The sequence below is a fragment of the Rhamphochromis longiceps genome, linkage group LG11, assembly GCF_057381845.1.
Source record: "Rhamphochromis longiceps isolate RC_006_pf linkage group LG11, R_longiceps_female_GT1.1, whole genome shotgun sequence".
Lineage (NCBI taxonomy): Eukaryota > Metazoa > Chordata > Actinopteri > Cichliformes > Cichlidae > Rhamphochromis > Rhamphochromis longiceps.
Genome location: NC_140567.1, coordinates 10,773,565 through 10,845,653, shown reverse-complemented (window position 1 = coordinate 10,845,653; position 72,089 = coordinate 10,773,565). Strand labels below are relative to the sequence as shown.

The window sequence follows — 72,089 nt, the reverse complement described above, 5'->3', positions numbered from 1 at the left end:
CCTCTATGTAGAAAACCTTTTATTGCTTTTATTTAACTTTTTATCTTGAAATCATATTTAGAATTTAAAAGGAAACCACTGTGAAGTAGATAATTTCTAGTTTTTAAGTTGAATGATGCATGAGGTTTCCAAAAATCAAAGGGTAATTGCATTAAATATTTATGCCACTTTAGCTAAAAATGAATTTACAGTCCCATGCCAAACACTGGGTAATTGCTTAGTGTGCCTGAATAGCAAAAATCAACACAATTAATAAATTTCTGCCCCATTAGCAATCATCAAATGTTGTGTGAATATCTAACATATAAAAAGGCACAAAAAAAAGACGTATGTAACAGCTCAACAGCAGCAACACGCCTGCTGCAGTTTAAGCCACCATTGAGTGGGTTTAAGCATGGAATAGCCCCAGAGAGAGAGAAAACGAGAGAAACAAATAGAAACAGACAGAGAGACAGTGAGAATAGATTACCCTAGAGCCCACTCTGGAGCTTTTCTGGGCTTTGGTGCCCCACTTTTTTCTCTAATCTTCCTTTCTGGTCTGACACACATTCCACAGACAGATAGACAGACAGGATTTACCAGGATCGACCAATGAACTAAATTCACTGGTTTTTTTGGTTGAACGGTTGGCTCTGTATTCATGTATGCAGCACTGAGAAGCAACTTAAGCTAGAAAAAAAAAAAAAAAAAAAAACGAAACAATATATGACTCAATGAAAGGCAACGTTAAAACACACATGCGCTGCAGGGCGCCTGCGTCCATTTGGAATGTGCAGAAAGTCTGATGCCACAGTTAATCTTTTACAACAAACAGTTTCATATTTCCACGTCAGTTTCTCAATAAACTCATGACTCGTCTGAGTCATGTTTGTCTTGCGCTCAAGACAAACAAAGTCAAAAGTTCAGATCGCAGTGTGGAGAGTGCGTATGTGTACCAGTTATAAGTCAAATTATTATCAATGCAAATGATCATTATCATCATCATGTATCACAACAATAAAATAAATAAATAATTACACCCTAAAAGTGATTAAGAGAAAACTTTGTTACAACATGTATGTGTATAAATCATAGAGAGAAAACAGGTAATTCAACTAAGAGGGTGGAGAAGGTTTACGACAGTAATTAAGACTTTGTAGACACATGTTTGAAAAAAAAATCCTACAAGCAAAGGTATACATTAAGTATGTGTGTTAGAAAAGAGACTTTTATCTTCAACAATGGAAAGACCTTCACTGATTGTAACCACCCTAAAACAGTTTTCATTAACAAAGTTGCTAACAAGACAGCAACTTCTCAAAGTAAAGAAGTAAACTTCGTTCTCACTTAAAACCAAACAGGAAACACAACATATGAAAAATATCTGCAATGTTTGGTTTTTCACTGTCTGCACTCAGTATGTGAATGTGCCACTGACCTCTTGTTTCCCTGTAGGGGGAGAAGCTGAGAGGCCGCTAGTCTGTGCGATACTGGTGATAATTTAAACCAGAGATGCACCAGAGAGAGTGTACTGTTTGGCAGTGCAACACAACACTGCCTTGTTTGCAGTAATGACCACCAGATTACATCTGCCATGTGTGTGAGCCTCTGCATGTACATGTGTGTGTAAGAGACCCCCATAAAGTCAAAGAGTTAGTGAGGGGACTTTGTCCTCCCCAGTGCCACTCCACATATCCCTCCACCCGCACAAGTAGCCACACTTCACACAAGTGCATCATTCATTCAGTCTTTTACGAAGAATCTAAGAGGGAACAAGTCAAAGAGATTACTGAATCTGGCTGCTTACTGAGTAACTTGAATGGACTGAACTTAAGCAGAATATGTCCCTCAGTCGACAAGTACAGTAGAAATACTCTCTCACACATGCAGCTTTACACATAAGAACTGTTGCTAGCACAGGAACTACCTCTGTTCAAGCTTTAAATGGCCCTGAAGATTCACTGGTCTGGACTCAGTGCTGATTGGATTACAAATAAATGGCATTTAAGAAAGAAGAAAACCAGCAAGCACCAGAAAAATCTGCTATATGAGCTGACACAAAAGCATCAAAATAACCAAAGTGACATTGTTCCTGTCATTTTTGACAGGAACAATGAATCGTAAATGGTCATTTTTTGAGTTTGGTGGACAGAGCAATGGAAACAGAAAACTGAGAGGCCCGTTTAGAGAGGACCTGGTGTAGGCAGGTCCTGCAAGGGAAAGGTTAACCTCACAATTGTTAATCACATCAAACGAATGCTGTATGACAAGCTTGTTTTGAAGAGTTTACAGCAGAAAAACCATAGTGTTAAATGACTATATATAGAAAATGTCTTATTTAAATCAAATACACCTAAAGAAAAAAGTACTTTCAGTGACTTGGGAGAGCTGAATGAGCTGACACTTTGTTCAAGTTCACCTTTAATGTTAATGCTGCAACAGATGGCCCAGCTGCCCTCACACAGCAACAAGCTGACACGGTATCCCACTGTGCGTGTGCGTCATTTTATGCAAATATGCAGCACTTCATTCTCAAGTATGATACATTCAAAACTGTAAAGTCTTAACACACAAGCACATTTTCCCCATTACATTGTAGATTTCTCTGTGCTGCCTCTGCACTCCTGCATCCTTCTCTCTGTCCTTGAAGGAAGGATCACTGGCAGATGAAGCCACTAAAGCCACACCGTAAGTGTTGCTGTCAAAGATCAGTGTGGGTACACTTTCCCTTGACAGCCTGGACATAGTCAGGGGTGAGGTTAGAGATTTAAAAAAGTGAAAATGAGAGTTAATCTTCCTGAATGATATTTGGGCTAACTGAGACCACAGAGGGAAATTCTCTCAGTCGCAACTTCCCCGCCTACATGAACGAGTGTATTTATGTGTGTGCTGCAGGGAAGAAAGGTCAACTTTGTTGGGCCCAAGCTTGGCTGCTGGGACGTGGGCTTGTGTTAAAAAGTGCATTAAGAAGAGAAACCTAAAATTAGCAGCCACAGCCACAACACATCTCTGCAATTGTGAGCTTGTCACAAAACTACAGATGTACATAGTTTCCTAGAAGTAAACAAATTAGTATGCGCACACACACACACACACACACACACACACACATACACACACACACACACACACACACACACACACACACACACACACACACACACACACACACACACACACAGCGTATATGCAAATAAAACACACTTGAGTTTGACAGAAACTGACACTCATACACAGAGCATAAACAGACCAAGATCAGATCAATGTTTTCCTCAAAAACGAGGTGTACAGTGAGACAATATCAGCTAATATCACTGCTTTTTATAACTACTGGGGCTACTGAAGCTGATTCTTCACTGCTGTCTTTTGTCTTGAATAATAACAGAAAAGATTTAGAACAGCCCGTCCACTGTGCAAGTATCACTTTAACCAACAATAAGACAAACAAACAGCCAAGTTTAAGACAAACTGAGTCCTAATCTATTTGAGCCGATATCTGCAGATAGAAATGTGTAATCTGTAGGCAAGGAAGAATACTTTTGCTACTGGAAACCTTCTAGTTCTAGTTGGCAGGGCAATTGATTAACTACTGACCAATCACGTTTGATCACACCTTGGTTGCATCCAGATTAACAGTCCATGTGGTGAGCAGAAGAGGGAATGCAAATGCTGCTGAAATATAATCTAGAAACAATCGGCTATTGTCTTGTACTGGATATCAGCTGGGTACAGTGCACCCCCAAAACACTGGCTTCTGTTCACAGAGGCTATGTCATCAGAAAATAGCCAGCAGCTTCCCAAATTGATTAATTGACTCCATTTTTGTTTCCACAGAAATTTAGATTACAGTTCGCTGTATTTATTTTTCTCCCTGTGTTCTACCCCATGACATCTGCTGTATGACGTAAGATTAGAGAGAAAGACGGGAAAAAACAAACATAGGATAACTCCTGCAGTGTATCTTTTCCATCGGTAGAAAAATATCAATTTGGCAGCTAACTTAGTAAATAATGATTTCAGCACTTCGGAGATAAACAGCACTGAGGTGCATTTGCCAGAGAAGTATGTTTTGAATTTGGCTTTGCATGCATGTCAGATGTTTTAAATCCGAAGCTCACTGGTCTAACCGGGTTTATGTTTAAACAAAAACAGAGAGCAAACAGCGCTAACACCCACAAACACTTGTGTGGACACACACTGTATGCGTGCATAGGCAAGTGCACAGATGATTCTATGGTACTCTATTTGCTTCTCTACAACGTACCTATTCTTTCTCATGTGACTTTCACGTTCCTGGTCCCTTAACTGTATGACAAGGGCAACTGGACAACTCTGAATTTGTAATGTTGACGTATATATACTCTATGCAAAGGAGAAGGCTGTAACTAAATATTTTAGAAAACTTTTCTTGCATTTTTGTAAGCTTGCAGCACAAAGCTCGCCCAAGGGATGAGATATTGGTCTGCACTGGACAGAAGACAGGAAATGTACATAGCCAGAGCCAGCCTGAGAACAGAACCCTCTCAGAGAGGGCATTGAGACAGTGGGTTAGTTCGGGATCTAAGGCTGCTCTGTTATGGAGGCCAAGGCATGAACAGAAAAGGGGCAAAGAGGAAAGGCCCCGATTTTTTTTTCTTTTTTTTTTTTTTAAATAGTTGTATGAACGCCTGTCCACAGCAGCACACACAGAGTGTGCTTAGAGAAATGAGCAAAATACATTGAGAATTACATCAAGTCTTGTATGCAGAGCATTCCAATGTGGGTTTAGAAATCAGTGAGTCTTTGAGAAGTTAAAGCAAAAATGTTTATGTCAACTCGAATGCTTTTTGCTTTAATTAAAAGAAGCTGGGTGTAAGTCAGTTCCCAGTAATTACATGGTCCAGTGTCACTCACAGTAAAAAAAAAAAAAAAAAAAAAAAAAAAAAAAAAAAAAAGACTGAAAAATGTAAAACCGAAGCATCATTGAGAAACAACTGGAGCATGCATATGTATCTACACTGACTCACAAAGACTTAAGAGCACAAATGTCTTGCATGCAAATGCCTACATGAACATACACACCTACAATCACTACTGCTACTGTGTTATTGTGGAGGTCATTAATTACTCTCCTCTAAAACTTGTGATACAATATTGAATTCATTATTAACTTTTTGATGGCAAGACCTGCAACACCTGAGGTAGAGCGGGGCTCTCAGGATGTTTGTGTGCGGTACCTTTTATCATCCAAACATAGTGCTGCCTCTCATTTTGGACTGATGAGTACTAAGGTCTTTAGAAATGCCTCTGAAACCTTTCACACAAACATCATTTGCCTTTAATTACAGGGAGGAGCACCTCTACGAGCCACACCTCCAATATCCTCTCTTTAATTGGAACACCTGCCTCAAGGTAGCTTTTTGGGGAAGATGTTAGGACACGGACTTCCATCCAGCCTGTGTTCAGATTGTGCATGTTAAGAGTAACTACTTGTGCTTTATTTATTAGGACCTGGATAAAAATCCAATTGCATTTTATGAGTAAATGGTGCAGAAACTTGAGATCTTGAGACTGTACATGTATTTATTGTGCGTCACTTGAACCTCTCATCCAGTGGGAAAGCCCACACTTACTGGTGACAGGGCTAAAAAGCAGCAGATGTGACGGCTTCTGCCTCGAATTAGCAGAAGCGCCAAGTACAACAATTTATATAATATCTGCTGACTTGGGGTGTGTCAGTTGTGTGTTCTTTTTTAAAGTTTCAATTTCACAGCTTTATTATTTAAAAACAAAAGGAGTGATCACTGATAGTTATCATGGAAGAAAATACACTACCTCTAGGCTAGGAGTTATTTTAGGATGCTGAACTCATTGTTGGCACACAAAGGTCTCAGTGGAGCTAAGCTATTCCATAAGGAGGGGCAGAGCTGCTGTTAATGGGAGAGGTTATACAAGGCAGTGTAAAGAGGTCAGAAAGATGTAGCACAGCCGCTCTGTGACAACCAGAAGCAAGCTGTCAAATACACACAGATCGGCCACAACATTAAAGCCACGACTGGTGTGTATTTTGAAGGTCCCCTTTGTTCTGCCGAAACAGCTCTTGTCCGTGGGGACGCAGACACAGAACCTCTGGGGATGGGTTTTGGTTGGTGGCTGTAGATTCTTTGGGTTTTGAGGGTTTTAGGTGGGGTCTGGGCTAATTCCAGCACATCCTGCGAACAATCAGTTGGATTCAGATTTAGGGAGCTCTTTGTCTTAGTCATATTCCTGGAGCTGCTATCTAGCAGTTTTTACTAGCAGTGGCGCATTGTCCTGGATAAGAAGGATTTTGCAATTAGAGAGGGTGAGGAGTTAGGAACATCCACACAAATACCTAGACCTGACGTTTCCCTGCAAAACACTGCAATCTATGTAGATGATCAGTGTCAGTCATCTCGCCATTAGTGGTCTTAATGTTGTAGAATTAAAAGCACTGGCATTATTGTTGGTAAAACTCCTGAAACTTGTGTTGACAACAATATTCATACTATACACTTTTATTCTCTGAATACTTTAGACTTCTATGTCTAAGGAGAGTCCAAGAATCACAGAAGCTTTGTAAAGCTGGGAGGCTTCCAGTCAGTCTACTGGTGTGTGTTCAGTTGATGTTTTGTTTTTCCTCCACTGCATGCCTGTAATTACTGCAAGTGACAGCTAAGATGGATGTCAACAGACAGGATGTGCATGAGATTTATCCTTTTAATAACAGCTAACTAATATTACACCATGGGAGCACAATAAAATATCTGGCCTTTAGGGTTAGAGCCTTAAAAAATGTTTTCATGGAACATTTATTTTGATTATGTATTTGATATAGATCACAGGAGGATTAAAGTAATTATAAGCTCTACAAAAAAAGTTGCTAACTAATCTTTTTAGGTTATAACAGATCCAACAGGCTTCTACAAGTAAGCTTTGTGGCAGGTGTCTATTTCATCTCCACGGACTCAAACGTGTCCAAACAGACTCAACATCAGAGCCGCTGACAGAGTCACGGGGATTAACATACTGTATGTGCACAGGCTCACATCCACATGCAGACACACACTTAAAGAGCACACTGGGTATGTACACACTCTACAAGTAGCGACAGAATCCTAACACCTGCCAACCTGCTTGTGAAACTGAATGGATTATTTTTATTGCTGTGAACTCTTCTGGGGAAATTAGGTGTGAGAGACAAGTGTACTGTTTCCCACACAGACCTTATTTGGACAAACTGCTAATATGGGCTAAATAACAGATATAATACAAGACAGAAATGTATAGACCTCAGTAAATACTTTCCTGGAAACTTAATGGGCTTAATCACTAGTTTCATTGAATAAAACATTAACTTTATTTCGTAATCGACGGGCATTGCACAAGTCAGAAAGGAGGACTATCTAGCGTGTGCTCATTGGATAATAAGTTGTCAATGAACTTGTGGAGTCCTCGGTTTCACAATCATATCCACTCCTTGTTTGGCACATCTGATGTCAAAACACCAAGATGGCGATGAGAGAACCCCCCCCCCCCAAAAAAAAAAAAACAGCTTGAGGCTTCACTAACTAATCAGTGATGTCATGGTGGCTACGTCCATCTTTTATACTACCTATTATTATCTTTACCGTTTTTGTCCAAAAGAAAAGGACAACCTCTCATCACTTTACTCGTGGACAAATATCGTTGCTCATCTTATTTTGAAAATTTTGGGATTGCTAACAAGTCAGCCTCCTTCCTGTCTGGCCAGTTTGCTGTCCTTGATGTCGCTGGGCTGTCTCTCCAGAGAATGCCTCACCCCACAGACCGACACTCCATCATATTGAACTTCAGTCATGCCAAACTTACTGAGGCTGCACGCTTGTACAAGGACTGCTGTCGCCATATGCAGTCCAACACAGTGACGCTGGAGACAGCTGCGAGACAAGAGGTTCATCGAAGAGACCGCTTCATTCCAACAATATGCAGTTCTTATAAAGTGTAAACATCTCTTTATATTATTAATTGTAACTTTAGCTTTTGGTGTCTCAATTGTTGCATACAGTGAGATCATCTCTCTGTGCAGGCCAGATGCCGTCAGCTGTTTCACTGCGGCTGCCTTGAGAAAGGTAACACAGATATACATGTACACACAAACAAGCAAAAAAAAGACCACAGGCACACAGAAACAGATACAGACACACAAGATCTTTCTGTAAAAGAGGAAACAATGATGCATCTATAATTTGATACTAAACAGAGGGAAAGAAGATCTACATGGAAAATGGACTGTCGCTTGATGAAACAAGAGAAAGGATTATTCTCCAGAAAAGCTGTTTTTGTCTGTTCTCGTGTCCCTGTTATCGCTCTCTCTCTCTTCAGGGATTCAATAAGGCTTTGTCTCCTTCTTCACCAATGACCGCTACTGTTTCAAGTTTTTGCAGTCAGGAAATAGACACTCCAGACTGCCTTGTGTTGTCTCCATGGAAAGCGAAAGTTGTGCAAAACACTACCTCAGCTTGTTTTTCATCTACCACCCAGCACCTTGTTCAGAAATATATTTTTAAAAAAAGGAGAGGAACGTTAAATGTTAACTCTAAATCTTGAAAAAAATCAATACAAAAATCCGAATTCCAAAAAAGCTAGAGCACTGTTTAAAATGTAAATGACGACGGACACAATTTGCAAATAAATGACCTTGTTTGTATTGTAATAATGATAAAGTTCCTCAATTTAGAAATTTGACATGTTTTTATGTTGTATTGTGAACATATTACAGATTTATGAGATTTGCAAATCACTGCGTTCTGTTTTTATTTACATTTTTTGTGCCAACTCTTTTTGGAATTAGAGTTGTATATGGTTTCCATTTTGGAAGCAAACAAGCCTGTGAGTATCCGTGGAATCAAATCATAGCACCGTCAACTGGAATCTAATTTAATAACTAACTAAAAGAAGGTCACTCTTTTTCCTTCAGTAAATTCACAGACACCTCTTAGTGTCAGCTTGTTTGCCAGTCTCTAGGGCACAGGAGGACATGTTCAAAACATGTTTAATCATTAACGTTTTCACATGAGTTTAAATCAAATAGAACCATTATACCTATTAGCACAAACACTGTCACACTGCTTCAAGGCCAGAACGGCTCTGTAGATGCGTGCGTGTGTGCAGGATAAATGAAAGAGTGAAGTCAACAGTGAAGAAAAAAGCTTACTAAAGAGCAATGCCTGAGCATAACTAGCATCACTTGATGAATCGTGTTTATTTTTACACAGTTTATTTTGGTAATACATGTGTCTTTAGCTTGGTCCATGTATTACAGAAACTGGCGTAATGCTCGAGGTTCGCATGCTTTTTCTCTTCTGCTAATCTTTATCAATACATCTGGTCCTCATCACTGAATTCAAACACTATAAATCACATTTCTACAGAAACATCTAGCAACAGCTAATAATTATATTGCTACAGACTTTCGCTGGACTACATCCAAAACTTGGCTGAAGTGTTTTATTAAACCACAATGATTAGCTCATGCAATGACTATTTACTAATGTTAACACCGGGGGGTTGTTTTAAAAGACCAGTGTGTTTTGCTTGAAACAATTACAGTATGGCTACAAAGCACTACTGAGATTTTACACAATTTCTTCAATCTAAAGGTTGCCTCAGTGGGCTTAATGCACTTCAATATCAATAAGAGCTCAGGGGAATAAGTGTAGAATAGTGTCTGAATGTAATTTGTAGCAAACATTTTATTTATATAGCCACTAAACAGGCCTGAGAGAGCTACTCCAAAACCCTGTCAGCAGTAATCAAGAAACCATATGGCTACATCCTAATTTGATAAAGCAACTGACTTATCGCACGAGGAATAAAAATATACGAGAGAAGCCAGAGTCGGTAAAAAAAAAATCTATTTTCCAAGGAAAATATTAGAAAAGGGTTAGATTCTGTGAAAAAGGTGCTTTCATTTTAGTACTGGAACTCAGGGAGCTGTCAAAGGCGACCACTGTTTTACAGCTTTTTATTGCCAGCAACCCTGATCTCCACAATAACTCAGTGCGACGTTTACTGCACATGTTCATCTTCAGCTCTTTAGTGAAGATGCTCCTTCAGTCGAAGAATCGTTGAGGTTTTTGATAAGCAGATAGTCTATGAAGAGCATATTTCTAACAACAACAATAATACTGGTCAATCATACAAACAGATAACTTAAGGTGTTTTGAGACACTTTATACAACCTAATTATTATTCCCAATGGGACAGTAAACTTCTATTTTAAGGTCTACAAAGACCATCAAGTATCTAACTCTGATTATAGAAGAGAAACAATATAATTAAAACCTAATACCAGTGTAAGACACTACTGTGTTGTATAGCATGCTATCCTTTTGTTTCCCAACACTCCACTCACAGGGTGTCCCTCTGGGTAACATCCCCGACCTACACAAAGCCAACCGGCACAGCAAAATTAATCTAGACAGTCTTGATTGAAAAATGCAAATTTGATCTTCTTTAAATCACCACTTGTTTCCGTGCTTGCTCCCCAGAGAAGGATGGCAGTCTCAGTGTGTTTTTATTGGCAAAGAAATTACCACTGGTGGTGCTGAAATCTCTTTCTAGCTCAACATTTCTCCTTTAAAACACAGGAGCATTTTGGGTTGCATCTCACACCTGCTGCTGCACATGAAAGCCATCCAGTGCTAAAAATAAGTTTAAGTGGAGTCAAAAAACCCCTAACTTCATACTAGAGGACTAAGAGGATATGAAAGGATTTTATGTGCAGGGATGTGTAATGATTTGTAGGGTAATACGCAGCAAACATATCTCCATGAAGGTTGTACACCCACCAGCCTGTGTACATTTAAATGCATTATTTAAAACTAAATCTTGGATGGGGTGCTGCCATGGCTTACCTGGATCAGCACGTGACAGGTTAGGTTCAAATCTGCCCCCCCACACACACACACACCTACTGTCCTGTTCCATAAAAACTGAAAGCACCAAAGATAAAATTTGGAATGCACTTCTCACATGTCGCAGTTTTTATAAAACACCACAAAGCAAAGTCGAACCTCATGCTGCTTCTATAATCTGACTGATAAAGCAGTCCTTTCATGTTAACGCCAATAAAAGTACCTGCTGTCAGATATCAAAGTCTGCCGGTTTTATAGATCACCCCTTAAATCTTTTTATACTATAATCCTCCCAATATATAAAAGGCAATACAACACATTAACTACCCAAAAGGGCAATCGAAACCTCTCTTATTATGATTAAGACGTTAATTGACCTTTAATATGTGCACATGTGAGGACAAGAAGATTGGAGTAGATAAAAAGAAATAAATAAAAGAGGTCACAATGTACTGCATAAACGTGAGGCCTCAGAAGCACCTGAAGACACACACACACAGACTATGACATTTAAAAAGAAATATTTACTGTATTTCAACACAAGCATCAGTAAGATCTTGAACGAGACGAAGTGAGATGTTGAAAGATTTGTTTCCCAAAAAGACCTAAAAATCTAGCCAATTTTAGCCCCTCTGAAGTCTGTATACATAAAAAAATCTACTTAAAGAAATTAAAACAAGTTTAATGGATACAAATCTGATGGTTCATGTAATCTTTGAGTCCCACTGAAAGCTAAGTTTAGCTGTTAAAACTGCACATGGTATCACTACCTTTTTTTTCTCAACACTGAAGACTTGTCTGTGACACCTGACTTTTTTCCTGCCCACTACAGTTTTATTTAATCCATGACTAAAAGCAAGTTCAAAGTCTCCTAACGTTCTCCTGCAGTTAAACTGAGCTAACCGAACACTTTCAGTGCCAACTGTCTCTGAATAATAATTACTTCAACTGTTTTAAAACGGACTGTTATCCTGAGAAATCTGAGGCAAGAAATAAGACTTGCCTAATCTCTCCTTTATCGACCATATATTACTGATAATCTGACAGCCTCCACATTTATTTGGGGCAATACAGTATCATTGTTTTTCAGAGGAGTGGAAAACTCCAAACATGTCTCTCTGTTTCTGTTAATGAACGCATCAAAGTGTTTGGGAAAGTAAGGAAAACTGTGTAGATTTCAGGCTAACTCTGCTAAGATGGGTAACAACTGGTGCACCACTAAAACACTTCAGTTGGAGCATGTGCTCTTGGATTCCGACATAAATAGACTTTTGACAGTTTGGCTCAAAGGGCATAACAAACTGTTTCAAAATATCAAAAGAACACATCTTTACTCAGTGTTCTTCTCTCCCCATTATCTCTCCAACACATGTTGTCATTACAGCAGCTCTCTGAGCTCACTAGTGCATAGCCAATTCAGTAAAGTCTTTAATCACCACAGAAAATCAAACAACCTTGTCTTGCAGGAATACCGCCATTAGGTAGACAAAGAGTGCATGTGTGCCCATGTAGGTTTGATGGTATTATAGTTCGATCTCTATTAGTTTAAAGCATTTTTATACAAGCATTTTAGAGGATAATGCAGTGATAAGCAGACTAAAATCCCTTTGCTATAAGATACTGTCAAAGCTTTTGTAAGCTACTGACAATAATTCACACAAAAGGTTTAATATGTAACTTCTGTATAATGGATTATTTTAAATTCGATCTGTAAATCTAGGATTTGAGACTCATTAGTAAAGTTCTTATGGACAGGTTATCTACCTGTGTCCCAGACATGCAGCAGTGTATTATAACTCATTATCCATGTTTGCCTCTATTCTGAATCGCTAGGTGTTTAGTCAAGTCTGAAAAACAGAGCAACAAAAAATGAGGGGTGGTATATGATACCCCTACCATATATATATATATATATATATATATATATATATATATATATATATATATATATATATATATATATATATATATATATATATATATATATATATATAAATAAAGATAACAAAAATGGAAAGTGATGAAAGAGCACAAAGAAAATGACGCAATGCTCTTAAGCTAACTGAATATGACTCCTTCAAAGCCAACAGTATACAGTCTACTGTATGAGTTCAACACCAGAGAGCGAAGAGAGCAAAGACTCCCTGCACTCCCCCGACTCTCTCTTTAGCTCCGTACACTCTTCTCTCGTTCTCTTTGCTGTGAGTGAGGTGATGAATGTGTATGTCTATCTCAGTTTCTATTAATAGTTTGGTGCAGGGCTGGAGGTGTCAAGGCTGGGGAGGGATGAGATCTTTCACCCTCTCCCTTACGCTCTCATAAACATACAGAATAAAAGCATGCTACCACAGAGTCCAGATGTAGCCGAAGTGGGGTGTAGGTGGGGGTCTGTTGAACGAAGCAGAGAAGAGGGGGGTAGAGGTGCAGGACAAAAGCCTGCAGCAGAGCTTCAAACAGGGTACTGAGTGATTTACTACCCATATGACAGAAGCACAGCAGAGCTACACAAACACAGTGACGCACGAGTAATAAGACACATAGACTGTCAAACAATGACGCAACAGTTTTAGCCCTGTGAGCAGTGCGGTCTAACGTGTAAGAGACGAACAGTAGGTTTGATGGAGAATACTACTACCAGCTACACACTGAAACGTCCTACCTCTTGAGTTGGTAGCCAAGTCGGCCACTTTCTGAAATGCATCTAGGAAGGCGGCCACGGCAACCACTGTCGCCCTAGAAGAAATGAGAAAGACAAAGGTTGATTTAAAATAAAATGACAAAAAAATGTACTAAAAAAAATGAACTGCAGCATACAAGTGATGGTAGTCAAAGACACAAACAAATCTGATCATTTTAAGATGAAAAGAGCCACCCAACAGGGAGACGTTAGTGCAGTCCAGCATAACCGATAACTCTCTGCTACGTTCACCATTAAAACAGTGGACATCACGTGTGCTGCCTCCTACATGCTCTACCCAGGCAGCTCTCTCGCCTAAACCGCGATCACTTCCTTTAGCGGACCCTTTCCTGCTGTGTGCTACATATGAGAAAGGACAACTGTGGAAAAATACCCTGAAATTCATGTGTGAAAATGGCATAAATGTGCTAGAGTATCCTGAACATATTGTTTAGTGTGTATTTAGGTTAAAACTTGAATGTGCCCTGCTGTGTGAGGAATGTCTATGCAATTACTTAAGAGACCACTGGAATCTGTCTGGCTCAGCAGAGCGGCTCTCGAGTTTGCCACACTTACAGGTCAATGAAAGGATCAATGGGATCTACCCTGTTCGGCTGTGAAATGGAAGAGCGAGTGTGCAACTTAAACCGGCGTTACTATCATCTTGCATCGCTTAGCAAAGTGCAAGTGCAGTATAAACTACCTTTTAATTGTGGCAGATTACAGAAAGGGCAAAATCCAGTGCATCATAAAAATGAATGGAAGTCTTGTGTTGTACTTTCTGTTTTACTCACTACAGAAACTGTCTTCCTAGTACACCAACTTGATTGCCGACCTGGCTGTCCGGCAGACCAGCTGTTGTGCGTGCTCGCAGCAGGCGGCTTAACTGTCGAACCCACTGACAAGTTAACGTACTTCAGATCTCCCATTGATTAAGATCACAGGTATAAATAGATGAAAGGCTCTCGGTGTGGGCACGTGCATGTATGCGATATCAGATCTACCAAACAGAGACTAGACAACCGCAATCAGTCATGCGTGCCAGACAAAGAAAGACAATTGATGAGAAATTTTCCACAGCACTCCCAGCCACAATAGATTGTTTGTTCTAACACAGGGGATGTTAATTTGTCAAATACTTGTTAACTTCCATGGGTAAAGACAAAACCTTCATAACACAACCTGGGAGTTTCCCACTAGGAACTACGTTTCACAACTGGAAAAAACAACAACACATAACTGATTACAGGACAGAACTGCAAAGTATTAATATTCCAAGAAAAATGTACTACAGAAATAGCAATAACACATCAGGGTTGTAGCCACCATCGTATAGTCAGGTTCCATCCATGTTTTTTCTGTTCATAAAGGCTTCTTCTTCTTTTGGATAGTCCCTCTAAGGGTCTTCTGCCACCATCTCATCCTATTCCTAGCATCCTTCTTTGTCATATGAACCCTCTGCAAGTCACTACATCCATGAACCGTCTCCGTGGTCTTCCTCCTCTGTTCACCATCCCTCCTTTGTACATGTCCAAATCATCTCAAACTTGCCTTCTTTAACTTTTTCTCCAGCAATAATAGGCGATACCTTCAAATAAGGTTTTAGTGTCACTAATTAGACATCTGCACAAATATGAACTGTTGTCACAATGCCCCCCTACTTTTATTCTTTATCAATTTTTCCCATTAAACATTTTTACTTTACTTAACTTTGCTCCAGGCATTCTTTGGATATTACATTTCTGCATGGATGATGGTGACTGAAAGCATAATGCCTCAGGCTACGAATGGGCTGTCGCCAGCATGGAGGCATGAAAATAGATGTTTATCCAAAGACATATACAAGGCAAGGCTGAAAGGTTTTTGCACAACACACCTAAACCTCAATCAATCTGTCAGCAGTTGTGTTGCAGTGTGGGTAGTGCTGGATCCTGGATACAACAGGAAGAAACAATGAAGGAATAAGCTAATTAGAAAATCAACCCTGGTTCTACAGCATTGACTTGACACCGTTTGCTTTATGTCTCACAGTATTATCAGGAGCGCAATAATAAATCGTTTTCTATTAATACATATCTTTTGGGATAGAAGGAAACTGGGTTTCAATCAAGAACAAGTGATGGAAATAAATTCTGCTTCACATACATTCCTAATGCTGACTTACATATAGTGTGCATTTGTATCTCACTGTTTCAATAAAGTTGTTTGGAGATATCTCAGAGGGGCCTTATGCAAGGCTGACAGAAAGGAAAAGCAGACCAGATGATAAACAACCCTGATGCAAAGATTAGTCAGAGCAGGGCTGTTAGGTGCTAACATCCTTCAAAGGACAAAACTTTTTCTTTATCACTGCAAAAAAACTAATGCAATATTGCCTAACAAGTGTTGTGTTGTTTCAGAGCTGACCAAGAGATCCTGGGGTGTGTCCTGCGAATGGAAAAAGAAACATACGCGCAGGCAGACATAGATTCCTTTCTATTTCAAGCCCAGTGCGGGCACCAGAACAACCTCTAACTGATATCTGCCCCCACTAATTTATAACATGCACACATTGGTCTATGGATCATATTTTACGTGCATTTGCAGCAAAGTCAAGTTTAAGTCATTAATTCAAAGCAGACTTGTGCAAACACTGCTTTCAGCAACCCTGGCTCAAGACAACTTAAGTACAATATGTGGTAGTTAACTGTTACTTGTGATGATTATCTGCTTTTATCTGCTACATACTTTTGCAAGAAAATGCTATTAGTCTAGTTTTAACATTAATTCCAGCTCTGTGACCTTTTTGTGTTACAACACAAAGAAAATTGGTAACCCTAACCCAACTGGGAGGAGAACCTAGGGCCGATCCAGGACATGCTGGAGAGATTATGTCTTTTGGATACCTTGGGAATGCCTAGAAGAGCTGGATGAGGTGGCTGAGGAGAGAGAGGTCTGACTATCACTACTCAGAGTGCTGGTCCTGTGACACAGTCCCACATAAGGACTAGAAACGGATAAAATGGATGGATAAAAAAAAAAAAAAAAAAAAAAAAAAAAGTCTCAACATGCCAAAAATAAGACAGAAAAAAAAAAAAAGAATCGGCTCTCGACATCAGTACAATAGTGAACTCACTTCTACCAATGGTCTTAAAATCTGCACACACCCCTGTTCTTGATTTAGCATAAATGACTTTAACATAACTATTCCAGAAGGCTTTGGTCAAGCCAATTCAAACTCCCTATACAGATTGACACAGTCCAGCAAAGTGCACTTTCTGACAATGATACATTCAGCACCACTGCCCTCACAGCCCTATTCTTAGTGCAGCAGAAACTGGAAAGAAACTGGAGCAAGTTTGAGTAGGAAGAGGGTCTGTTCAACTCAAATTGATAGCTCTTTATCAATAAATGAATCTATATACATATCCTACTGCTTATTTGAGCCAAGTAAGTTTTTCTAAAGATAGAAAAATAGTTCAAATCCAACACGAGCTGTCTTTTTAAGGTTTATGTTGGTCTCTTTCAACAGAAAATGAACTTAAAAGCAGACTGGTGGGGGACCGTATCAAAGTCCAGCTTGGACACAGCTGTGTCAACCTCGGTACACCAAACAGACCAAACACTGACAAGTTAAAGGAGGACTGTCATTAGAAATCAGTTAGCCTATATTCCACCCTGCCTTCCTTCTTCAAAGCTCTGTTCTATACGCAAACACGTGTATATATTTGTGCGTGTGTGTGTGTGTGTGTGTGTGTGTGTGTGTGTGTGTGTGTGTGTGTGTGTGTGTGTGTGTGAGAAACTCTTTAGAACCACAAAGAGCAGAGGGAAAAAAATGACAGAACTACCCGAACACTGTAATTGGTTGATTTCCTAGTTACTTCGTAGGGGAGAGGGGGGCAGAGGGGCTAAATTACAGAGTAGTCTGCCTTAGGGCATCATTACACACACAGACATATGCCGCTAACACCGCTGGCTAGTCACTTATCCAGGCCAAGGAGGGAAGGTGGGTGTGTTTGTGTCGTACTCTGCGTATGCGTTTGTGTGTATGTGCGCCCCTCTATGTAGTCCACTCCCCAAACAGATTACAGAGGACTGTGGGTTGGGGGTTGTGATGTAGTCAAAGGGGCTATTTTTGCATTTGTAATGGCTTGAGAGAGGCTTTAAAGGCAAAAGAATTAGTCTTATTTGTAGGTCACCATGAGCAATCCTGCACTTATTAGTGATCCAGCAGCAAGGGCATCATTAAAGGCACCCATATGCAACAACCACTGCAGACTGTAGCGGGTGTAGGCCAAGATTAATCAGGAACATTAAGTCTAAAATGATCCTGTGAAGGATGAAATGTTTTCTGAGAGCATCAACTGGCTCATCCTCACAGAGCTGTCCAACTGACACAATGACTATACATTACATGCCACGAAGAAGGCAAACAATCATCCAGCTACCACTAGTGTACTGAGACTAAATAAAAAGATCCTAGTGTAAACTCACTAGTGTAAACCCCACCCCAAGTCAAAATCAGCAGGTTTGTACTTTTACCAATGTTCGGAGACCCAGACACACAAACACTGTTCTGCTAAACAACCAGTCATTAGCAAAGAGGTCACAAATACTCCCCTGAGCCTTAGCATGCCAGGGTCACATATTTAACCCCTGAATGATGGAGACGCTTGAATAACATATCACCATTAATCAGCCCTAATAGTGAGAAAATGGACAAAGAGGACATGGAATTCCTCTTGGAAAGAATTGTTAAGTCACTGAGCCTTTATACAGCTGTCCCTGTTAGTCTATTTGAGGACACGTGGACACTTAAATGGAAAGAAAAATGCCATGCACTGTTAATCAAAGAATAATTGAAACCACAGGACACTTGTGTTTGCAGAACCCAATGGACAATGAGCTTTTATTTCAGCTGTCATAAGTTATTGGACTGGTGACACGTGCCCACTTAAAAAATACTAGGAGAGGTGGCTGGGATTGGCATCCATTGTTAGAGGACGACTTGGAATAATAACGGCAAAAGGTGTGTAACTGTACAACAGAGGAATGTCCTAAAGACGGGAAAATGATAATAATAATAATAATAATAATAATAATAATAATGGATACTTTATTGATCCCCATGGGGAAATTACTTGTTTTTCTCTGCATTTGACCCATTCACTCAGTGAAGCAGTGGGCAGCCCACTAAGCAGGCGCCCGGGGAGCAGTGTGTAGGGACGGTACCTTGCTCAGGGGTACCTCAGGGTAGCCGTTAAGTGGATTCGAACCGCCGACCTTCCGATCATGGGGCGACCACTTTACCTACTTTACCCACTTTACCTACTGAGCTATGTAAAAGACCCCTGTGCAGTATTGCTAATGGATGAGACGTTTGTGTAAATTCCATTGCTCATTCGTGAGGTACCATAGAAGTTACGCAATAGTGATTTGGGAGTCTATCCCATGACACATACATGTTAGAGACTGATATTGCTATAGAGCAATTCTTCAATACCCCATATTTTGCAAGCGAATCATCAGCTGTGTAAGTGATGAAGGCAAAAACCAGGATATATGTATTTATTCACTTAATTGTGCCATTGGCGTGCATGAGATATTATTATTATTAGACTAAATAATGTGTTGTTTTAGTTAATCAGCCCTGTGTTTATTATCCCACCTATCTGAATTTGCTCAAACGTCATCACAAATGCAACGATTAGTGATGTACTTGTTGTTAAAAAAAGATTGTAAACCCCGAATCTTTAGATTTTCGTATATATTATGTTTATTTTATCATCCCCTTGTGAATATGGTGTTATTCTCCGTTTGTTTGTCACATTCAGCACACAGATGAAAATATGCACCTGTTAAACCTCGCAATTTTGAAAAAGAAAAGGCTACAGTCTTATCATTAAACTGCACATGTCACGTTTTCATGTGTTGGTGATTAAGCTTGTGACATGGAAGCTTCAGAGAATGACACAGACAGGTAACAAATTTGAGGAAAAACCCAAACCCTTAGACCACCATAACAAGGGGATCCAGTGGGTCTGCTGTGCTAGTTCCTCTTGTCCATTTAGAGGAAATGGTCACAGCAATACAAAGATGTTCCTGTGCAAGTAATCTCCTTTAGCCTGTAAAAATTTATAACCTGTTGTGATTAGTCTCGAGAATGATAATGCCCCCATCTATTAGGTTATGCAATATCTACCTCTATGAGTAAAAGACATAAAAACACACATACACATGCACAAAAACATGCTCTCACCTGAGCTGCGACTGCAGTTTGCCTGCCTTGGTGATAAAGTCCTCCCAAATAGGGTAGCTGCTCTGTGGAAGTAAAAAAAGAAAAAAAGACTCAATCATGACTGACTGACAAGATCTCATGACATGATCAGATTTCACTTTTCCCACAGTTGCATAAGAATTAAACCGATAAAGGTCATACTGATGCCTCACCTCACCTGCAGGGCTAAACAAATCTAAACCAAGGTTTAGGCTTCCCTATGCAACCAAACCCCAAAATAACACGTTTTTCCACCTTATCAACAGCAGACCTGAGGGTTTCTGGAAATAAATTAAAGCTAAAAATGAATCAATCAGTTGTATGCAAATGAAAATCATTGGCTCTCCCAAAAATCTGGCTTTCATTTCACCCATGTTTTGTTCAATATTTCCTGCACAGACACATTTAACTGAAAAACAGGAATGGGCTCAACGACGTCCTGCGCGTGTTAGATTTCAAAATGGGTCAGAGATGTCTTTTAGCTCTAATACTATGGTATAATGAGCCTGGTTCCCAATAGGGGGGCTTTAAATGTTTCCTAATTCAGGTCCCGGGCTGAAAATAGCTGAAGAGTCTTTTATCAAAACCATTAAAGAGACCAAGTGGCCTAATCCATCGTCAAGAGGAGCTAGTAAGGGAGCACAAGATAAAATGATGACTATAGCATGAGCACATGTTTGCCATTAATGTGTTACTACTGTCAGAGGCCTGAGGAATGTTATGTTATGCTGTCAAACTTTACACCCAAACACCATCCCTAGTCTCTACTACTCCTGGTAGTAGAGACTAGGGATGGTCTCTATCATTCTTTGAATAATGCAGTCACCCTTACATCACCTCTGCCCATCTTCTCTCATCGTGTCATCCTGGTCCCCTCTGCAAACCTCCTGTTGACTCTCTCTCTCTCTAAACATCACCAAGACGAATGAGCTTCCCCTGCATCTACCCTATCCTGCCATCACTCCTTAACAGATTAGGCTTACATACTGTGAAAGGTTACAGTAGGCAGGCATATCTTCATCAGCTGTGCCATAAAAGACAATGGGAATTTGAATCTTTTTTGTTTAGATTACTACGTGCATTTGCACATTTTTTATTGGCACTACCTTGCAAGCAGAGTGGCCTGACAACCAAAAAAAAAAAAAAAATTCATTGGAGCAGGGAGTGAGGCGTGAAGAAGGTCTCATAACAAACTTTCTGACTCCATCAGGCAGGCCATGTCAGAGCCTTCAGACCCTGCGGGTAGGTTTCTACACTGACAGCTAGGTCCCCGGGCATACCATTAGGCAAACACAACAGCTGGGGAATCAGCTAATTGTCTCATCAGCCAAGCTCTGTCAAAAAATAACATCAAAACAAGACGCCCTAGTTTTGTGACTGCCCCAGTTAGCCTTTAATGTTGGTCACTACATCTGCTTCAAACTGGAGCAAATAAGAAGACTGCATTGAAACGTAACAAAACACATACCGCAAAAAAGCAAAACAAAAGAAGCAGGGCAATTTACATTATGGCCACACAAGCTGATAACCATCAAGTGAAAATCATTTTTCTATTCGTATAAATGCATACAAGAGGTTAGGGTTGATTTTAAGCTGAGATCAAAAGCCTGGCTCTAAGTGTAAGTTTAAACTTAGCTAACCAACCACGGCTCTCGTTTACCAGTTACCAGGCTGCTGTTAGGGGAGTCAAGTAGCTAGTTATGTTTTGGATGTGGCTCTTTGGTAAATTAAGTGATAGTGTAAAGTTTAAAAGGCTTACTTTCATGTCTGCGATAACAGTTTGAAAGAGTCCTCCGAGCGCGCTGCATTCCTTCTCGATAACAGCCTCCATTTTTCAGGACCAACTCCAGCGGTCAGTCCCGACTCCGAGAGCCGTTTTCACTTCACCTCCTCCGCTCTCCACGAAAAACACAAACTCTACACAACCCTAAAACTGATTCGTAAAAAAAAATCAAGGAAACCCGCGAGAAATAACGTCGACTGCTCTAGTAACTTTTATCGCGAGGAAACACTGGCCGTTTTATTCTGCTGAGGTGCACCGTAACTACTTCAAATCAAAAGAAGCTGTCGGGACGAAAAGAAATTTAAATCCCCCTCTCCCCTCCACGCCGCCCCGCTCATATCCATAACTGAAGCGCCAAGATACTGTTTGGAAGTCTGCCAATCGAAACGCATAAAATCCACGATGTTCAGCTGATAACGTTATTCCGCAGCTTGACAGGTAGCTTTAATATCGACACCCGAGGTTTGCCCTTACTTCACAACACTGAGAGGGAGAAAAAGCAGTAACGAGCCGTCAAGCCTAGCCGAAAGATACAAAAAGTGCACTTCCGATCGCCTGTTTGTCATCAAAATAAAGCATCAACTTACTGGAGGATCTAAGGTCATAGCTTGTTCGGCGTTGTAATTATATCATTAATAGACACAAATAACCAATCGAACATAATTTAAAATTGAATACTACGACCTGGTGGTAGCTCAAGGTTTTTATTTTTGGTTTTTATTGTGAAGTACCTACGAAGGAGTCTTGTTACTTCCGGTTTAGGCTGCTGCAGATGTGCAGGTGAAGTAACGCACGTTTACAAGTGACTTCTAGCGTATCCTTAAGCAAGTCTGATTTTGTTTGTTTGTTTGTTTAATTTTTAGTTCAAATAGCACAGAAACAACGACTGAACGTGTTATTTCAATGAATCAGAAACGTGTTTCAAAAATGTTTTATTTCCTATAAATGTAGTTTGACTTCGAAAATATTGAGACCGCAGTGATAAAGCAAATTATTTCAAAAATACATCATCATACATTCTTGTTGGTGCAAATTCAGTTGCTATTTAAACTGAACATAGTTTAGGATATGTTAATTTAGAAAAGTGACGCAACAAATCACAACAGTTTTATTAGCAAAGCACGACATCTAGTGGTCGAAATAAAAATCACAAGATAAAATCACCGCAAGGGACTTTATTAATCCAGGAGGGAAATATGCTGAATATGCTGTATTTCCATGCAGAAATTGCAGTTTACTCGCACTCATACTTTTTATTCAATACATCTTGAAAAGTTCATAATCATTCTCAACACAAAAGCTGATACATTTTGAAACATAGAGGACTTATATATGCATCCTGTAGTAGTAGAGTAACAGTGAAATCAAATATGTATAACTATGTATTAGAAAAAATATACTATAGCAACACTTTGTAAGATCCAGTAAGCCCTGTGAAATAATTCATCTCAAACAGATACAGGACAATGACTTGCAAAGGAAAGTACACCCTTTCAGTTATAATGTTTTGCATATCAGGTCATAATAAAAGTCATCTGATCCGTACCAGATCTTAAAATTAGGCAAATGCAGCCTCTGATGAACAAAAACACATATTACAACATATTACAGTGTGTCATTATTTATTCAGCTAAAACTAAGCTAAAAATGCAGAAGCAGTGTGTAGAAAAATTTTGTTACTGCTTCCATAGGAATTAATAGGAAACTAACAGCCAAGTGCTGCAAGTGTGGGAACCTCTGTAAAAGCAAAGGTTATGTCAGTTTACTGGTCTGGATGTGTGTTAACGTGATACCACAATGTTCTCAAGAGTGGATATGCCAGCAATTTCAGAGTGGGTCAAATTGCTCTACAACAATGTGAGAGACTGATAAAGTCATACAGAAACCTATTAGGTGAACAGTAATAGCTATTGGATGAAGGGAGCTTTTTTTCTCTACAAATTGCTTTTGTATTTTGACTTAGTTTTTGTTAAATAATTAATGGAACACTGTGACATGTCATGTTTTGTTCATCTGAGGTTGTATTTACCCAACGTTAACACCTGTAAGGCTAAATGACTTTTAATAATGTTCTATTATGTAGAATTGAATTTCTTTTTAAATATACTTGTATCTAAGGTAACTGGAACTGGAAATGTAATATTACGAAATAAAATAAAAATATCTGCTAATAATCACATCACAATTAGCTCTACTGATTAGGATTTTACACAAGCAGGGACATTTTTGTGTAGGTTGTAAATACAATAAAGCCTCGTTATTTTAGACTGAGAAACATTTTGCTAAAATATATAGATGGAAAAGATGGAGACAGAACTCCAACTGTCAGAGTGAGGACTTGGAGGGTTTCATACAGTTGAAAAGAGTCAAAACCAGCTTATACATGATAACTGAAACTCCCAGCAACAAGACTCGTGCGTTCATAAAACCCTGCACTGTAATTTAAAATGTTCTGACTTTGGCAACTCTTAATTACAATATTAAAAACCCCCAAAAACAAACAAACTGTTGACTGTGACAGACAAGTTAGTTTTATTTTTTTAATTTACGACTTTTATTTGTTGCTCTAAAATGCATTTAAAATATCAAACAATCAAAAACATATTAATTTAACACTATTTTAAATTAACAATATGTTCCAGTTACCTAACACAAACAAAAGTATGCAGCAAAAACAAATCATAAATCACGTACCGAGTAAGATAGTTATTCATTTAAGCGGTTTAATAAGGCATCAACACAATTAAGTATTAAGGTCAAATATTAAAACATTCTATTTAAAATATACTTTTTAACAAAAATTAATGAACAGGTTAAATTATTGATTTTATTTATCTGTAAGTCACTGAAGTCAGCTACATTACCAGTAATGACCAAGTCTGCAGTAGGTTACAATATTTTGAAAAACATTCAATCAAAAATATTAAGACATTCAAACACCAGATCCACCTTCATTTTAAGCCACATGAACATTTCATGACAGCAGTGTTAAAATCAGAGTTCACAGCGCCTTAGCACCAAGGTATGTCAGCGACACTGGGATTAAGAATATGCCTGCTGTTTGTAGTCTGATGGCACAATATGTTTCACAAAGTAATCTAATCTAATATTTGTAATGGAACTAAAAATGGGAATTGTTTCTTCCAGTGAAGCAGTGATTTAGAAACTGGGACATTATCTGTTTGCTTAACGTAGCAGGGAGGAAAACAAAACTCGAGCATCATTTGAATTATTTTAATGACCCTCACTAGTTTCACAGTCCTGTGCAATATAACCACTCACAGCATTCCTTATCTTCCCATATCAATTTTGAGTGATTAGCATCAAAAGTTGCAAAACTCTCGGTTAATAAATCAAATCTATACGCTGATAACGAGCCCTATAAGTACTGTTCTTTATCCATGTCCTCAAAATACCTTTATCAGCCCTGTGTGAATTTACGTGAATTTCGTGATTTCGATATCTCAAAATAAATTACTGCAGAAACATTAACATCCAGACATCTTGCCAGATGTTTTGTCTGAGGCTGAGAATTTCGTCATCTATATTTTTCCACCGTAGCTTTGATGTGGTGATCACTTTCTGACAAGAGCGTCGTAATAGGAAATAACAGTGTGCGCTTTGCCGAACTCAGTAGCAGAGCTCTCTAAGGAGCACTGCACAATGTGGCTCATGTTTTAATACATGTCGAAGTTATGAAGCAGGAAGTTGGAAAATCAAGTTGTGTCCATTTTCGCAGTTACTTCCTCCACCTCTTGAAGCCCATCACCATACTGCAGCCATAGCATAGTGTCACCACAAAGGCAAATATCTGGGACAGAGAAGAAAGGGGGTTAACCAACATTATGGCCATTATGGAACTACCAGGCCAAATATTATAGCCTGGCAGTTCCAGCTAAAAGCTGGGCACAACAGATGCTCTTTTCTCTTTATAAAACATGACACATGCTTTCACGTTACCAAGAGCTGTATGCAAAAATCTAAATGCAAACCACAGGCTGTATGTAAAAGGTGGACAAAGTCACCATGACAGCACTCACTGGTTAGTGAAGAAGTGTTGAGAAGCCTCAAACTGAGCATTTTCTCTGTTGTTGTACTGAGGTTTTGAACCCAGACATGGTGAGCAAGGAAACACGGCATGATGACAGGCTAGTGTCTTTATCCTGCTTTTCAAGCCTAATGGGACCACAAGGTCATAAGGTGGCAGATCAAAGGGGCTGAGGACCACTTCCTACAGACTTCTATACAGACAGGCATCTATGTGAAACCAGAGGAATTCCCCCCTGCTGGCCATTAGAAAGCGACTGACTTAAGAATGTTCGTCTTTTATATACAGTCTATGTCCAAAACCAAAGCAGCAAGGGGTAATTATAATGAATGGACCTTCTGTAAAACCACATGTACTGTTGCTGGCAGTCGTGCAACTATATTATAACTAGTGCTGTCAAAATTACCGCATTAACACAAATTAATCCGCCATCACGGTCAACACGATTAAAATTTTTATCGCAATTAACGCATCTGGAGTGCAGGATGACTCAAAATCCCTTAAGTGTTTCTGTCAATGCATTTGTCGGGCAGTTTGTCCAAGCAGAGTTACCTTCGCACATGCGCAAATGGGCAGTTGATCTGGTAGTGATGGGCAGCTGAAGGTGATAAACGCACACTGGCCCTCTCGATGGGAAATTTGAGTATTAAAAAATAACAAGACGGAACAGTTGACCGACACAAAGTATTATGCACATTGTGCAGGAAGGAATTTTCTTTTCACCGAAGCACTTCCAGCTTAAAATATCACATTGACGCGAAGCATATGTTAGTCGGGGATGCTGCTAGCACTTTGGCTAATGCGTCACCCAGCTGCAACAAACCACTCACGGAGCATCGGGGACTCAGTAAGTCTACCTCGGACATATTGACTGACGCAATTGCCAAGTGGATTGCAACAAACCTATTAAAATTGTTGAGAACACACGCTTTACATAGCTTTGGTTCCTCGTGTCAAGGACTTGAAGGTCCTCCCCAAAAGTCTTTGTGTTTATTCTGCATTTACTTCATTATGTTGCATAAATGTCAGTTACAAGCTTAAATATAAAGTTAATTGCAATTAGGCTATTGATCAGGTAATTGCGATTAATTACAGAAAATTGTGCGATTAATTAGTTAATCTATTGACAGCACTAAATTACATTTTTTTTAATCTTTCAACAACACTTGCAATATCAGAGACTGAATGTGACAACATATACAGGACTTACCGTGGCTACCACATTAATACTGTACTGCCTGCCATCCAGGAATGTCAAAATATTGCCGCGAGGTTTCAATATGCATGCGGTTTGGTTTGGTAGAATCTTGATGGCAGCTGCTGTTGTTGCTGCCTCCAACACAAAGGCGGCAAAGTAGAAGAGGAGAGCTATGAAATGGTAAAAAAGATCCTGAGAAAAAGAAGAGGAAACACATTATGCACTTTTAGCTTTCAGGGATAAACAACTACAGGCAAGAGTTTTCTTTTTTTCTTCTTTTTTTTGATAAAATTGTTGAACAGCTTAGATTTCATTACTCGGTCCTTATGCCAGTACATGGGAATAAATAAAAGCCCAACTTGCACAACAGTGTTCTAGTCACCGTGGCCTCTTGCACTTTGGAATATATATCAAATTATATTGACAAAGAGAGGCATACAAGACGACGCAAGAAGTGATTTAAACTAGTGCAGTGTAAAGATGTTTAATGAGAGTTTGTGCTGCCGACTCGGTGAGCCTCGTGGATCTACAGGCAGGTCTTTGTTGTGTTTTAGTGTGAGCTCATCATCCATGTCACTCATTGTTCAGATGAAAACAAACAACACCACAAGCCGCTCTTGGGGCGGGGCTCAGAGCCTCAGGCCAGCGTGGCTCTGTCTGAGAGCCCAGACTGGACACAGACATGAGTCCTTTATAATCACAACACAAGAACAAGGCACAACTTCTGGCATTTTTACTTATATTTAAACATCATAACATAGTTATTGCACTAATTAAACTTTTTTTGGCTTCCTTTGCTGTGATTTATATGTTTTACTTCAATTCGAATGCTCAATGTTTTGATCCAGTCTTGGGTAGCATCTTCAGTCACATGTCTTGAAGCTTTGCTCATTTCACTTTAAAGCGATTGAGTGATTGTAAAATGAAGAAGTTATCTTATCTCAGTGGATCTCAGTGGGCCATATACAGTGGGGCAAAAAAGTATTTAGTCAGCCACCGATTGTGCAAGTTCCCCCACCTAAAATGATGACAGAGGTCAGTAATTTGCACCAGAGGTACACTTCAACTGTGAGAGACAGAATGTGAAAAAAAAAATCCATGAATCCACATGGTAGGATTTGTAAAGAATTTATTCGTAAATCAGGGTGGAAAATAAGTATTTGGTCAATAACAAAAATACAACTCAATACTTTGTAACATAACCTTTGTTGGCAATAACAGAGGTCAAACGTTTACTATAGGTCTTTACCAGGTTTGCACACACAGTAGCTGGTATTTTGGCCCATTCCTCCATGCAGATCTTCTCGAGAGCAGTGATGTTTTGGGGCTGTCGCCGAGCAACACGGACTTTCAACTCCCGCCACAGATTTTCTATGGGGTTGAGGTCTGGAGACTGGCTAGGCCACTCCAGGACTTTCAAATGCTTCTTACGGAGCCACTCCTTTGTTGCCCGGGCAGTGTGTTTTGGATCATTGTCATGTTGGAAGACCCAGCCTCGTTTCATCTTCAAAGTTCTCACTGATGGAAGGAGGTTTTGGCTCAAAATCTCACGATACATGGCCCCATTCATTCTGTCCTTAACACAGATCAGTCGTCCTGTCCCCTTGGCAGAAAAACAGCCCCATAGCATGATGTTTCCACCCCCATGCTTCACAGTAGGTATGGTGTTCTTGGGATGCAACTCAGTATTCTTCTTCCTCCAAACACGACGAGTTGAGTTTATACCAAAAAGTTCTACTTTGGTTTCATCTGACCACATGACATTCTCCCAATCCTCTGCTGTATCATCCATGTGCTCTCTGGCAAACTTCAGACGGGCCTGGACATGCACTGGCTTCAGCAGCGGAACACGTCTGGCACTGTGGGATTTGATTCCCTGCCGTTGTAGTGTGTTACTGATGGTGACCTTTGTTACTTTGGTCCCAGCTCTCTGCAGGTCATTCACCAGGTCCCCCCGTGTGGTTCTGGGATCTTTGCTCACCGTTCTCATGATCATTTTGACCCCACGGGATGAGATCTTGTGTGGAGCCCCAGATCGAGGGAGATTATCAGTGGTCGTGTATGTCTTCCATTTTCTGATGATTGCTCCCACAGTTGATTTTTTCACACCAAGCTGCTTGCCTATTGTAGATTCACTCTTCCCAGTCTGGTACAGGTCTACAATACTTTTCCTGGTGTCCTTCGAAAGCTCTTTGGTCTTGGCCATGGTGGAGTTTGGAGTCTGACTGTTTGAGGCTGTGGACAGGTGTCTTTTATACAGATGATGAGTTCAAACAGGTGCCATTCATACAGGTAACGAGTGGGGGACAGAAAAGCTTCTTACAGAAGATGTTACAGGTCTGTGAGAGCCAGAGATTTTCCTTGTTTGAGGTGACCAAATACTTATTTTCCACCCTAATTTACGAATAAATTCTTTACAAATCCTACCATGTGAATTCATGGATTTTTTTTTCACATTCTGTCTCTCACAGTTGACGTGTACCTCTGGTGCAAATTACTGACCTCTGTCATCATTTTAAGTGGGGGAACTTGCACAATCGGTGGCTGACTAAATACTTTTTTGCCCCACTGTAAAGTGATGCATAACCCAACAAGGGAATCCATAAATCCTGCGAGAGTCAGGGTAAATAAATGATACATTTGTGAACATTGCATTGCCTTTTGTCATTGATTCAAAGCCCTATAATGTCTTGTGTCATTTTCCAAGTTCTCTAGTGTGCTAGAAATGTAAAAGATTTGAACAGTTCACAGATGTGACCGAATATCTACAACAAAAACAAACGAATGAACATTACACAATTTACCTGCAGTCACACTGACAAAGCCTATTAATTTAGATGCAATAAAGGAGACTGTACTCAACAGCTAGCTCAACCAGCTAAACAGAAAACCGACAACAGCTGTGATACGTATATTAGTCTATTGTAATATAACAATGTGCAATTGTCTAAACAGGTTTACTGACTCAACTTTAAGAGGGGAGTCTTTATTTGATATGTAGAAACTTCAATGCACCAGTTTGCTAAAATACCGTCTATGCAGTAAAACTGACTGGATTGCAGTTTTCCCACTTAAACAGATCTCCAGTGCGCATGCCACAAACACACATTAACCAGTGGTTAAATTTAACCCACTGGCTTGCCTTTCTTTTTAAACTAAATTATTCCATTTACAGGTTCTTTCAGATCACTGTCTGCTATCTCATAGCAGTTTATGATATGTGACTTTGCTGCTTTTCCAGATTGAGTCAGAGCCTCTCTGATTTACTTATCGCACACCAAACCTTGGTAAATATTTAAATATTTCATTTGAGTGCATTATAGAGGGGGCTCAAAATGAATGTGCAAGTTGGCATGTTTAAAAGAGGATGCTAGGAATTGGGTGATGCGGAGGCAGGTGATCTTTTGTGGCGACCCCAAAAGGGACCAACCGAAAGAAAAAGAAGATGACAGACAGGAAGCTTGACAAACTAATCTATCAACAGCTTACCAAGAAGTTCCAGTCAGTATTGATGCGGTCAGCCAAACCAGTGATGAGGAGAGCGAGGTAGGCGGAGGAGAAAACGAAGGTGGTTACAGACACAAACATCACCCACCCCTGCAGCAGGGGCACCGGCACATTGGACGACGCCACCAGGATCCATACTAGACCACCAAATAACTGGGGACACACACAAGAACCTGCATTAGTGACGGACGCAGTTATTCCTAGAGCTGGGCGATATATCGAGTTTTTTAAAAATATCGATATATTTTCATACGAGATATAAGATGTGACAACATCGTTTATATCGATATAGTCTATGTTACGTTATAATTATACTTGTGGAGCCGCAAGTTTGCCTCTTTCGTCCATTTTTGTCTCTACGCTGCGTTACTGGGCCTCGCCTCTCCTTCACTGAGCACAACTCCCCCTCCCCCATAGCTTCACCTGCAGGCAACGACAAGATGAACACGGCAAATCTCCGTTAACGAGTTACCGCAAATTAGCATTACGGCTACCGTAATGGAGCATCGCGGAGTAATACGTACTGTGCTTCAACGTAATATTACCGTATTGTGTGTGTGTGTGTGTATAAGGACCATAAATGGCACCTGTTAAGAGACACGGTTACAAAGAGGATTTCAAACTCCAGGCTGTCAGTCACGCAGTAGAAGTTGGGAACAGAGCAGCTGTGAAATCTGTCTTTGTTATTATGCTCAGCGTCTTTTAGTTTACATTTTGACTGCACAATTGTGAGCTTTTTGTTATGCACAAAAACAACATTGTGTTCTTTTATTTATGGAGCATTATTATTTAATAAATGCTGATAATTTATTTTTGAGTAATTTCTTCATGTACATCTGTGCTGTATGTTAATAAAAGTGCCTGATTGACATCTGGGACACAGCTTTGACTAAACTCTCTTTTTGTTCTTACCATATGGCTTAAAAAAATTATATCGAGATATATATCGTATATCGCCATCCAGCTAAAAAAATATCGAGATATGAATTTTGGGTCATATCGCCCAGCTCTAGTTATTCCTATATTTTTTTCACTGCATTAGCAAGGCTGCTTTGAATGAGCCTGCTTCTATCTACTATCTCATCTACTTGCGTCACAGTGTGCAAATTCCTTAGACCATTTTCTTTTAGAGGTAACATGAGGGCAGCGAGTCAGCAAAACATATTATTTTATACTACTGCATCAGCCTGTGCATTCTTAAAAGTGATTTAAATGATATTGTAATGTTCTTTTGAAACACACCCTGAGGCTACAGTCAGTTTTGTTTCTTGACAAAAGCAATCTGTTTTATTGTTTTCAAGGTACAGCAAGTTTTAAAGCAGACTATGAGGATGCATATGTTGTTGCTGCTTGGAGCATTTGGATACCGATCGGCAACAGAATGTAAGTCAAACTGCCATAGCTACAATGACTCATTCTGGAGAAAGACTAGCGTTGATAATGACAAGTTTTATTCAGTGGAAACACCTTTAGCATTAGCAAAGTTTGATATCAGTCACAAGAAAAAATTGGCAGACTGAAGGAGCGTTTAATAAGGCTGTATCTGCGACAGACAATTAGTAAAATAACCACCAAGATTAGAGGACGCATGTAAAGGTGGAGTTGAGGTCACCTTGCCGAGTTATAGGATGCATTTCACTGCTGGCACTGCAGATGCAAACAAGAAGTTATCTGCTCACTTATTAAAGTCTTAAAGTCATAAATAGTTCGTAAGGAGATAACGCTCGTAGACCAGCAGAGTTACAGAGCTGCTGGTAAGGAAACACCGTGACGAAGAGTCACAGTGCGTAGCGCTGACAACGACACTGAGAAAGAAAAAAGGGAGAGAAATGGGAGGAAAAAAATTCTACAAATAAATGTCTAACTGGAATTTAACTGCAAGAATCATCAATTATTAATAAAGACAAAGTGACTATATACACACACACACACACACACACACATTGAGGTCACTGATAAATGTACGAATAAAACCAACAGGTGCACCTTTTGTTCGCTCTCTCCTTTCTAAATATAAAAACAACACTTACTATTTCTAAACAGAGGAGGGCTCCGGAATAGGTCCTCAACACGCCCGGTCCCAAAGGTAAAGTAATAGTTGCCGTTGGAAACGAGGTGGCAGCGGGGTTGACAGCGGGGTTGACAGCGGGGTTGGCGGCTGGTTCCGACATCTCTCCTGTTTCTGTCTGCCCCCTTTCTCTTTCCCCCTCTCTCTCTCTCGCCCTCTTGTCTCCCACTAAAAAGAGCCCGTTAAACAAAGGACCGTGACAGCGAGAGAAATTCCTCAGGCGTCATATATCCCCAGAACAGGTCGGACAGGTGCTGGGGCCACTCCCTGGAAGACCGCGCTGCGTTCAAGGACATCACGGAAGCTTGTGCGCCCAGAGCCAATCTTTCACTGGAACGCCTGAACTCCAAAACTGACTATTTGATTTATTTTGAAAACAAGATTTGGGTTATACATGCAGTGGTTCAAGCTGAATAAAAACTTTTACTAGTATCACAACTACTACAACTAATAATAAAAATAATAACAGTGAATTAATCTCACAGTCCGGGCAACAAATCACTTATTTTAAAGGGAAGTGTACAGTTCTAACTGATATGTATACGCTACGAATAGCTATATTAAGAACAGAAGATAGAACACAAATAATCCTGTGATCCAGCTTTGAATTATTACTTTGTGAGGCTCGGGATACACAGTAGCTTTTGCCCAGAACAAGTAAATGTATTTATTCATATACAAAAGACTGACAAGTGGGTTTGACTCAATAGTAAAAGAGCTACTGTTATGTCCGATTTCTAGTTGCATTTAAGTTAGTACTGACTTTCAGAAAGGTCATAAAATGCTCAAGGGTGTGTAGCCTGATGATGATACAACCATAGATAGGTCACTCCTTTATTTCTTTAGTTTGTTCATCTGGCTTTTAAGCTCTCCACACCCTCATTGTCAATTTCACATATCTCTGCTGTTATTAACGAAGGTAAAGGTTAACGCTCTTATTGCGATTTAGATAAATCTAACGCAAATTGAAGGCAGCAATTTAACACAACGCTGAATCGCTCTGTTGGAGCGCTTTACTCCCTCTGTGTGAACGGCCACAGGCAGGCAGACACCACAGCTATTAGAGTATTAGGGAGAGGCAAAAATCTGATAGCTGGAGTCATGACTAGACACTCACTAATCCGTGTTACAAAAGAAATATGGGCTAAGAAGCAGTAGTGCAGGTACTGGTTAACCTTCATAGTGCAGGAGGAAAGAAGCTTTAAAAGTAAATATTAGTTTAAGCAATGACGTAAGAACCAAAGAGATAAAAGCACTGATTTCTAAACCGACACACACTTGCTTGTAGTAAGTGTGTCTGAAAAGATGAGTGTTGAGGAGTAATTTGTTGAAATTGGTGGATCACAAGGTTGTTATTATCAACTGTGGATGAAAAGAGAAGGTTCTTTTGAAAAGCCACTGTTAATGATTAGCCAGGGTTTGTGTTATGTGAGCCAGCACTGATATGACCTCTAAAAAGGCACTATTCACTTCAGCTTGACTCACAGAAGCAGTATGGCCCGAATAAAATTTAGTAATCGAATATGAAAAGTAGGGAAGGCATTTAAAAACGAATCATCTGTAAAGGTTTACTTAGTTATGTAATGTGTAATTAATGAGACATAAAATAAATCTACCATTTGCCGGTGCTATTGTTTGCTTTAGAAGTAGTGGAAGAAGATATAAAGGGTGTTCTTTAAATCACAAATGACAAAAAAAATAGCAGGGACAGTTAATTTAAATATTGTTGGGTTTTTTTGTTGTTGTTTTTTACTACATAAATCCCCTTTTGTTACGTCCCTCTGCAGCTTTTAATCGTCTCAGTGTTTTCAGCTGGTGCTAATTGGCCACACCTAGTCAGGTGTGGATAAAAGCATACCTGAGGCAAGCTTTCCGGCAGTGCACTAGTCTTTGCCTTGGTGGCACCAGCCATTTTAGCCAACCTGGTTTTCCATTTTAGGATGAAACCTCTTCTCACCCACACTCTGTTATTCGTCTCCTTTTTCTTATGTTGCGGCTTTTGAGCCGGGTCGTAACATAAGTGGTGGCACGTCCGGGATATTTGGACATTTTAGTGCAGACTGAATGTCAGTTTGTTTTGCTTTTAAGTGGGTGAGTGATGGTGTTCACTGTAATTGAGCAAACTCCCTTTAGTTAGTGTGTTTCAGCTGGGTGGCTGTGCTGCCCTTCCATCGAAGCACTTGTTTGTTGTTTTGCTTTATTGTTTTAGTTTATTGTGTTTGGTGGCTATCCTGGGTGGGGGTACGCTTCAGGGTTTGGTGGGAGACTGTACCCCGGTCTGCTGCCTATCCTTGAGTTTGCGTTTAAAGGTGCCTCGAGCCCGGTACACCACTGAAGACTAGACAGGTAAAGTTTTATTGTTTTTTTTAGCATTTTAGGATGGGAGTTGCACATAGTAAATCAGTGGCACCAAACTTGGTAGGAGGTTTGAGACCAGTCTTGATTATGGTCTGTAGCTGAGGCAGGTAGGCTGTTTTTAAGTTGGCATTGTGTGCACACCCTGTGTGTGCATATGTCAGTGTGGATGGATGCTAATGAGATCCTTGTGAGGTGAGTGTTTTGTGCTGTGACCTTTAGTGTTGTGGGGAATATGGCTATTTTGTTGGATCACTTGTGAGTGTTGTTGGCCAGGTGATGGCAATAACACTGTGGGCTGCTGAGCCACCCTTGATGTGATCATTGTGTGGCCATAGCTCTCCATTTTGTGGTTGGTCACTAGTATGCTTGATTTACTGAACTTTTTGGATTAAAGTAACTTGTTGTGGTATAGGGCCACTTGTATGTGACTGTTTGTGTGGTGGAGACAACAGATCACTTAGTTGTGATTATTTGTTGCTACTTCTGGTTTTGTGTTGTAGCAGATCAGGTAATCATTTTGGGTTTGTGACTGTTGTGCTCCTTTGTGTTGGTCACATGTTACTTTTTGTCTGTTCAGTGTGGCAACTTCAAATCCTCATGCCCATCCATGCTTAGAGATGCCAACTATAACGTGAACACTGTGCTTCTGTTAGCTTTAACTTTTATTCCAGGTTTGTGGGTCAAGGAACTGAAGGCTTCAGAGGGGCTTTTAATAAATTTAAGGGTCCTAGAGGAACCCTTTTATAAGCGGTTGCTCAAGTTCAATATTAGGGTGACATCATCAGGAATAATCTCCGAAATGATGACGATGATAGACGTGTACAGATTATCACGGATCTGGGTCATTTTGACCCAGCATTTTCAGGTATTTTTCTGTATTATTGTTTATGTTCTGATTCTTTAGTTATCGTGTTTTGAATATTATAAATCTATGTTTCAGTTTTTTCTGGTTAAGGGCTTATTTCTTAGGTTTGCTTTTGTGCCCTCGTGTTTAGTGTAGGTTCAGTTCAGTGTCAAGTCTGCATCTTTGTGAATTTTTTCTTGATTCCTGTTTTACTTTGAAGGTCCATGTCTTATGTCAGTGTAGGGGAGACCGGGGGAAATTGTAAACATTTTTGACATTTCTGTCTGTAGCTTGGAGCTCTTTTAAGGTAGTGGATTCAAAATGTAATGCAAAGTATTTACATGTCTCTGCTATTTTCTCTGAAAATAAATATTTATGTAGCTATGTGCGTGTGACACAATGCAGAAATCGAGCTTTTGAACATATTCCAACAAGACAAATTATGGAATTTTCAACAAGTGAATATTTCATTAATTTTGGTTGGCCTTCTTTGAGTTTGGCCTCGTTGACTCAGTGGACATTGTAACCTATAACTCTTGCACCAACTTTTGAACATAACAATGAAGCTGAAAAAATGTAGTTGTGCACCAGCTTCATCAACTGAACTATGTGTGTTTGTGTCAAGTTTCTAATCTATCAGAATCACAGTGGTGACAGACGTATGGCACTCCTGCAGTGCAGTCCTCATGAGCCCACAGTGTACAGGTCAGGCACTTAACCCAAGCTTCTTTGGGGTTTGAGTTATTGAAGTTTTCCATGCACACAATACAGAAATTCTCATCAGCGTCTGAGGAATTTGTGTTGTCCTGTTCAGTGTTTTTCATTTTCAGATTTTTCTTTCGCGATGTTAAAAGCTTGGATTGTTTTAAGTTTGTCAGAGTGGATTTGCCTTGTTTCTGGCACAGCCTCTTCTTTGGGAAACGTATTTTCCTCCTTCTGTGGCCTGCTTCAAGGGCCACCTTGACTGGTGTATCAGTGAGTCTTGCTGTTTGTTTCCTTTTTCTTCCCGCTAAAAGGGTTTTTCTTGGTCCAGCTTTTGCATATCTTCAGTTAGAAGACTGCAGATGTGAGGATCTGGAGGAATGGTCACGTCATCAGCTGTAGGACTGGTGAGATAAGCCGCAAGAGGAGCGGACTGTTGGTCAGCTGGAGAAATGTCTGTATGGAGAGTTGGAGAAGGACGATCTGTGACCTGTGATGGAGCAAAGTCACTTTGCTCAAGTATGTTTGGATTGTATAGCCAAATTCCATAGCACTGGAATTCAGCTTGTATAGTCTTTGGTGTAGCTGCTGCTGGAAGTGCAGTTCTGACAAGACCTGGTATTTCATATATTGTCACAGTCTTTCCTGGATTCATTCTCATCCAGCAATTACTTGCACTGTTCATCATCTTTTTCAGTGGGCCATAAACACTCCTGTCAAGTGGTTGGAGTTTGTGACTGCAGTGAGGGGGGAATGTGAGCATTGCAATTCCATTGCGATGTCCATGAGAAGAATTACTTTTTTTAAACGGCTGACCTGGGTGTGGTTTGCAAAGTGCTTCAGAAAGATGAGGAAATCTGTTTCTTGCATCCATCCTGATTTATTTCCACTACCATTACTGCATAACGTATGCGTGGGAACACAAACATTGGAGGAATTGTGTTGCCAATGGCATTAACCACATATACAAAGATGACCAGTGAACCTTTCTCTGCTGATTTCATTGCCCCAACTTGTTTAGTGCCACATTTTGCAATCACTCTGGCTAGGGTTTGCACAGTTGTTATGCCAGTCTCATCAGTATTCCATATGTCATTTGCAGTTAAGGTGTCTCTTTAGAACTTCATCAAATCTTTTGAAAAACATTGCTACATTGTATTTATTAAAATTAGTGGCCTGTGCCAGACTTGTAGCCTCAGCACTTCTAATGGACAAAGTTGGATTTCTTTTCATGTAGGCTGAGAACCATTCTGGTCCAGCCCTCCAGAATTAGTCCCATGACTTTGGATATTTGCATCCATGTTTCACTGCAAGCTGATATGTCAGTTCTTTTTACCTGTAATTTTAATCACGAAATATGTTTGTATTTCTAATATACTATATTTTAAATTGTCACTATTACAAATTTCTAACCTTCCCCTGCCTTATCCTTTATCAATTCCTATCTGCTTACCTCACGTGGAGATAGTCCATAAAATGCATCTGCAGCCCTCATCACGTATTATGTTAATTCTTTCTCTTATTTATCAGTGAAGACCATCTTTCCACCATGGTATCCTACTGTGGGAGTCCCCTTGATCCCTGCTCTTCCAGCTTCTTCCTCTCTTTACAAAATCAGTGCAAACTGACATTGCAAATGCCATACAATTTTGCCACAGATTTGTTGGGCTTTCCCTGATTTCTAACATCATTTGATGCTCTCTCAAATACTGAGAGGCACCCCTCGGTCAGTCTTTCTCTTCCACGACCTCGACATACTGCAATTCAAAGAAAACAGTTAAAGTAATAGTGGTGTAAGTTGTAACATTTGCATTATTGTTACAATTAACCCAGACTGTTGCCGTTACAACTGACCCAGACTCCTATAGCCCTGCTGTTTAGTTTCCCCCAGTATGCATTCTTTAGTTCCGTTTTGCCATTTTCACCTTGTGTTTGATTTTGCAATAAACCTCCTTCGCATCTCAGCGAGTGCCTGCTCTTGGGTCCTCATTTATTTGCTCCACAAGGCTCACCCCAGTTAGCCATGACAGTTATGTTAAAATAGGTCTTTTTAAAGGATATGGTATTCCATGTTTTGCAGCATTTTTGAGGTGCACTTACAGTAGTTCAAAAGTGAAACACAAGGTGAACATGTGCAAGCCATGTGTTTGTGACTGTGAATCTCCCACATTGTTGAGAAATTTTACTTTTTAATTTATGTCTGAATGACTTGATTCAAGATATTTCTCCTGCTTTTGGAAACACTGGAACTATTTTTTTTCATTTGTTTTGTAATTACTGGGATATTTTTAAAATATATGCGTGTTTGTATGTGTGGTTTCTTCTTCTTTGTTCTTTTATAGTGAAATCAACTAAAATGTCTGAAATAATTGTCTGATGGAGGGATGTTGACATTGGGGAATCAGTAGGCTAAATCAAGCGGATAAACTCCTAAGATCCACTGGACCTTGATTCTCACAAAAACATGGTAATTCAGTTCCACTAAAGATCCTTTCATTTGCTGGTTTTACCCGAGATCTCAGCACAGTCCCCGTATCCAGCACTATTCAGCTCCCCGCTACCACAGAATCCATCATCTGCCAGGTCAGTTTGATCCACCCACTTCCACTTGCCCTCTGTTCATGTGGGTTAGTTTCAGGTTTTAGTTTGCTCCATTTCTAGTACCACTTGTGGTTGAACTCTATCCACGCTGACCAGCAAACTGTACCTAAAGAAGGTACAAATGTATTTGTAATTTTGAAACAACTGTCAGGGTTCAAGCAGGGGTAACCCCCCCCCCCCCAAAACAAAAGAAAACAAACCCTCTTGGCTACCTCTCAAATACACTGGCATATATCATAACCTCCGTGTATCAGAACAAAGTAATAGATTTATCTAACAGAGTAATATGGAATTGCATTCATGAAGATGCAGTTCAAAGATTTTGAAGACGACTGTTTTATGATAAGGCTGTATCACAAGTTTTTCATTGTTAGCCTTTACCCAGAAAAAGCAGCATAATGGCACATTTTCAAAAATAAATGTTCATAGATCTTCAGTATTTCTGTCAGAGCAACACAAGCTATTAGATTTTTAATTAACCAATTATTATTTTTGGATCGCTTACAAATACTTTACACTGTTTCACATGCCACGAAATATCATCAGAATATATAAGGGACATCCTAAATAAGAACAATATAATCTGAAACCTTTTATATACTTTGTCCCTTTATTTCCTTTGTCTATTTCAATTTCCCTTATGCACCAATAAATACATATTTCAGAACACTCAAGGTTACATTCCTTGCTAATCATGTTTTCTTACTCAGTTTTTCTTTGTACTTCTGGACACTTGTAATTGAGCATCAGGGTACAGCAGTTGTAAATCTCTTATAGACGTTTAGTAAACTTTAATTTACTTTGGAGTTGTGAGTAACTCTGTGTGAAATAGCACGATAATCCTGTGTGCTTAAGCACAAGACCGTTTTACTCTAATCTAATTGCTTAAACCAACCTCTTGAACCCTGATATAAATTTTTCAGTACAGTCGCAGCCTTCAATGATACCGATGCAGTGCCACAGAATTGGTAAAAACTGCAGTAAAAGTGAGCCCCATATTTTCTCAGATAGTGAAAGCCACTACAACTGAAAAAGAAATTAAAATAAGAAACCCAATTTTAGTTAATTTTAGAACAATTTTACTGATTTGTTGGTGGTAATGGTTCTTAGTGAAATATGCAAACACAGTAGTCTCAATCACTGAAATTGTCTGCATATTTGCAGGAAATGTGAAATATAAATGTTTTTTTCAGGAGTCTGATCCTTGTCTTGACATGTGCAGTGAGTGGTCAAGGTCAAGATGATGACGAGGCAACTGCCTCTCTTCCTCCTCTTCTTCTCCTGCTCTTCGGGAACTCACAGATGAAAAACATGGTGGCTTCACACTCCACGTGAGCCCACGTTCCAGTGCTGAGCAGCTCCACGCAGCTGGAGTTTGTGTTGGGCTGTAGCTCCTCCTCTTGGCTCCAAGATGCAAAACCCTGCAGAGGGGTGGAGTCTGCATAAACGTGACTGCTCCTGTCCTGATTTTAGAAAATAGAGAAGAGATTAAAAACAACAACAACAGTTTGTCATCATTTGTTAACTAATTTTGTCCTGTTTTTGACCAACACTGCCCACAACAGCCTAAAATATGTCCTTCTTACACTTTACACAACCGTCTTTTATTTTTCCACATTAAAAGTATCAAAAAAGCATTAGACTTACTAATTACTACCTAGTTAATATTATCAAAACCACTTACCATGCCCTTGGTTTGAGTCTGCACTCCTATATACACTCTTGTCAGTCCTGCCTGACTAACATAGTCTGCCATGAGACGGTTGATGTTGGTGCTTTTAGGCATGGCCAGGTTGCCTCCTCTGAGCTTGCAGTTCATTGAAGCCTCTCTAAACCTCTTGGGCTCCTTCACCAGCAGGTAGTACCTCTCTTCTGTTTCTCTCAAGCCTAGAACCACTGAACAGGACATGTGCAAAGGTTAAAGGTCATCTGACATAAGTTTAAAGGCATGTTTTCATTGTTCTGATTTTTTCTTCTTAACACAGAAACCAAATTAGAAGTCAAGTGGCAGGATGATGCACAGACATGAAGGGACTAGTGTGTAATGTAAGTCTTGAATGAAGAAAGGATTTGGTGTTTTGAGGCCAGACTTGATACAAGCTCTTTCACACAGAAACCTGTCTCAGTTCCTTCTATTAAATTTTAAAGGTAAGACATCGTCTAGTGTCTAGTAAAAGATTGAAAACATAGCGACTTACCGTTCTTCACAAACTTGACTGCATTCCCCAGCTTGCCTACATTGATATCGAGCTGTCCAACCACCTTCCTGTACCTCCCACAGTCACACATTGTACCTAATAGATCAAATGGGGTTAGGACAGCTCGGATGAATATTTGTCTGAATGTCAGAAGATGTCAGAAAATTAGGCAAATGTGGAACCTGCTTCTTGGTACAAGGACTAGTGATTGTAATAAGGATCATTAAATGCTTTTCTACAGCATTGCTCCCTTAGGGACAATCTCCATTAGCATCTAGTAGAACTGATTGAGAGTCACAAACAAATACTTGTTTTTTTTTCCCAGAAAGGAATTTGAAGGAATTCATTAATAATGTGTTTAAATGTTGTTTATTGAACTCCGTTTCCCAGATCAAATCCACTTATGGGTGTGCTAAAAGTTTTCGTCACGGCCGGGGTATCAGTCGTGTGGTGTTTGTAGAAAAAGGACCCAATATTCAGGAGACGGCTAGATGCAGGTAAGCGTTTATTTACAACGTGAAAAACAGGAAACGAGGCACGAGAAATTACTAAAAACCTAAACTGGGAACACTAATGAGGAGATCTGAAATAATAACCAACACAGACGAACCGACAAATACACATGCACAGTAATCAGGAAATGACAGGAAAACAGCTGAAACTAATGAGCAAGATGAGCCACAGACCTTCAAAGTAAAACAGGAAATTTACAGACTGTTTTACCAACACAGAGACACAAACAGAGCACCGGAGGAGGACACAGGTTATAACACAACACTAAACACAAGACCCCAAATCCTAGGAACTAAGAAAACAAGAACTAACCCAAAACATAAGAAAATACTAATATTAAACACAAAACACTGGGTCTAACGGCCCATACCATGACAGTTTAAGTAAATACTGCAGCATTCTTTTTCAAGGTTGTTTGACTGCATGAGTGAGACTTTATCATTTGACCCACAACAAGTTACTGATTCATTTCCAGTGATTCAGTATTTTGCACAACCACTTTCAGCAGCAATAACTTGGAGTTACTGCATGACTTGATCATCTCTCACATGGCTGTGGAGGAATTCTGGCCCACTCTTTTTCACTGTGTAGGCGGGGTATTCATTTACATACAACTCTCTTCAGGTCCTGCCACAGTATTCCAACCCAGATGAGGTCTGGTCTTTGACCATTGAACCTTGGTTCTGTTCTTTTTTTAGCCATCCTGATAGATATTTTTGGTGCTGTGCCTGAGATCACTGTCCCATTTTTGGCTAAACTTTAGCTGTCAGACAGATGGCCTCACATTTGACTCCAGAATACTTTGGCATAGGCATGAGTTCAATGACAGCAAGGTGCCGTGGTCGTGTGGCTGTAAAACAAATCCGAATCATCACCGTGCTTGATAGCTGGTATGAGTGTTTGTGCTGATATGCTCTAAACATCTCCACTTTGGGCTGGTCCATCCAAAGGACAGTGCTCGAGTTTTGTGATTTGTTTAGATGCAGCTTAGAGAGAAGAGACATTCTCCTGACAATCCTTCCGAAACAACCATACCTGTTCAGTCTTTTGTGATTATACTATCATGAACTTTAACATTTAACATGCTAACCAAGACTTGTAGAGGCTGAGATGTAGCTCAGTGTCTCTGAGAATTGCATGGTGTGACACTGGGGTGAATTTGCTCTGACTTCCACTGGGTGTCATTGTGTTACCAAACATCTGAGCGCTCCAGACCAGCAAACTGACATCAGTGTTAAAAGTGACGACCAGTTAATCAAGTGCATTTTGATTAGCAGCACCTAGCTCTTTTTACTCTAATAATTCCTCTGGGATCAGTAGGAATGTACTTAGTTTTTCACAGGACTCATGCAAAAAGCTTTTTTAGTTTTGGCTGTATGACTTAAAACGAGAGGCAGTGTCTGCATGCTGTTACCTGGTTTCCCTTTTAAACCAGCTGGTCCATCTACACCTTTATCACCCTTGTCACCTGCAGAAGAATCAAAAATCATTAATAGCACCCTTTGTTGTTAGCTGTATTTCAACCTCGTAGAAGCTTCCTGTTGACCTTGTCATGTAGTTACAACGTTCTACCACCAGATGGCTGTATCACACATTGAAAACTCAACAGGGCCGCATGCCTTTGTAGCTTGCCATCACCAGTGTGTGAATGTGTGTGTGAATGGGTGGATGATTGCGTATAGTGTAAAGCGCTTTGGGGTCCTTAGGACCAAGTAAAGCGCTATACAAATACAGACCATTTACCATTTATTTACCTTTCTAGATGGTCAAAGTTTGACCAACATTAGGTCACAATTAATTATTCCAACAAGATAATTTATACCAAATAACAGTAACATCCACATATATTTTTAATTGAGAGATATCATCAAATGTTACTGTTTGTGTGTAAATCTTGTCCTGAATTTGCACTCACACTGTTGTTTCATTGTGGAAAATAACCCAAATGGCAGTTGCAAATTTTGGGGAAGTGGGTTGCAGTACAAACATCACAATGGCCTAGCTTTGAATGAGGAACAGCCAGAACAGTGAAATACTGTACCTGTAATCTGACCAGTTGTTTTGCCATACTGATGGATTTGATTTATTTGAGCTTGTTTGAGCTCCTTTGCAAAAAATACGGAAAAACACAGTGGGTAAATATGGTAAAATGTGACCTGATACGGCTTTCCAGTGTCTCAGTGGAGTATACAGTAGAATTCATCCCAAACAGTCCTCCAGCTGCAGTTAGTTGCCTTTTTTGTTCCATATAAACTCAGTAACTCCACAGTTTTACAGTCTGTAGATTTATATAGTTGTTCTTTTGGCCAAAAACGATGTAAGCTCTGCAGACAATCTGATAAGAATCCATATACATGGAGTTACAATTATAAAAGCGATGTCTGTTCATTTATCATGTTTTTATATTATGAATGAACACCAATTGCCCATGTGGAAACTGAACTGAATTTCTTCAGTGCTCCTGTATCACGGCCAACATTCTTGCAAACACGAACTGAATTTGAGCTTGTGATCTTGTTATGTTGGCATGTTCCTGAAAACAAGTGTTTTTATTCAGGTGTTTTATGAGTTTTGGGCTTTCAGCATCAATGAAATCCAAAGCTGTGACTTCACTCCTTTGCCTGATATAGCTTACACACAACCACTTTCCTAATAGCGTATTAATCATAATGAATACTGAGAAACTGAATGTCTAGAAAGACAGGGGAACATGACTGCTCATAAAAACAAAAACTACAATGGAAACTGCCACTTTAGCCACTTCAGGCAGAGCAACTGCATGACATCATGTTGCAGGATCTTTTGATGCGATAACTTAAAACGTGAAAGAAACAGACAAAAATACAAGCCTTTAGTGGAAACTGTCTAGTTAGCTCAATAATGAGCAGATTTAATTTTTAAAAACTCTCCTTGTGTGTTTGTCTTGGGACTAATTAAGTCTGCCAGTTAGTGTAGTTATGTGGGTTTTAGTTGAGACCATTGTTAGGGAGCGAGCGGCAGTGAAATCTCAGGAGGGCATCCGGGAGGCCGTATTTTTTCTTAAAGACAATTTGAAAGTCATTAAGCGTCTGCAGAAATCTCACAGCTACCTATCAAAATGTTTAATGGCACTGGAGCGAGAACAAATTTATACACTCGAATGAAAAATGAAAGGTCATTAATCTTTCTCGCTTTTGGAAACTGAGGAACTAAGTATTACCCCCTGATGCACTTTATTAGTTCTTAGTTATTTATTATTTTATTGTAAATATTACACTTGAATGAGTAATGCAATAGTAAGGTTTTACAGTATGGTTTCAGGCAGATGGATGGACAGATAGGAGGCAGGACTAGAGAAGCACTGAGACTGGCAGGAAACTGTGTTAAACTGCATATCAAACCTGAACTTTAGATTAAAATGACTTTGTTGTACCTCTGTCTCCAGTAGGCCCAATCTTTCCTGTGTGGCCCAATTCTCCTTTAAGGCCCGACTCCCCCGGCACTCCTGCGGGAGAAAGGAAGGATGAGATTTGGAGGTATTTGCGACAGAATAAAGAAATATTATTTGGAAAAAGTGTTGAAAATGCTGTTTCAGTCCAACATAGTCTGCATATGCCAGAAAAGTAGAGGATGTGTGCATGTTGGAACTTCACATATTGTAAATGTGGTCGAAGTCAGCATAAACTGGAAAAATCAGTTATTATTATGGTGTTAATTTACGCTTTTAATAATAATCAATTTCTTTTTGTGTTAGTATCATTATATTTTAGTTTCTTTTGTATAATCTGTGCAACTCTATTCCACGCCATTCAATCTTTTAAGGACTCTCCCTGCAAAAACTGCTGTCGGATCCACTGTCTGTTAAATGCATGTATTTCTAGTGTCATTTTTACTGTTATTTATTTAATCATGTATTAATACGTTTTATTTTTTTAATCTAAAAAACAAAGTGATTGTAATGGATTGAAGTACACTGTAATCTGATTACCACTGCCTGGCTTACTGTTTTGTTTGTCTTTAGAAGAACTCAGGAGTGTGCATGATTTTGGAGGGTGCCTTAAAAATGTATCCTAAATGGCGAACATTAAACTAAAAGGCTGTGTGTGTGTGTGTGTGTGTGTATGCGCATGGGAAAACTAGCAGACCGAGGCTCTCTGCCAGCCCCTGAATGAGTGTTTCCTCAGGAAACTATTCAACTGAAAATTGATGGCGTTCGAAATACTAAGTGACGCATTGGAGAAGCCTGCCACTATTAGAGGGATTTGCCACACACACGTACAGCCAGCTATTCACTAATATTTCACATGTCCCGCTTGCGCATGTTGATTTTCGACTCGGTGATTTGTGAGAAGTGTTGGCAGAAGGCATGAGTTCTTATGGATTGTGTGAGGTCGCTGGGAAAAATTTGCTCATACAAGGGTGCGATTTTTATTTATTTTTTTCTTTTAAATTAGGAAAATTCTGCATGAAAGCGCCCGAGAAGCACACTCACAAAGTGAATGCTTCAACAACACTGAAGTGACAAGTGACGACAAGAAGTGATTATACGTGTTTGTTTTGTTGCCACACGAAGAAAGTTAATCTGGTGGTCTTTTGTTATTCCATCTGCAACAGGTGAATAATGTTTTAGCAGTGCTTACGCTTGCCAGTTAAACGGCCTATCTCAACGTTCAGATAACGGTCCTTCCTATCACTTTTAATGGCCAACCACCCCAACTGGTTTAACGTCTGGAATCTCCAGCTGCTGGAGGATAAAGGAGGCGAAGCCTTGGGGCCTAAGGCAATTTAAATAAAGCCTTCAGCTATTTCAAAACACCCTTGAACTAAGCAACTAGCTGTTGCCATAATACAACAAAAATAAAATGCGTTTGGTTTCTAAAATGATCTTAAATCAGTGTATTGACTAAATGTTGCTTGCACAGTTGCAGAAGTGGAGTCTCATTTTTGACATTTCTGTTTAGTAGAGATTAATAGAGAGATGGAACATGAAAATAAGGTTGTTCTGTTGTGCACTTCTAGCTACCTAAAAGTGCACAAGATCTAAGATCCTCATATAACACCATAGTTTTGAGCCAGAGCGATATATCAGCCAATACATAATGGAAAAATAGATGTGTCTCATCTCATGGCTTGTCTGGCACCCTGTGCAGCATACACGAACCAGAGACTCGTAACGCCTCACTAGGTTATAGACATACTGTATTTAAACTGTCTGTTGATACTGGCTCTAAAAACCTTGCACTGGACATGCTCTTCCACTTTTTTTGGTCTATAATGCAAAGATTTCAACCTCAGTTATAGTTTCGATTCAAGCTAAAAAATGTACAAGTCCAGCACAACAGTTTGTTGTTTGTTGGAGCAACAAACTGTTTTTGTTGCCCACAGGAGCATTAGCAGTCACATATTCCCATTTAACATTCCAAAATTAAGCAACTGTTTCCTGTAAAACTGCCTAAATTAAAACAGGGAATACATGCGTCATCTGTCAGGCTGCTGACATACTACAGTTACAGAATCATCACAGAAACCTGCTTTCATGCCTACAGTAAGCATACACACATAGAAACCATAATGACTGGCTTTTCTATATCGTTGAATAATATCCGCAAAGTTGAAAAGTTGAAAGAGTTTCACGTGCACGTGCTTTCTGCACTTTTGAAAATGACCCCAGCGGCCCTGGCATTCGTCTCCCACACACACTGATAAAAGAAGGGTGTTTTTAGTGTGCAGCGTGCACATGTCTGCTGAGCTCTGTGAGACGTTATAGAATAAAAGCTGGGTGTGTGCACACAAACGATCATGACACTATATTTATTGCATTTATATTTACACACGTGTGAACTGTGTCTGCTGTCTTGTACTCTCTGGCATGTGCAGGATGCTGCATTGCATGCATTTTTTTTTTAAGCATGTGTGAGCAGGTATTTGTGTGTATGCCTATCAGCTCAGCTGGAAAAAAAAACCTTGTGAAAACCCCTGCTTTCTTCAGCAGCAATTTACAGATCTGCTTCCTCCACAAATATACAGATGTCATGTCAGTGCAGTGCTGTTTGTCTGTGGCACAGTGCAGCTCACACCACAGCAAAGGGAGGCAAGCTGCAACAGCAGGGAAATGCAAAAGCTGCACACTGGGTGGTTTTGTTACTAGCTATGTTTGTTCATATTAGACAAGCAAGGAAAATTAACTTTTTAAAAAAAGAGACTGGTCAAGCCAGACTTAATTTTTTTATTTCCTAGGTGTGATTATATAGATGTACACTTATGGCACTCATCACTTTTTCTCTTCTTTTTAACCTTCAGCTGTTCTACCCCACTGCAATACCTAAAGGAAACATGCTAATGAAGAAGCTGGGGGTTTTCTTGTATTTACATCTATTCAAAAAAAAAAAAAAAAAGAATTCTGAGAAGTGAGTTTGGAAAAACTATTTTACAGTATGTGATTTGAAAACCTGACAATTAGATTTTTTTTAGAGGTTTTAAATACAAATGGAATTTTTTTCAAAGAGCATTGTGTCACGTTTATTAGACTTGGAAAATTGTACTAAGTATAAGAGTCACATTTTTGTATTTGTTAGCAAGCGTATGACTAAAAAGTACTGCAGTCAGCTCCATTTGCCTCTGTGTGCACACTTACCAGATGAATGGGGAGCAGCTACAATGAAAATATCAGGAAGGGAGCAGTCGCCTGCACCTGTTAACTGAGTGTCTGAGTGCCATTAAGGCAGATGTAGAGTCATTGTGATTATACTGATGCTTGCCTGTTACACCATCCTAAACCACACTCTGATAGAAAAGCAAATTAGATTTTATTTGGGTTATACTGGTGATAAAGGGGAACCCCACTGATTTTACACATCAGTTTATTTACTGGCTCAATGAGGACTGCGCTCGTGGACAAAAAGTTGTATGAATCCTTTTTTTTTCTTTCTAAATGTCTTTCATGTTTTGTGAGTGTACACATTACCGGGGTCTACGTGTTTTTGTCCTACAGCTTAGCCATTTTTGACTAGAAGGATACTGGATACCTGGAAGTCCTGGTGGTCCATTCTTCCCCAGTTTCCCCTGATCTCCATCATCTCCAATCCCACCTTGGTCCCCTGGATTTTAGAAAAGAAAGATTGTAAACAAAAAGGCCATCAATGTGGCGATCCATTATCAGCACTAACAGCACGTCAGAAACCACTTCAGCAAAGAGCTTTGGTGAATGATTGTGTTTAACATCTGCCAGAAAATGCTGAGGATTTTCTATGAGTCTGTGGTGGCCAGTGCGATCCTCTATGCTGTTGCATGCTGGGGGAGCAGGCTGAGGGTCGCAGATGCCAACAGACTTAATAAACTGATCCGTAAGGCCAGCAGTGTTGTGGGGATGGAGCTGGACTCCCTCAAGGTGGTGTCGGAGAGGCGGATGCTGTCCAAGATAAAGACAATGTTGGATAACACCTCCCACCCACTCCATGACATGCTGGTCAGTCACAGGAGCTCGTTCAGTGAGAGACTGAGATTACCGAAAAGCACCACTGAACGACACAGGAAATCATTCCTGCCTGTGGCCATCTCCCTGTACAACGCATCCACTTAACACACTGTTTGCTGCTACAACTACACATGTTTCTTTTCCAAATATTTATTTATAAGTGACTTATGTATGTATGTATGTATATATATGTATATATTGTACTATTCTTAGTTAGCGTATTGTCTGTCTTGTCTTAATGTTGGTTTAAAATGGAGCACTGTAACAAAAAATAATTTCCCCCAGGGATCAATAAAGTATTCTGATTCTGATTAAGTTTTAATGTAAGTGTGGCAGAGTGTTTCTAATCATCACAAGGAGATGGACTGAATCCTCTTTGGATGTTTATAAAGAAGAAATAACTCTGTTTTAATAAGTCTTCGGCGAGCCAGTATAATTTTTAGAGACATCGGTGCTTTAAAAGTATTAATGGCACAAAGTCCTTTTTAGAGCTGAAAGCACAAATGAGGTGTAGCAGAAATGTTTGAGGCGGGACCATGGATCAAAAGGCTCTTGGCATGAAATCTTAAGAGATTTCTGAATGTCTATTAAAACAGTAATTTCGCCTCAGTTGTTGATGCAGGCAGCAGTTTATATCTTGTTAAATGCTGGGCTTAGAAAGAAGGACTCTGCTTAGAGTCTGCTTCTATTAGGCTGGCAGAAGTACTTAGGAAAACTGATAATTCAGCTCGGTCGGCTGTGTAGACATTTTCAAGCTAAATCACTGCACGGTCAAGTGATACAGTCTGCGTAACTATTTAATTTTGTGGACTACTAAACTGAAACCATGTAGCATAAAATTAGCAAAAGGCCTGGTTTGTGTGATTAAGGTGTCAAATCAAATGAAGATCTTTCATCTGCTATTTAACATGTCGCAGTAGCAATAAGATAGGTTATTTCCCCAAAAATGTCAGAATTCGGTGTTTATTGTCGTTCAATTTCAAGAACTGGGCCTGCAGCGCCCCACTTTTTTACGTCTAAAAAAAAAAAAAAAAATTCCCGTAAATCTATATAAGAATGATGAAGTCAACATACCAGTAAATGTAATAAAACTGTGTTTGTTGAAAAAGGTTAAAATAAGTCGTAAGACATTTTTGAGGGGTCTAAAACTGGGAAAAATGCGCATCTGTCACCCACCGAAATACACAGATGTGAGTCTACACAAACTCAAGAGACTGCCTCTGTGGTGAGTAGTATCTGGATGAGTCTTGTACAAATAATCTGTTCGCGTTTGTGGCAGCTGTCTAAATACACAATATCACGATGGAACAATGGGAAACTTCTCTGGAAAGCTGTGAAAGTGTAACTGATGGTACAGACGCCTCTTCCCTTTGCCCATCACAAACATAATTTAACTTTATTTCAGAAGCTGCTTTTGTAAAACAGACTTTGTTTTGGATATACCATACCATACCATACCACCTTTATTTATAAAGCACTTTAACATAAAACCAGAGTTCACAAAGTGCTGTACATGCTAAAAGCATAAGTAAAGAAAATTAAAATGAGATAAGATAAAATAAATAACTAAAAAACTAAAATAAATTAAATTAAATTATAAAACTTCAACAATTTAATAAATGGCCTTCGTCACAATGAGAGAATCTTTTAAATTTTTTTGCCTTTTAGCTTAACAATCTCAGTTTCTGCATGCCAGCTCCTTGAGAGACGGGCCTCTGGCTTCCATTTACAATAAAGGCCGTTTTTTTTCTCTCGTTTTTTTCCAGCACAGTGCGCAAAAAAGAGAGAAAAAAAGCATAGCTTCACTTTGTGTTTTATTAGGGTCTGTCTGTCTCAATCAGCAGGGGAGCAAGCCACTGGATGTCATAAAATGGAAAACACACACAGGGAGGCATTCCCTCCAAAAGACCGCGGGGTAGCAGACAGTGAGCTAGTAAACTTTAGAACATTTAATGCTTGGTGGCTTTATCATCAGCTCTTTAAACTATAAAACATTTAGGGGGTATTTCCTCAGAACGTTGCACTCTCACACTCTAACACTCTCCTGTAACGTTGGGACACAACAACGTTTCCAACATCACGAACAAACATGAGTACAAAGTACATGAGTACTGTTGATTTTAGGTTGAAAACATTTTAGACTTCATTATGCAAAGATAAACATTTACAAATCAAGCTGACATCCAGTCAAAATGCAAACACACACATTTACAACAGCGCCACAGTGCGTTACCTTTAGCTCCTGGTATCAAGGAGCTGGTGCAAACCTCTATAGAAACAGAAACGTAGCTGAAGATGGCTACAAACACGCAGAGCACCAAGAGCCGCGGCATCTCCCAACCATCACAGACCGCTGCAGAAAATTAAATCCTTTTGGCTTTTTGGAGCAGATGGTCGAGGAGCAGGGATCAGCGTAGCATTAGTGACAGAAGAAAGCAGTGCTGCTGTTTGTAGGACACACAGACACACTTGTTTATACAGTCTTATCAGTTAATTGTCAAAATGTCAAACAACACTCACCAGAGTACTGCATTCCTGTGCATGTGGTTTAACTTTTTAATTGCATGTGAAAAATCTTACCATTATTTGGACAGATACATGGGTACCCTGTAAAGAATAAAGTACAATGTCTTGATACATGCTCAATTATCCAGGTAAGGAAAACACAAGGAAGTCCGTTTCTCGATCATTAATATGCAAATTGTCATGACCGTTGATCAGCTGAGACTGGAAAAAGTCACGCAGATAAGTGACGTGATTAAATGTTTCTCCTACTGAAAACCCTATGCCTAGATAAACAGAATTAACTTTTAGGAATAAAATGAAACGAACACTTCAGTCCTCTGATTGAGGTTTAACACTCCCTTAGAGGTTGGCACATGCTAACAGTTGATATTTTCATTCTTGGAGAGAGAATGTGGAATCATGGGAACGTCTGAGAGCCACCTGTGCTTTGCTTTGGTATTACTTTCACTGATACAAGAAAAATCTCTGCTCATGCTCGGCTAGCACTGGGGAGTAACAACTGCTTCTAATTTACTGAAGGGAAATTAGATGAACCAGAGCTCACAATAACACTGCGAAGGTCCTGAATGAAAAAAAGTGCTAATAACATTCTTGGAAGTGTAAAAGTAAATACTTTCAGTCAGAACAAATAGTTCCAGTGAAAGTGATTTTTTCCTGATATATCGATTAAAGATGAATGCAAATCTTTCGGCCCTAACGGCGACTGCACAGTGTGAAATAATAAACACGAGACTAGACTGCCTTCTTATCATGAACAAGGGAGTAGACTCGCTTTTTTCTCTTGTCCCGAGTCTTCAGACCAGAAAACACTTGGTTTACATAGAAAATACTGCATGCATGCAGGTTCTTGCCCGCTTGTATCCTGCACAATTTTGCTGCTATGTGATGACAACACACAGTACAGTATCAAAGAAGGCAAATAATCAGAGGATGAGTCTTAATAGGAGACGCAGAGGCAGGAGACAGAGCAAGGAACAAAGAGGGATTGCAAATTAGGAGGGGAGCGTAGTCCAAGCCACATGTCTTGGCACAAAAGGAGATCTCCTTATTCAAGAATTATGCTTCCTGGAATGTCTTTAGTCCTTCATCAAACAACCCAACAAAAAACAACTCATCAGTGGCATCAGTGTGCTCAGGTCCTTTAAGCAGAATAAAAACAAAAAAGAGCAAAAGAGAAAACTTCATCTTAATCAGACTGTTGTTCCCTGAGGGACTGATTGGCTAGATGTCACTTTGAAAAGCATTCAAAGTGAAAAAGCTTTGTGTTTTATTGTTGGAAGCCCTTTTTAAAAAAATAATGTTATTTGTATTTAGAGACAAAAGTCTTTCAAATGTATCCAGTATTGGCTTTACGATAAAAATACAAATTATTTCAACTGCTGGAAAAGCTGTAGTCTTCAAAGAAAATAACATGGACCTGATGCACTCTTGGAGCAGTCACAGTCATTAATCACTTTTTTGCTGTTGATTGTGATGTTTGTTTCTCTTAGGTTATCTTTGAAAGGAAGTTTAAACCACACACACACACACACACGCTTGAAAATATTTAAGACCTCACATGCTTGATATCAGTTTCTCTTAGCTTCTGCCACGGTTTGCTTTAAGCTTCCAACCCTGTATCGTTTCTGCGAAGGAATTTAATGATGTTAAGAGAGGGGCGCTTTGGTAAATGAGCTATTTTATGGCTCTGGATTTTGGTGTCGCTGACCATAACTTGCTAGCATGTTGGATTGCTCAGTGAAAGTTCAAAAGAGACAACCAAGGCCAGGATTGTGAAAGAAAATCATGTGTGGTCACGCCCCTTGATAGAATAGCCACATTTCCAGGGTGTATCCCAGCTGTTGCCCAGTGACAGCTGGGATAGGCTTTAGCCCCCTGTGACCCCGAACAGCAGCAGTTAGCATGTAAAACAATGGATAAATAGATTCAGTGGTGTCCATTTAGTCTCTGACCCTCAATAAGATAGAAAAGTATAGAAAGGTTACTTTTATGTCTCTACCTGATGAGCCAAAGATCAATTTCCACTTTTCCCTTCTATGTAGGTTTAAGTTCTCATCAGCTCCTAATGGAAATAATTAGCTATTTAAAGGCTAAATGTTCCATTATGTTCACAACATGGTTGCTAACTTTGTCCATCTGCTGCTCGGTGCTTGGCAGATGTGAGGTGCATGTATAATGAATGGATGGGGAGACATTGAAGGCTTTTTACTTAAAACAGCTGCTTGCCTTTCAAAAACAACACTTATGAGACAATGCATCAGTAAAGAGGCAGTACTTCTTCTTGTGTGTGCGTGTTTATGTCTTCACTTATTAATTACCCTTTCAGTCTGCGTGGACTTGTCTGTTGGACTGTTTCAGACAACTTATGGGATGTAAAATACAGACTCATATACATCAGAACAGCCCTGCTACCCCGAAGGCTAATTATTTACACGTGGTTTAGATTACGTTCTCTAATTAAGAATGTGATTCACACTCCTGGATTGAGGGTTGACTCCAAAATGGTAACCACACCACAAAACAGCCTTCTTCTCTCTGCTGCTTACAGCCCTGTTTACAACACTGGCACCACCATTAGCATTTTAAAGCAGCAGCAGTAGCATACACTGCCCACACGTGTGTCACTGACAAATCGGTCAACAGCATCTCCAAGTATATAAAACATTTACGTAACCTCTGAACCACATTAATTTACTGCAGAGCATGAGTGCCATTACTGGCTGCATGTATTTCCTGGTATTTACTGCAGATTGGGGCATAGAACAAGCCCTTTTCCCAGGAAAGCAGCACACAACAGACAGTGACAACCGAAGGCAGTGCATCTACTTGTTTTTATGATGTCACATTTCAGAGGAAGTGACTCAGTTCATTTTCACTGTTATTGAGTCTTCACATGGAATGAATTAAAGTCATGTTTCAATTTGTCTCAGCATTTTCCAAGTAGTCAACTATGAGCGTTAATCAGTAGTGCTGTCCAAACCTTCAATTTGTTAGTCGAAATTTAAAAACACTCACCTGTATATTGACAAGATATAACATACAAACTACTGGGACTATATCGATAATTAATTATGTGGGTGTAATGGCGGTTACCTGTGCCATCTAGACACTTTAGTCTGCACATGGCCAGCAACACACTAGTACCTCAATTTCTATTCTTCTCTTACATCAGACTGGAAAAACAGATTTCGATGTCACTGAGTCAAATAAGCATTTGATCCCTTATAACCCAGCCGGCGTTTTGGCTGTCACAGATTGGCTGTATGCCTATCAGGCACAAAGATTGCAATCAATCAATTCATCATTCTTCGTATAATACACAACTGTACACAGAATCAGTTATTTCCATTCCAGCCTCTCAACCATCATGGGCAAGAAAAAAAACAGGGATATCGGGGAGAAAGGTGAGAAGAACCTTGGTGAGAAGATAAAACCTGTTGGTGTGATTATTCAGAATTGCTGAGTATGAACCAATGAACATCATCTCTACAGTCAAGCATGGAGGTGTTTGTTTTGCTTAAGTTAGAGGATGACTTCACCACACCGAGGAGCCAGTTAACATGGCCATTCACTGTGTTATCATGGATGACAACCTCCTTCATTTTAGTCAGAACTCTGAAGATGAGTCATGGATGACAATGTCACAAAACACACTGCCAGGTCAAGAAAGGAGTGGCTAAAGAAGAAACACATCAAGTCCATGGAGTGGCCTGGCCAGTCTCCAGACCTGAGTCCTATAGGAAATCTGTGGAGGGAGTGTTACACACTGGCCTGGGGGGGCTGGAGTGCAACACAAGAAAAATAATAAAAAGAAGTAAATCACACAGCCACAGCTTTACAATGACTAGTCGTTTTATTAACTTGACAGGTAGCGAGCGTCAGGGTGGGCATGGCCAAAACAACAAACAAAACACACTGGAAATGAATCAGAACTTACCTATAGTGAATCAACCCCAAAAGAAAATACAAACCTCAAAACCCGTTTCCCTACCCGAAACAGGAGAAAAAGGTTGTAAAAGAAACGGCTTCCCACCCCTACAGCTACCATGTCCAGATTGGTAGGAGACACTGCCGGCCCAGTCAGGTCCCAATTTGTAGCTGGCCTCATTCCCTCTTCCACCAATGGTCAGCCTCCACCTGGAAACTTACATAACAAACATCACAGAGTACAAACAATGCCCCCGCATGGTGTGGCGAGTAACAGCACCACACGGCAACAATGACCTGGGTCATAACAGGAGCTAAAGCTTTGAGTTGCCAAGCAGCAGCCAAGAAACCTAAAGGATTTGGAGAGTTTCTGAAAAGAGTTGTCAGCTCAGTAAAGCACACTGGATATAAAGTTATTTGTGCACTTGTTCCCCAGTGAGCTCAAGAGCTACCTGCCATTTCCTACTCTTTCCATGGCAGAAGCAAATATCTTAAAACTGTTAGAAAGTACTAGAAACTGGGCAAAATATTTCTTTGAACTGACCTGAAACCTATAGATTTATTCTAATGCATCTAACAGGATAAAGGTGAGCTCACAGTTGACCTGTAGGTGGAGTACTTCTCGATACAATTCTTGTCTTCTCCAAATTCTAACAAATCTAAAGTTTTACTCTAACATATTGATACAACTTGTGACCAAAATTATCTCTTAAACTATTTATGTAGAAAAAAAAGCATGATTATGGGATTTGTTGAAAACTGGAAAATCATCTTTTTAGAATGCTTAGAGCACTTTACACTGCAATCCAAATTTATGCAGTACTTCATCTATCTTGCAGGATCGTCACTTAACTGAACACACATATCTTAGGACTGTGGCAAGAAACTGAATCACCCAGAGAAAACCTACGAAGGCACAAAGTTGAACCCACAGCCATCTTTTGGCTGTGGCACAGTGCTAATCACTGCACCACCATGCCACCCAAAAACCAAGACACACACTTCTTCTTTCCACGAAAAGAGGATACTCCCTCAACAAAATGAGTTCAACATTTGTTTGACATGAAAACAGTGTGATAGAAAGTAATGGCGTTGTGGTTTGGGTGATGGATGAGTATTTACATCTGTCTTCAGACTTCGGTTCAATATCCAGCTCTTCCAGGAAGTATTATACTGAGAAGGGTTTTCACTTTAAGGCTACAGTTTGTGTTATTTGACCATGACCAGTGGCTTACTCCACACTTAAATAAACTGTTTGGTTGCTAAACCTCAACTTAAATTATATCGCCTTAACCTAATCCTAGCTTTAACCTAAGTGGTTTTAACCAGTTACCATGACTACACCATTTCCATAGCTACAGTGTGCAACAGGACCAAATGAAACAAAGTATTCAGTGTAATAGTTGCACATCAAGTATCAAAGGTCACAATCTGGGTTTTAGTTTGTGCTAATGCCTTTATAACCACATGACAGTGTCCTGAACAGACTCGCTTCAGTATATCAAATGTCAGCTTTGCCTTTAGTAGTAAAATGTTAACCAACTATTCAAACGAAGGGGAGGAAAAAATACTCCATGTTTGCTTATTATAAATTACAAAAACAAACCACTTACACCACATTATGTTAACCATTCAAAGTCTTTTGTGCCGATGTACTCGGTGCCCACTTTCACAGGTAGACCTGTTTAACAGCTCGTTAATGCATTACGGCCAATATAGAATCAGCATCCAAACGAATATACATGTCTCGGGACTGCAGGAGAAAAATACCAATCACCCATTCAGATGGCAGCCACTCAGTGCATTTAGCCATGTAGACATGGTCAAGGTAACCTTGAGTTTATGGGAGAATGGGCAAACAGAAGTAGAAGTCACACCAAGCACCACTCCTGCCAGCTCAAAAAACAGGAAACTGAAGGCCACACAAACACTGAGGCACATGCTCACCAAACGTGACAACAGCTGATTGGTAAAACATTCCCTGGTCTGATAAGTCTTGAATTTTTCTTCAACATACAGATATTAGGGGCAGAATCTGGCACAAATAATGTGGAAACACGGATTTAGCCTACCTTGTATCAGTGGTTCAGGCTGGTGTTGACTGTGTAATGATATCAGGGGATATTTTCACTCGGACCCTCTTAATCCCAACTAAGCACCATTTAAATGCTACAGCCTACCTGACTATTGTTGCTGACCACGTTCATCCCTTTGTGATGACAGTGTACCCATCTCCTGATGGCAGTAGGGTAACGCACCATGCCGCAAATCAGCTCCAACAGGTTTTTTGAAAACGGCAATGAGATCACTGGCCTCAACTGGCCTCCACAGTCACCAGATCTCAATCCAATAGATCACCTTTGGGATGTGGTGGCACCCTCATGGATGTGCAGCTGACAAATCTGCAGCAACTGTGTGACTTCTCCAGCACCTTATTGAAGTTCGTACCATGAAGAATTGAGGCCAATCCAGTACTAGCATAGGGAACCTAATAAAGTGTCCAGGGCATGTAAATAGCTTTGACTTTTCTTATTAAATTAACTGTTTCTCCAACTTGTTAACTTATTCAAAATAAATTCTGTCACAGCCACATAACAAGGTTTGTTTGCTCTAGGAATCCATGTTAGTGTCTGCATTTCTCTTCAATATTTTACATCATGGCACTTGGTCAAACCAAGTTCCTGGACACAGTTTTACCCTCTGGACAAAACATTTATACTTAAGGAAAATTCCAAAAAGCAGCTGCAGCAGTAGCAAAACTACACTTGCTAATTATTTTAACATTGCAACAGCCTTACATATATTCCATAGGTGCACATGTAGCTTCTGGTATGTTATCCATACTGTCTGGCTAGATGAACTTACACTGGAGGCTAAAATGTAAACACAGTTAATTTCAAATATGTGTGTATCCATGTTTTGTTTTGTGTTGTCTTCTTTGGAAACCGTATCTGTGGACGTACACGTGTGAGTATGTTGTTAAAATCACCGTGCCACAGCGTCCTGATGCGAGGCTTAATTTGTTATCATTTGCATTCCTTCCCGGAGAAAGTCCCTGGGGAAAATTTGATCAGCTTCCCTGAACCCTATAAATGGACACAAAGCACGGTAATTTTCTTTTCAGACGTTTTAGACTAAAATCAACTTCCATGTTTAGGCCGGAGTAAGCAGGCACTGCACTCACGCAGGATCTTTTTTTTATTTGTAAAGAAGAGGTTATTATGAGGCAGATTAATAATGCTCAGACTCACACAGGCCCGGGAAAATACACAGGCTGTCAGTCAGACAGTCACAGGACATCACTGTGTTGAAGTGAAGCAGCACTATAAAAACAGCAGTATTTATAGTAAGCTCACCCATCACCATTTTTAGCTTCGCCCTTTAGACTTCACACTAAAAATCCCCAGCTGTATTTTTACTTAAATACTCATTTTTTTTAACTAATCGCTCTACAACTGATTTAAACAACTTTTGCGCATATTATAATAATTACTGTTTTGCTTTTGTTGAGAAAGATTACTTACTGTTCTAAAGCTAATAATAGCTGTATAACACCAAATTCTCCATAATTGTTTCTGGGAAGGTTCATTTCAACAGCATAGTGATTGGCGACATAAGGACCTCTTCCAGTAACAAATCAAATATATAAGATCATTTCCCCTCCTTGACATCAAACAGTGTAGCAATGCTGTCTAATACTATCAACACACACACAGACACAACTTCATTTATCCTTATAAGACACTTAGAAAGCTTTCAATCAAATTCTGATCTCACTGAGATTACAAACCCCTTTGGGGGATTTAAAACAATACTTGGAGCGAAGATTGATTTTGCAAACCACTTTATCTCACTCTCGATGAAACGCTGGATTAGATAGGGAGCTGTAAGCCGCAAATTGTCGTGTTCAAGTAGCTGGCAATATTAAATATTATGAGTCAGATGGGTGTTGAGAAAACCACCTCTAGAGTACTCACCATTTCTCACGACTCCACCTCACCGCTTTGGATGTCACAGTGTTTTTATAGTATACCTCATCCAGACCTGTGGTTGCACTTTAATATTAAAAATCCTTTCTGTTCTCCATGATTGACTTAAGTCTGAATTCCTCCCCTGTGTCTGAACTACACCTACAAGTTTGGAAATAGCCTCTGCTTAGGAACAGCGGGGGAATCAACAGTAGCCAAACTTCTCTTCTTCTTCTTCTCCATCTTCAGCCAAACACTCTTTGTTTCAAAATGTCAGGTGACAATTTAGACAGACTCACATGTCAAGTAGAATTTATAGATCTGCAATTAACTGTAACTCTTATCATTATTTGAATTTATATTGTTTGGGTGAAATCTATTTTCCATGTAAGCATGTGCATGAATGTGGACATGGTCTCACTTTTAGGATGTTGCTAACCACTAATGTTTACTTAACGTTGTGTGCGCTGCTATACACACCAGACGACGCAGACTGCCAGAGACACAGACGGATTTTGCTGCTAATCACCTCGTCCGCTGTTGGATAAGGTGATTAAAAGAGCAAACTGTATCTGTCTTCTCAAGCAGCTTGTCTTGTGTGAACATGTGCTGATCATGTGTGGCAACACATATACTGTAGCCTAATATAAAAATAAATAATATATACGCACTCTGTGGCCAGTTTATTAGGCACCACTCGCTGGTATTGAGTTGCACCTGCCTGTGCACCTCTTCACGGCACAGATTCAACACGCTGCTGGAAACATTCTTCAGATATTTTGGTCCATGCTGACATGATAGTATCACAGTTGCTGCAGATTTGTTGTTTTGACATTCATTTCATCTCCCATTCCACCAAATCTCAACTGTGCTCTACCAGTTTGAGATGATTTGAGCTTTTAGATAAGCTTTTAGATCCTTACTAAAAGAATGCAGAAGAAGATCGGTACACTGTGGTGGTAAGGGAATGGAAATGGTCAGCAACAGTTCTTAGGAAGGCTGTGGTGTTTAAATAATGTTTAGTTGCAACTAACGGGCCCAAAGTATTCCAAGAAAATATCCCTCACAACATTACACCACCACCAGCAGTCTGATGACATAAGGCAGGATGGATCCATGCTTCCATGTTGTTTATTCTGAACATATCATCCAAATGTTGCAGCAGGAATTCTAATCAGAACAGCCAATTTTTCCAATCTCGTCTTGTCTTATTTTGATTAGCTTATACAAACTGCAGCCTCAGTTTCCTGTTCTTAGCTGACAAGAATGAAACCTGGTGTGGTCTTCTGCTGCTTTAAATGGTAAATGGCCTGTATTTATATAGCGCTTTACTAGTTCCTAAGGACCCCAAAGCGCTTTACATATCCAGTCATCCACCCATTCACGCACACATTCATACACTGGTGATGGCAAGCTACATTGTAGCCACAGCCACCCTGGGGCGCACTGACAGAGGCGAGGCTGCCGGACACTGGCGCCACCGGGCCCTCTGACCACCACCAGTAGGCAACGGGTGAAGTGTCTTGCCCAAGGACACAACGACCGAGACTGTCCAAGCCGGGGCTCGAACCGGCAACCTTCCGATTACAAGGCGAACTCCCAACTCTTGAGCCACGATCGCTTTAACCTATCTGCTTCAATGTACGACATGCTGTGTGTACAGAGACGCTCTTCCGCATACTTTGGTAGTAGTGAGAGGCTGTGTGACTTACTGTTGCCTTCCTTTTAGCTTTTAGCAGTCAGTCCATTCTTCTCTGGCCTCTGGCAAAAACAAGACATTTTACCCAGAGAACTGCTATAAATATAAGTCTATAGTGTAAGGTCCACACTGGTTTCCAGTAAAGTCGTTTTATTGTTTAGCACACTGTTATGGTTCTTTTGGTTATTGAATTTAGCCAATTAGTCATTTTGGTCATTTTAACAGTCTGTTAAAATCAGCCTACGTACAGTTTGATGGGATAAACAGAAAATGACGGAAAACCTTAAACAGGACTTTCATGTCACTGTGGACAAATTAGTGTTTGGAGAATTCCCCTCGCTGCACCGAACACATCGTGAAAGTGGTTTGGTTGCAGTTTAAAAGCTTCCCAGTCTTCTGCATCAGTTCTCTGGCAGCTTGGCCTCTTTGTCTCACGCTGGCTCTTTGGAGGAGTCACTCTGAATGACTGATTTCAACATCACAGTCTGACACACACACACACAAGCAGAGGTAAAAAACACACACAAAACAACTAACATCTTTAACTGAAGCAGGAGTAATAATACAACAACAACAACAAGAAAAATTAAAGTTGAGCTCTGCACACAGATTTTCATGTAAGTAGCTGTAGACATGTTTTAGCAGTAAAAACAGCAAATTGTAAGTGGAAAAATGAGAGACGAGCATCCTGTGATGTGTAACTAAAAGCCTGCAGATATTCTCTCTTCCCTAAATTAGTTTCTGGTGTCAGATGTGAGCACTTACTCCACGTATGTGTGAGCCACCCATCTAGTAAAAGCAGCAATCCTTAAATTTCACTGTTTCGATGCTTCTCTTAACTTGTCACACAATTTCTCTTTAATGAGAATTAATAACAGTTGTCCATCTGGAGCTGATGTATTGCAAAAATGCTTAATCTAGCGTTACAAATATGCACTTCTGGATTTCATGTCTCCCTTTCCTTTAATATTATTGATGACTGTTTGTATAACAAGATTAATGGGGGTTTGGGTCGCTTGTCCATCTCCACTGGAACTGGACTTTATGGCACGATTATCAAAAGATTCTAACAACAACAAAACACATTTTCTCTCAGAAGACAAGGCTTTAAAATGTCAAGATGCAAGTGTGAAAAACACCTCTGAAAGATCAGTAATCCGTTCTGGATTTCTTTTTTTTTTAAATAAAAGAGAGTACTAGAAGTCCTTGGACTCAAACGTAGATCTCCATTTTTATAGCTTTTTCTTCACAGCATAAATCAGTGACACAGAAAATTTAATTTGTAGCGGATGACTTATGGAATGACAACAGAAGGCTGAAGCTGCTTTTGAAGACTGAGGTTGGAGCCTGTAGTGTTGCTTTAGGCACAGCTTGTCCCGTGCGTGTATGTGCGTGTGTGTGTGTAAAAGCAATGGGATGTAATTGTGTGTCTTTAGCGTGGATTTGATACTATGCGCCTGGATTCAAAGCTGCTTCATAAGCCATAATGTTTTATTTCCATGTACACAGCACAGACTCTTTCTCATCACTGCTGTGCAAATACAGGAAAACAACAAACTATGTTCCCCCCCCTGTATTAATCAGCATCAGTCTTAGGCTGAATCTAAATGACTTAAATCTGTGCTGGCGGAGTGAGCAGCGTTACAGATCTCGCCATGATGTGTGGCCTGAGATTATGATGTGTGGGTTGAGACTGTTATGTGCGGTTTAAAAGGCCGTGTGAAATGTGGATTCATGTCGGTGACAGTTTGCAGGAAAGACCTATTCCACTCTTTCTTCTCATATTCACCCTATAAATCACCCCAAAGAGTGAACGTTTAAGCTGTAACAAGAGGAAGGGTGGAGAAGCAAATTCTTGTGCGTGTGTGGCTGAAACATGTTTTATTTTAAGAAATTGATGCAATTAGTGAGAATCACAGCTAATGTTACTGTCGTGGTACTGAGTGGTGTCAGTGTCATTACAGACAAGACAAAAAAAGGTTGATAATCTTGTGCAAAAAAAGTACTGTTTGATTGAAATAAACCCTTTATTGTCACGGCCTGGGACCCAGGTCTCATGTATTTTTTGTGTTTTGTTGTCTCTCCTGTTACTCCATCTCCCTGTATGTGTTTTGTTTTCGTCGCGAGAGGGTTTACTTGTCACCCGCAGCCAGCTGTAGCGGATTACTCTGATCAGGAGCAACCTATTTAAGAGAGTGGCTGAGTTCTAGGCAGCGTGGGGATTTTTGTGTCAAAGCCATTAAGTACAAGCGTCGATTTATATGTTTGAATGAGTAAAGACCTCGCTATCAGTTGTGGATCACCTGCTGACCCGTATGTGTGTTTGTGTCACCAGGAGTTGGGAGCGGAGCGCCTTACCACAGAGAGAAGTCACGGGTTGGAATTTGGGTTTTGGAGTGGCCATCTTTTCACCTTCAGGAATATTTGCACTGTGTGAGATTCACGTAGGAATCGTCACGGGAGCCACGGTGCTGAATGCTGGACATTATTGTGTTTTTCATTCACTGTAAATAAAGCCTCACTGTTCTTCATCAAAGTCCTGCGTTTGGGCCCACATTCCTACCTGCACTGCAAGCTCTGCCACCGCAGTCCGTGACATTTATTGCACATGTGTGCATGTGTTCAAATCATTATTTACATTAAATCAAAGGAGTAAATAATTAAATTGGGACCTCTGCAAACCAGTTAATATGCAGTTTATACCCATCCTGTCCTAATTATATAAAATTATATGTAAAATTACTTCCACTCATCCAGTTCAGGGTTGTAATTGTAGCTGTGAAAAAGTGAGAGGTGGGGGCTCACCCTGAACAGTTCAGGAATCTATCACAGGGCTAACACATAGAACCAGACTGTGGAAGGAAGCCAGATTACCCAGAGAAAACCCACGCAGAAAGATTGTTCGCAGAAAAACCCCAACCTGCTGGTGGATTTGAACCCAGGACCGTCTTGCCGTGAGGCTGTTTTGCTAACCACTGCTCCTCCCCATAATGACATCAGTTTTTCCAACAAGACATTTCACACATCTTTTCCAACAAGACGTGTGCAACGTTATCACAGCCAGAGCATGAATTCTTGGCTTTGAGACAAGCTTGGCGTGAGAACATGTAGTGACATTCTCTTAGGGCATTCCTCCCAGAATTCACTATGACCTTAATGTCTGACCTTTCAGTTCATCCCCAAGTCCAAGTGAACATTTCCACTACGTTTGAAGAAATTTGTTCAAGGCATTTTCGATATATTCAGTTAATGAGTTTTGACTCCATGTTCTCTGAAGTCACATTTTAGCCATTCAAACTCATCAGTCCATCACTAAGTACAAGTGAACATTTCTGCTAAATGTTCTCCACCTCTGATGATCTGCCTCCATCTCACCCTATCCTTCTCCCACACTAAACCTCTACACATCTTCCTTCACTACATCCATTAAGGTCTTCTGTGGTCTTCCTCTTTTCCACCTGCTCGCCAGCTCCAACCTCAACATCCTTTGTCCAGTATATCCACTATCCCTCCTCCAAACCATCTCAGCCTTGTATTCTCTAACTTTGTCTCTAAAATGCTCACCCTGACCTTTCCATCTGATATACTCTTTTCTCATTTTTTCCATCCTGGTCACTTGCAGTGAAAATCTCAGTTTCTTCAACTCTCCCGCTTTCAGCTCGGCCTCCTATCTCTTCGTCAGTACGACCGTCTCCAAACCAAACATCTCAGCAGGTCTCACAACCATCACGTAAACCCTTTCTTTGACTTTCGCTGCTGTCCACTGATACCTATCTCTACCCGGTCCACCATGCCTGCAATCGTTTCTTCACCTCTCTGTCAGTTATTTTTAATGGTTGAACTCCTATTAAGATTATATAAGATACAGAAATGTGTCTGCACTGGACGGATTACCATTCTCAGACGATAAATACCAAAGCATAAATATTATACTTTGAGTGATCAATATTTTGGTTGTTTATGAAGGGATGTAATGGTCCTTGAATCTGCTATTACAGACTCAAACCCTCATTTGTCTGCAAGAAAGCGAATTTGACTGGTCCTCACCTGTCAGAAGGGAGCTGCTCACTTTAGTTTTGTTTCGAAGGATTTTCTTGCCTGTTGTACTTGGAAACAAAATATTAAAAAAAAATCCACAGTAATATTTATCTACTTATGGTTCCCTTCAGGTTTTGATCCTTTGCTAAATAGTTCTTCCTTTTTCTTTTCTTTCCTTCAGCCGTGTTTCTCCTCTGGCAAAGAGGGAAAACCTTCTCTTTGTGGCAGAAAGAAAAAAAATGACATGAAACAGAGCAAAAGTGTTGCACATGTCAGAAGAAGAAAGCAACACGCCTAAATGGACACTAACTCACACTGTGTCATATCATTAAGAAATGATGCACATGTTTAGAACCAAACAGGATTTAAAGGATATGTTCCCCTATATGCAAAACACACATGAGTTCTGAAACCTGAATTAAAGCAATGTTAAAAAGATAGCTGGGCCTTAACAAAACTAGTTAGAGGAAAGCATCATGCTATGAGCATTTATTAACTCGGTTTTTCCTTGTCTCTTTCCATGGCCCGATTCCCGTTGCTTAACAAAGTGAGCCTCATGACAAAAACTCTAGTTCAGTCTTTACTGACGCGAACTGAGAGGGAAAAAAATATTCTCAGCATCACAGGGATTATCCGAAGCAGACAAAAACAGAAACAGCTGCAGTTTGACTCTCAATATTAGAGAAAGCATACAGCGAGCATGCGACCTGAAATTCTTTCCTAATCTCTAACGGTGGGGTACAGTGCCAAACATGAAAAGGAATTTCTTGCTACTGTGAAATAAATGTTTACTTTTGAGTTGAAGTATTTCTCATCAGATCGTGACTAAAACCTTCCCCATCCTTGAGGAAACTTAATTCTGTTTTCATATGACAGGAAATTGAAAGTGATTCCACAGTTTTTTCCCATCATCATTCCTCATTCACGAGACTCATCTGAACTGCAAGACGCTGTTCATAGTGGATTATCTCGATCTCTCTCTGTCTTGTCATCATCAGCCTTCCAGATGTTAATATTTTCCCTCTTATTACATCCATTCTTTCCAAGAGGCCATGAAAATCAGATAAAATCCCCTTTGTGGCTTAAATCTGTTACAGTTGTGACACCTGTGAGTCTTTCCATTACATTCCTTTAAATATGACCAACAGTTGTCATATTAAACAAACAACAACAACAAAACACTGACTGATCTGAATGTTTCAGCTGACATATTTAAAATGGGCAATTAGTTGCAACACAGTGTGCGAAAAACTTTTCCATAATTGCATTGACATGCTTTTAATTTGGAAAAGGCTGAATAAAAGGATACTTATGCAGCTCTTCATTGTGCAGTGTCAAGTGAGCCATAGTCCCACAGCTGTGTGTGATCAGTCCAGAGCTGTGATGGGATAATGACTTTTGGGGAAGGATTTTACGTCTTACATCTTTGAGAAACCCCATTTAACTATGATCTGTCTGGTAGTTTTCTAAGGTGTCATTGTGAGTTGCCTGGTGCTTCATCTGAGGGTGTTACTTTGTCATTCCTTTCTCTGGCTCAGGGTCATACTGGTGAATCAACGTTTCCCCAGAGGATTTGATGGGTTTGGCTCGTCAACACAAGGCTGCTTGGGTAATTATTGTGATGTCCTCATCTCATCTGTGCTCTCTGTTGTCTTATTTCCATCATCCTGCTGGCCCAGATTTAAGATTCTTTTATGCAGACTAGCTTGTGCTCATCTGTGCCTTCTGAGTTGTCAAAGTTTGTGACCGCAGCACTGCTAACATGAGCTCTTTCTGGAACCCACAGGCCTACTTGCCAGCAACCTAAGATAGTAAAAAGATGGACAAAGCTTGTTATTCTGAGAAATGAAGCCAAGGCAAAAATCCTTTAAACTTTATTAAACTTAATTCGCTTTGACAGCTAGAAGTGGAGTAACTGTTCTAGTTGTGAAGTGTCAGCAGGTTGTATAGACATCTGTGGGAAAACAGCGCCCCGTGCTTGCCTGCTCTCTATTATCAGTAAACTCATCAGTTTTAGTTTATTTAATAGAAATATAATGTTATACTTATAAATATACATTGATTGATGTGTAATTACATGTATGTCTTTTAATGCATCCTTAAAAACTTAGAATTAATCCACTAAAAATATATAGGAGTTGGTACTGGTTTGTGGAACCAGTGTTGCCCTGCCATCTTGAATACAGTGGCTGAGATGAAGGTGGCCATTGGGATTCATTGCGTTTCATATCTATCTAGCCATATAAGTTACTTTTAATTTAAAAAGTGCAAATACATATTTTCACAATCTTGTTCTTGTCATGTCTTTCTCCTGCTCTTGCACTTGATTCCTACCTCATCCTCCTGAATTAAAGTCAGGACTCTAACAAAAAAATGTGCATAAACATACTTATTTATTCTCAATATTTTCATAGTTACTTATTGCCAGCAGAATGTCCGTAATGCTACCTGCAAGCCAGCTAAATAGCAACAACAGCTGGTTATAAGCTAACATACTAGCTAATGTTAGGCTCAAGTGGCCTAAAAATCATACTATCCCACTTTTAAACATCTTGATTACATTCTCACATTGTATGAGAGTTTATTCTCTTAGCACCCAAGTTCAACAAAGTTAGGTCTACTTTAAAGAAAGTATTACTAATGCCAGTTAGCTTGGGCTAACGGCAGCTAACAGAGGCTAAGGGTAGCTAACAGAGGCTAACAGCAGCTAACAGTGGCAAAAACAGCAGCATTTTCCTCTGTGATATTTTAAACACTGTACCTGTAACAGCAATTTTTTTCTGAGGATTCTGAGGACTCCTTTAAATTGTAAATCTCAAAGTCATCTTAGACCTGATGACTTTAATTATGTCTAACTGTCCATTTGTACCAATTTTTTCTATTCCATCTCTGAATGGTGGAAACATACGTGGACACGACATCTGCACCTAAACAGAGGTGACACCTCTTTCACTGAATATCAGTTAATTCCCACTCTTTTCCTTTCCCTGTTTCCATCCTCCTTATCCCCTCCTTCCCCTCCACCCATCCAGCGATGACAGGCTGTCACTTGCAGATGAAAATTGCGTACATTCTGTCTCCCCCGGGTATATGATGGAACATATGATACAGCAAATAGCAGGAAGGGAGGGGCAGGGCAGGAAAGACAACTGGTGGATCGCAACAGATGATTGATTTTGTGGAACACTGCAGCCGTCATATAAATGCTCATTTGTGCAATAAGCTTTGGGTTTGGGATCACCCTGCTGTTTTTTTGTATCCTGGACAAATTTGCACCTCTGGAATATTCACTCTTACCCTTAAAAATCATTAAACTGCCTACTGGCAACACATTCGGGTAGGAAAATCAGAAACTACTCTTGTTTCTTATAATTAGAAAAAGTCTGCAGAGGCTTAAAAACTCCAAAGTTTTGAAGAGAGTTTTATGTCCATATTTTACACATAGGCGTATGCTGTTTGATAGTGAAACATCTTGAGGTACTTTTGACCACAACATGTGGTAATGTGATTTTTGTATATAAATCTTTTTCGCGGGCTGTGCTGAAAATCCTCTCCACCTGAAGGAAAATCTGCCCAGTCTGAAACATGAGGCCAAAATTGCGCTGTTCTTGAGCCGAAAAATCAACATAACTGAACATTTAGGTAATATTATAACAGACTGTGCAGCAGTGGGCTTCGGCTTGTTTACTTGAGGTAAAATGAATGTGTTAATGGCATTTTCCAAGCGTTTTGTAATGTCTTCATGAGCTCTTGAAACCCTGTTAGTTTGGCCATCCATTAAAAAACAATCTGAAATACTTTCATTATTTAAGCTAGAGTATTTTTAAAAAGAAAATCATGTATAAACACCACATCTAATCCCAGGAATGTAATGATCATGTCTGTGTGGATATGACCATTCTTTCTGACCTCTTTACAGTTAGCTGTTGGGTTCCATAGATCTTTATTAACCATGATTCATACAAACTCTTTCAGCATTTCATCGCAGCATATTATGCTAATCTTTAAACTGAACCAAGTTAGTGCTTGTTCTAGATAGCTACATATTTATTACATCTGTTTTTGGGTCCTTCAATTAAATGCATTTTTCCTGCATTTGTCTTATGCATTACTGTCTCTTTATTGTCCTCCAATCCCAAGTAAAATTACTTCTCATTTCATCTTTGTTTTGAATCTGACTGGGGCCCACTGACATCATCACCATGGCTCCAGCAATGCACGCACACACACTTACACACATATGCAGACACACACGCTTGCTTTCATATCTAAGTGAGGATATTTAATTGACATAAAGCTTTCCCTAGCCGCTTACCCTAACCCTAACCATCAAAAATAAATGCGTATAAAACCTAACAATATCCAAATTGTAACCCTAACCCTAAAACCACATTTTGAGTCTATAAAAGGCCTTCAAACTTGTGCGGATGGGCATTTTGTCCCAATAAGGTACTGCTGGTCCCCACAATTATGCTAGCATTCCATATTTTGGTCCTCACAAAGATGTATAAACATTCACACACACACACACACACACACACACACACACACACACACACACACACACACACACACACACACACACACACACACACACACACATAGTGGTTACTCAGCCCATTTGCACTGACAAAAGATCATGTTGGTTTTCGGGAGATGGACAAATTACAGGAACAGAAGCTACAATAACTGCATTCTTTCCCCCCGATTTGTTCTTGTTTTTTTCCTTCGACATCTCTAAGCTTTAGTACAAGGACACCTTTTTTAGCTTCTCCTGCCTGTCGGTCTCCTTTACTTCTTGTCTAATGGGTTAAATCTGTCACTGTCCTGTTAGAAAAAAAAGCAGAGCGCATAAGTAAAAGCAGGAGGACAGAGAGCGACTGTGTTCTGCTCCTGCCGGTTCTGATGAGAAAAGCAGACAGAGCACTGGCAGTGCTATGCCGAGGCTGTCTGGAAGAAAGAGACAGGGAGGAAACATTGCGTGGTCAAAGCAGACCAAAAAGGTCACTAAAGATGCACCTGGGATGCTCAGGAACAAACAGAGCCTGGGACCAGACATGAAGGAAGTGTGCATAAACTGCAATTATACTGCAGCTTTTGTGCATCTATATTTGTTAAAGTTAGACTTTTTCTCTCATTTTTCAACAAACTCATTTGGTGCTTATTATAGAGGAGCATTATTGCCTTAACAATATTCAATATTTGGGAAAACCTCACCTCAGTCCTGCATGGTTACCAGCCAAAACTGAGCTACATGTTTACCAGTCTGTGAGAGTACTGTATTTGTATTGTGTGTGTGTGTGTGTGTGTGTGTGTGTGTGTGTGTGTGTGTGTGTGTGTGTGTGTGTGTGTGTGTGTGTGTGTCTGCAGGAACTACTACAAAGGACGTTTTGAGTATTTTGACAGGTGTTTATAAGTCTGTATGTCTGCGGACAGATTGTGTCAACATGATAACACAGCAACAGTGGAATATACAGTCAGGAAATGTTACAGTTATGAAAAACTGAGTGTGAGAATCAGAGATGGGTGTGGACCAACCGAAAAGTACAGTGTAAAGTGTGCTGGAGATAGAGTGGCCAAGAGGTCATCCAGTTTGTGCTTCTGGTCCAGTTTCTTTTTTTAAAAAACGTGTGTTTCTAGCCCCAATATGAGGTATTGTAATTGAATAGATAAATATGTTACGTTTTTAAAAATAATATGGTCTGGAGGATTTGGAGGATGCTGTGGCTGCTTTGATCCCATCACATGGTGCTGTTTAGTTGAATCCACTTTTTCTCTGTAATCTGCATGAGTGATAGCTTGTGTTAAAGACAGAAGATTGAGTGGAATGGTTAAAGTGTTGCGAAAATCGCTGACCTTTTCCCGTAAACAGCGTATGAAGTGAGCTTGCAACAAAAACCCATCAAACGTAACGGAGACAGTTAAGTGACTACATTCATGTGCCGTGAACTATAGTGGATGAATCAACTCTGGCCGCACTACTGGTTCTAATATAGCCTCGCAGGGCATCAGAACCTGGTTTCAGTCATCAGTGGTAGGATAAAAACACAGCCTCGCACACTTTCATGGTCTTCATTTAGAACAAGGACCAACCCTTTTGGAACAGAACTAGCTGTGATGATATTTAGCCCCAATAAATCATACTTGACTGGGGTTTAAGGGCTTCTGCCTGTCTTAGCCTGGTAATCTGGGTAGCCACAGTAGCTTGGAACCTCTTTGATCTTTAGTCATGGTCGTGTGTCTGGAGGCTGAGGAGATTGCCACTTGTCGGTTGATGTGAGTCACCAAATGGCTGATGATGATCCATGGGCATGACAGGAAAAGGGACGTCTGGCAGGTGAACTAATAATTCTTGCATCATTCACATGGACTGAGTGTGGGCATTGTAACAGAGCGATGTCCAGCACAGGGCCCGAAGTGCGTGTTTGTGTGTTTTGTTGGAGGACTTAGCGATGAGAAAAAGGATCAGCATTCTGACTCTGAGCGCTTTTGCGTTGATGAGAAAACGAGTGTGCAAACGTTACAGCTGACCACACAAACACACACATGTAAGGACACACAGTGACCTATTCATCAGGGTCTGTGGAGCCTGGAAACTCCCCTGTCACAGCCAAGCACACATATTCAGACGCGCAACTGGCATATGCTGAAACGCTGTGTGAGACAGACAAACAGTAGGCCTGCTGAATCCATCTGTCACATTTCATATACTTAAAATTTGCAACTTCAATAAATCTGTTAGTTTTTTTCCTTGTCTGACATGCAAAGCTTCGTATAACATTATGGCTCTGTTTTCACGCCATTTAAATCACAAGGGCTGGGATTGCTTTAGCTAATTGTCATGTTGTATG

At 40.0% G+C, this 72,089-nt stretch overlaps 3 protein-coding genes across 8 annotated transcripts in view; all 3 read right to left on the bottom strand.

The window, feature by feature from the left end:
* Positions 1–22,100, bottom strand: part of LOC146658604 (protein MTSS 1-like) — a 49,714-nt gene extending 27,614 nt beyond the window's left edge. For 4 of the 6 annotated variants that reach the window (XM_085422302.1, XM_085422300.1, XM_085422303.1 and 1 more), the window contains exons 1-3: positions 21,567–22,100; positions 19,790–19,851; positions 13,534–13,607 (exon numbers count right to left, since the gene is read on the bottom strand). In XM_085422302.1, coding sequence (XP_085278428.1) covers positions 13,534–13,607; positions 19,790–19,851; positions 21,567–21,638 — 208 coding nt within the window. In that variant the 5' untranslated portion in view covers positions 21,639–22,100. The remainder of the gene's footprint in view (positions 1–13,533; positions 13,608–19,789; positions 19,852–21,566) is intronic. The other 2 variants (XM_085422299.1, XM_085422301.1) reach the window with 1 other exon arrangement.
* A 2,020-nt stretch (positions 22,101–24,120) lies between these two features.
* mal2 (mal, T cell differentiation protein 2) lies at positions 24,121–32,642 on the bottom strand. The gene is made up of 4 exons (XM_085422298.1): positions 32,374–32,642; positions 30,326–30,496; positions 26,849–27,028; positions 24,121–25,401 (listed from the first exon to the last, which is right to left on the bottom strand). The coding sequence occupies exons 1-4, from the start codon at positions 32,512–32,514 to the stop codon at positions 25,330–25,332; spliced, it is 564 nt and encodes a 187-aa protein (XP_085278424.1). The 5' UTR covers positions 32,515–32,642; the 3' UTR covers positions 24,121–25,329.
* Positions 32,643–39,364: 6,722 nt separating this feature from the next.
* colec10 (collectin sub-family member 10 (C-type lectin)) lies at positions 39,365–51,566 on the bottom strand. Its single transcript, XM_085422297.1, has 7 exons — positions 51,314–51,566; positions 48,632–48,703; positions 45,040–45,111; positions 43,042–43,095; positions 41,115–41,210; positions 40,601–40,812; positions 39,365–40,379 (listed from the first exon to the last, which is right to left on the bottom strand). Exons 1-7 carry the CDS (start codon positions 51,411–51,413, stop codon positions 40,152–40,154), a joined length of 834 nt encoding a protein of 277 aa, XP_085278423.1. The 5' UTR covers positions 51,414–51,566; the 3' UTR covers positions 39,365–40,151.
* Between the last annotated feature and the right edge of the window lie 20,523 nt (positions 51,567–72,089).

What these genes read in the sequence shown, in the direction of transcription:
- mal2 (XM_085422298.1), bottom strand. Translation starts at nt 32,514, where the DNA reads ATGTCGGAACCAGCCGCCAACCCCGCTGTCAACCCCGCTGTCAACCCC. An exon ending in CCCTCCTCTGTTTAGAAATA is followed by an intron (nt 30,497 to 32,373) that starts GTAAGTGTTGTT and finishes GTGTGTCCCCAG; the next exon opens with TTATTTGGTGGTCTAGTATG. An exon ending in ATACTGACTGGAACTTCTTG is followed by an intron (nt 27,029 to 30,325) that starts GTAAGCTGTTGA and finishes TCTTTTTCTCAG; the next exon opens with GATCTTTTTTACCATTTCAT.
- colec10 (XM_085422297.1), bottom strand. Translation starts at nt 51,413, where the DNA reads ATGCCGCGGCTCTTGGTGCTCTGCGTGTTTGTAGCCATCTTCAGCTAC. An exon ending in TGGTTTAAAAGGGAAACCAG is followed by an intron (nt 41,211 to 43,041) that starts GTAACAGCATGC and finishes TTGATCTATTAG; the next exon opens with GTACAATGTGTGACTGTGGG. An exon ending in AGACTCAAACCAAGGGCATG is followed by an intron (nt 40,380 to 40,600) that starts GTAAGTGGTTTT and finishes TTCTAAAATCAG; the next exon opens with GACAGGAGCAGTCACGTTTA.